Genomic DNA, 72089 nt, shown 5'->3' with positions numbered 1-72089 from the left:
TATGGTTTGTGAGGTTTTATCTAAGATGTAAATGTTATAAGGATGGTGAATGATTTATTAATGTGCCTTATCATGATATGAAAATGTTAATGTGCTAATCTCACCTATATGAATTGTAATGAAAGGACAATACTCATGCAATTCTTATTGAGCTATTATGATGATGATGTTTATACAAGGGTTAGACCCTATGACCTACAATAAGCTATGATGATTAATAAAGACATTAAAGACATTTCAAAAGGGAATCTAGCTTAGCACCGAGTGAACTAGAGTGAAGAGTGTCCCTTCCCACATAGGGAAGGTAGGATCACTAATGTACTCTTGAGATTGGAGACTACAATGCATGTAGCATAAAAAGGGTCCCAACTACATCTCCTAGTTCTTGAACTATGTTACCCCCATAAGAATACTAGCTAGTGGATCCACGTAGTTGCTTTGTTCATGTTTTGGTACTACCTTGGCAAGTAGTCCGCCTTCTTTCGGTTTAGGGTTCCATGACACCGGATTCCACATTAGCTCATGTGGTCTATGTCGATTAGGGCAAGATATTCTCAAAATGTAAAATGAACTAAAGGATTGAACTCTAACTAATATGACCTAAGATGTTTAGCTTAGTCTAGGTAGGGGTATGAGACTCTACCTAAACATTGCAGTAGTTAGCCTTGAAGGGAGTCTTAGGAGGATGTTCTTGTGTATGAATATGCTTATAATGCTACATTATATGTATATGGTGAATTTGCACATTGTTGATACTATATGTTGATTGGTGTCACTTATGAATATGTGTTGGTCTATATTGTTAAAGTATGGTGCTATATACTCTTAAATGTTATGATATGTGAAGTGGGATATTGGTCATGATTCTTGTTGAGTTACTTGATTGAGTAAGGTTATGGGGTTTTGCTTAGTCATTGCACTTGTTGACTTGATAAGGGTTCATGGGTAATTGTCTTACTTTGATTATTATAAAATGTACTCTTATCCATGCTTGTGGTTAATTATGACTTGATGATAGAGTTACTTGACTATGTATTCCATTATATGATATGCATGTTGACTTGATTAGTTTGATGTTATTCGTCTTGTGACATACATGCCTATGACTTAATGACTATGTCTTATTGATTTGGTATGGTCTTGTTGAGTGTGCATAAAGGTTCTCAAAGCAAATTGCATACTTATTAAAATGTCTCTTTTCTTAGCATGATTTCAAAGTATGTGTGCATATAGTCTCATACTTAGTACAAGTGGTGTACTAACCCCATTTTTTTCTTTTCCCCAACATTTTATGGCTCTGGTCATTGAAGGGCTTTTGGGGACGACATTGAAGAAGACTTGGATTTCTTAATCATCCAAGTAGGGTAGGTCCTCACTTTTCAAGGGCAATGCCACTATCAAGCCATGATGTTGTTTTTAGTATAAAGACTCTTATGTTTCTTCCCTTTTCATTTGGATATTAAACGTTGTATGACCTATATGGGGTCTTGTTTCATTGATGTATGGGCTAGGCCCAATTTGATATACTCTTATTAGATGGTTATGAGATAAGACGACTATTTTGAGACTATGGTATATTCTATATATCTATGTGCAATAAAAGTAGAAGACTAAGTAATCTTCCTATACGAAGGGTCTATGTATACTCGATATATATATACTATCTGTATGTAGAGGTCTATGTAAACATTCGAGTAGAAGTAATGAAAAGTTTTAAATTTTCCGCTAAATTTGACCTATGAATGTAATGATGTAAGCTAAGATGCTAGTGTTAGTCCTCGACGACGACGCCGGTTTTGTCTAGGGGGTATTCCCGGATGTGACATAACTAAACTTTGGAATTATTAAGAAATCATTACCAATCACTTTATCCTACTAAAGAAATCATCCTACGTACTCCAATAACTTGTCAATTATTATACACAATCACTTTTCGAAAATTTTCCTTTAATAGGCATAAACAAAATTACTTTACCACGTCACTGAATATTCACACCAAGGAAAATCATCACATTAATAAATCATTCAAATTTTTGTCACCTACATGGCATCCTACTTAACTCATTTAGTTCCAGCCCACTTTTCTGACCGACCCTTTTCAAACAGTACTAACATAACGCCTAATTACTCCCTATTTAGAACGGATTACTACTATATTGCTATAGGTACATCACACCACTACACCATACAAGTATTAAAGAAATTTGGATTGCCTTACCTAAAAATCAATGAAATCCTATAGTTAGCTGCTTTCTCCTGCCCTATGTTAATATTTTGAGTTCTGACTAATAAACTATTAGCCCCTCTTTACTTAGTTTAAATTTCATGGGCCAAATATAAAAAGGGTATTAAATGAGTTGTAGACTTGGCCCACTGACTATTAACTATATTAATTTTTTAATTAAAAAAATTCACCAACTAAATACTCGTAGTCATCGAATATTTTGAAGTTTTCATTTTAAATTCTATGGAAAGATTCAAAACTGTGCTAGTTCTCAAAATGACCTAGCGGGTCGTTGCATCAACAATGATTAATATCTTGGCCTACTCAAAACCGTCCTATGTAATAGTTCTTTATTGTCAGTTTTCGAGATATAATGTATTTTGATATAATATTTATTAGATTTCAAGAAATTATTATTTAGTACTGTTAGTACTATTGAAAAATTATTAATATACATATATATTATATATAGTATAGAATTATTCTTTCTTTTGATATAATTATTTTTAAAATGTATATGATATTTTATTTATTCATAATGATTTTAACTCAATTGATAACACATGATGAAGAGTTTGGCATATGAAGTAAAATATGGTGGCGAATCTACTTGCAAAGAAAAATAGTAGAAGGTTAAAAAAAAGCATAATTAGATACTATAGCTTCTTTTTGCAAAAAAAAATAAATAAATTTTGGTTTGTATAACAGCATAGTTATATGTTTGTCAATGCTTATCATTTGGTCCATTAGTATTCTATCTTTTTTCAATTATGAAGCACAATTAATATAATTATCCCCTTTAAATAACAAAAACTATGATGATTAGAAGTTTGATTTTCATTATACTTGCAAAAAGTAATTGAAAAATAATATATTAATTTCATGATGTTATTTTTTTGCGTATGTAACAATCTATTTTTGTCGCTTTTCGTTTTTGTTTGAAATGTATTTATAATATTTATGGAGTCACCGATTATTATATTTCTTTGGTTCATTTTTTGTATTTTCGGTTCTTATTTTCATTTATTTATTTTACTAATAAAATCAATGCATAATTATCAATGCATTCAGTGTCTAATAAAATTTTACATTTGAATTATTTGTCTCTTCATGTTACTTGTAACTTATAATCTTAAATATTGTTCATAACTTTTATATGTTTTATTTTTCATAATTCTTATAAATATTTAATTAGTGTTTAAAATCATAATAAACAAATGTAATAATAATAAAATAACAAAAAAATTAAAATATTTTTTACGAAATAAGAATTTGTACTGAAAATAACACTCTTATAAAAGATAGATAAAATTAAAACATATGCAATATTTTCAATATAATACAATATATTTTTATTTCAAAAATATTGTCTCTTATTCCATTTACTTTACCATGGTGAATATTTTATTTTAATATATATATATATATATATATATATACACACAACTATATAATTCGCTGGCTTAAATTGTATAATTCGCTGGCCTCGCTATACATATATAATTGTATGATTCGCTGGCCTAAATTGTATAATTCGCTGGCCTATTTCGCTGTAATTGTATAATTCGCTGGGCTATTTCACTGCAATTGTATAATGCGCAATTGTATAATTCGCTGGCCTATTTTGCTGCAATATGTGTATAAATTTGCTTTGCATACAATTGAAATGAAGTAAAAATGTTTGTATTTTGTATAATTATAAGTGTATAGGAAGAAGATATATGTTTTTCTCTCGCTTTATGCAAAACAGAAACACAATTTATACACTTCTGTTGTATAAAGCGAGAAATTGTATTTCACTGCAATTGTATAATTTGCTGGCCTTTTTCGCTGCAATATTTGTATAAAATTTGCATTTGTATACAATTGAATCGAAGTAAAATATTTGTAAATTGTATAATTAAGTGTATAGCACGAAGTTATATATTTTTGCATGTCTATATACAATCTTCTCTCGTTTTTATAAAACAAAACAATTTATACACTTCTGTTGTATAAAGCGAGAGAGGCAAGTAGAGGGAGAGTGGCGAGCGAGAATGGGAGAGAGGCGACTGGCAAACTTTGGCAAACGTTTGCTATGGGGCACAATTAAATCAAACAATAGCTACTCCATTTATTTTAGGTTATTAGTTTGCTATTATATACAATTAAAAAACATTTCATATCGAATGAAGAGGAATATCAATATTCATTATTTTATAGATCGGATACTAAGATAAACATAAATATAGATATTACATATTATTATCTTATAAATATTTCATATAATCGACGATTTCACTAGTGTAATTAGATATGTAGTCTTTGTTTTACTCCTTTCTGGAATTACGTTACATGTAGATTTAGGAATGATTTTGTAGTAGTAGCTCATATATTGGCTTTGTACATTTTAACTTCATTATCATTTTTATTAGTATTGTTTTCGTTCTTATATATAGAGTTGTTCATGGTTATGGTTAGAAAATCAAATTAAATTATAATTCGATTTTAATCGATTAAAAACTGATATTTGGTTGGATTTGTTTAGGATTGATTTTAGTTTTGAAAATTGATACTATTTGATTTGATTTTTATTTTACTAAAAAAACTGCATACATAGCCAAATCAAACCGATAAATTAAATATATAAATAATATTGTATTTTTAAATAAAATATACATATATTGTTTTTCCAACACTAATTATTCTTTTGATAATTCATAAACAAAAGTTATTTATTATATGACTTGATTGAGGAAAAAAAATTCAACATGTTCACGTAACTCTCTAAACTTCAACTTGCAAGAAAACAAACTAATTGTAATTCTTCGACAATTTGAAATGCTAAAATAAAACAAACTACATAGAATCTTAAAATACCAATAAACGAATTATAAATCTACTAAAACTTAAACAATCTTCTAGATCTTCATACTCTTCAAAATTAATCTTCTCCTCTGCAGCAAAATCGATGGATAAAAATGACCATGAATCTGATACAGAGTGCAATTGCAGAAATTTTGATGAATATATCAAACATATGCGGTAAACAAGATAGTGGCTTGATGAATGCAACATAAAACATGAAACTGATTACAAATATTTCGATCAACGCATAAAATATAATGCAAACACATTGTGGAAAACTGATGCAAACTGCTTCACAACATCCATCTTCTATGTCTGCCATGTTAACTATGAGATCGAGCTGATATTTTGACGAGTATTTATAGAGCATACAAATATACTGATTTTTATGTATTAAACACATAAATAAGAAGAAAAGTGTGAATAAGGAATTAATTGGAAGTGTGAATAAGGAAGTTTAGTATTGTAAAGGTAACAAGCTAATAATTAGTATGTGTTACACCTTTTTTCTTATTTTAACTGTTTTTTAAGTTGCTTCTATTAAAAAAAGGTAATTGCTTTTGTAATTTTATGGTTATAATCATCACTTTTAATTCCTAAAGGGTTAATTATTTTAGTAAAATTTTTTTGGAGTCAAAACAATAATTAAAATGAGATGAAAAAAAAGAATAAATTATTTCCTTTTTTACTTCGTGAGTTGGTGAATGCTCCATTGATCTTTGCCCTTTGGTTAACAGTTCCATGAATATTCTTCCAAATATACATTGTCCAAAAGAATTTTACACTCTTTATAATTTAACAAATTATAGTAATTATTTGCAAATAACAATTTCTTGACATCATCGATTTATTTTTATTGCAATAGTAATTAAGATTCATCTTATTGTGTAAAAGTTCGATATATAACACTGGAGTTAGTTCTTGAATTTTTTTATTGCACTAAATTTACTGAAATTATTTTTGTAGTGAAAAAATCAATAGATTTTATTGAAGTGTCATACAAATTAATAAAAAAAGTCTGTAAGCAAAAGGTCATACATTTTTGCCTGCAATTTCCTTACAGAAACATATTTGAAAAAAAAAATAAAAGACATTTTATATGATATTATTATAAAATCAAGCTCATAAGACTATAATCATAAAGAGAAGAAGACAAGAGAAGTAGATAGAAGAAGACTTTTCTTCTTATTCAAGTGTATTTTACAAAAGGTGAATGATATCTCTATTTATAGAGTAGAAATATCACCCAAAGGTCACCATGATAAATGCTCAATTAATAGGTACATAGTTATCTACAAAGGTTCATGTTACCTTGAAAACGTAGATACATGATAGGATAAGTTCATGAAGAAAGCAAATGGACAATTCACTATTCAATGGATTTATAACACTCCCTCTTGGATGTCCATAGATTATGTATCTCGTTAAAACCTTACTAAAAAACCAGTGGAAAAAAACTCTAGTGAAGGAAAAAGAGTACACATATCTTTTGATCCGCATTATTTTTTGCCTCATTAAAAACCTTGCCAGGAAACCCAGTGGGACAAAACCTCGGTCAAGGAAAAAAGAGTGCAATGCGTATTATACTCCCCCTGATTAAAATATCACTTAATTTCTTGCGATGATATCTCCAATCTTCGTAAATTGTGGTTGATATATTCTTTTTCAAAGAAAAACCACATATTTCCTTAATATGGTGTGCCATTGATCTCAATCATACGCACTCTTGACTTGCTTCATGGAAGATTTTTATTTCTGCATGATTTGAAGAAGTGATCACCTACATTGGCTTTATTGATAGCCAAAATATTATGGTGCCTCCACATGCAAACAAATAGCGTGCTTGAGATAGAGCTTTATGCGGATCAGATAAATATTCTGCATCTGCATAACCAATCAATTTTTCTTGGATTCCTTGGAATAGAATAAACCCATAACTATGGTCCTTCGAGGATATTCGATCATGTGCTCAACACCATTTCGATGTTCTTTTATCGGAGAAAAACTAAACTTTACCAGTAAATTTACTGCAAAACAAATATCTGGTCAAATGTTGTTAGCAAGATGCACTAGTGCCCTGATTGCACCAAGGTATGGAGTTTCATTATCAAGAAGCTCTTCATCCTTTTTTTTGAGATCAAGCTGAATCATCATTTATGTCAAGCGATCTCATAATCATTGGGGTACTCAATGAATATGATTTATCTATATAAAAACGCATAAAAACATATCTGTGTATGTGTACTGATAGACAAATATTTCATTTGTCAAATTATTAATCAGTAGGTCAAGACAAAATTCTGTCTTACCAAGACCTTTTCATAAAAATACAAAGACAATTAGGGTCATTATTTTGTATCATTTTCGTCCTTGAATATTTCAATCCATATAAGGATTCTTGAAGCTTTATTGAAAAAGTTTCTTTCAAACTTTTATATGCTTTAGACACCTAGACTGCTTCAAGGATTTTTATATAACCTTCATTGCCTAGCTAGACATGACAATTATTCATTATGCATTCAAGTTTTTCATATGTTGCCAGATCAAAACAAACCTTATTGCATCCACCATATGAGAATACATCTCCAATAATGTCAGGAATTTTGCGACAAACCTTTATGTCCCAAGGCACAAGTTGTACTTGATATATTACTATTATACCATCGAATAATAATTTATTGTATCCCAGCGATATTATACCTTAATTTATGGACTATCTGTCCAAAAAGTCACTTTTCTAAGTGAAACAATATATTTGAATCATGCATTTTACTTGGCCAACCATTTATTTGTCCACACTATATGACATATTTGAATTCAAGATCCTCGTCACAATTTATATCATTGAGCGCTACCTCATATCAAAGATACCGTCGACAGTTATTTGATATCGATTTCAATATGACATAACTTATCGAGATCTCTTCATTTTTCATCATTTTTCAGGTACCTTAACCTTTTCCGAGATTTATTGATTGTAATGTCAATGTGTTCTTTTATAGGACTTGCCTCATTATCATTACCATATTGATCATTTGCCCCTTTCCTTCTTCAAGGAATTTTATATTTTGAATCGATTGGTCTATTACGCTTCTGGTGTATCATAGACTCTGTCCTTCAAGGACTTCACATTGGAGTATTTGCAGCTAAATTATATCATAGGGTCGGTGCATTCATCTAGCAACTGATTTGCATCATTATGCAAATGAATTATCCCTTGAACTTTCCGTTCACATATTTATTTAACGAGGATCTAGATAATTCATAATTAATCTCACACATAATTTTCAGCTGTCAAAATCATCTCTCCCCCTAATGTTGGAAAATCTAACATTCATCCCAACATCATTTGAGAATTCATTCTTGTGCATGGTGGAACATTTAAAATCATAACCACACATTCAACATTTTAGATGAAAATTATTTGATTCCTGACCCTGAACCAATTTTAATGGGAAAACCTTGTTGGCTTGATTCATACATGTGTTGCTACATGTTAAATAAAATTATCTTATGCCAAAGCTTATTTGGGAGTTTTGTTCTCATGATATAGCTATTATTGGAGGCATACAATTTCTTCTAAATCAACCAGCATTATCAATATAATTTCATAGTTTGGAACTCTGCTCTTAATTTAACAATTCGAGCAAACAATCTTACAAACACCAATTTGTAAGTTGACACTAAAACACATGTGATGATCACATAGATACGTCTATCATATAGTTGCAAATGATCCACATGGCAGATGAATGAGCCCATATTCACCTTTTTACATATTTCAAAATTTTAGGGAATTACAATTCCAACCTTAGCTGGTACAATGATTATTTTATGAAGAGAACAAGCAACACAAGAGAATTCTTGAAGAAACTTTTATTTCTTCATCATATAATCTACATGAATTCTCAATTACATTTGCATCATAGTTAAACCAGAATGATCAACCGGTCATGCCAACTAATCTTTATTTTAGTACACTTATAGTTTACTTTTTTTTGCATGTGAATTCATCAGCATGAGCACATTTGTGTGCAACAAACAAGAGAAAAAAATGGGTAATCTTTTACATAAATATTTATAACCAGTTTTGGTTGTAGTAATTTAAAGATATTAAATCTTTTCATAATTTATAGTCTCAATATTTCTTTTTAATTCATCCGAAACTTACAAAGTTTCTTTTGAGACTTACTAAAATCCCATTATTATTCCTCTGGTAATAACACAACTCATTAGAGCTTGCTATTAATTTTGTGTACTATCACATATTGCATGACACCATCCCTATGGTGAGCATCTCCTTCAATGAGGAAATTATATTATTATTGTCATGGTCAAAATCATTATGAGCAAGACATGTTTCTTGCTTTACTTTTGTTGTACCATAGGTACACAACCAATGACAAATTCGTATAGTTACACAATAATGACCACAACCCTTATAGGCAAGAACTATTTCTTTCTTTTGCCCTTTCGGTAGTTCACAATAAACATACCATAGTGATGTATAAACGTACAATACTATTAATCATTTCTGCCAAATAAAATTTGTTTCCTCTCAAACCTCCGTAGAGGTGAGTTTTGACATATATCATTTTTTTCAAACCTCCCATAGAGGTGAGTTGTGGTATATATTCAACCCATAATTTTATCACATCTTGACCCATTCTCTTATAGAGTGATCGAGCATTCACGATACTCATCAGAAATCGCATTCTCTTCAAGGAATGGACTAATCATTTATATGTATTATAAGTACAATTGTCATCATTTTAAAATTCATCATATTTCCATGACACACCTCAACATTACTTTGGAAGATCAAGTGTACTATCACTTTATCTTCTTGTCTCTTGATGGAGGATTTATAAACTTGTCAAATTATCGGGTTGACAACATTCACAAGTCCAATGACATTTCATATCATTTTGATGATAAAAGTTGTCTTCACATTTGGAAGGACTATTTGAAGAACCCATAGTGTTCTTCCTTTTATAATTACCACAACGATGACTATTATAATTCCGTCATTTCATGCCCTTTTTCATATCGTTAATCATTTGTCATCTTTCAGACTAATTATTTATTGCTACCACATTGATACGATAGAATGGAGCAAGTCAACATCGGATTTCAAAGCTATCATATGTTGCTACCACATTCTTTTCAAGGAATGGAGCATATTCAATAGGACGAATTTCAAGGCTTTTCATCAAAGTCTTAGTCATCATTATATCATCACTATGGTGCATTGACTCAAACTCAATGTCTGATCTATATAAGGCGTGTTAGGCCAAATTCTATGGGACTTGAACCCAATCCTTATCATCATAGTGCGTCAAAACTCAAATTGATGTCTTACCCCTTTGGTGCGATAGCACTAGAATTTATCGTCTTATCCTCAAATATTTTTCATTATGTGCATCCGAACTTTAACCAGATGTGTTACCCTTTTGGTGCGATGGGACTTGAATCCATTGTCTTACCCTTCAATCAATGTCATATAAGTCAATATCAATAGAATTCAACCATAAGCCTTTAAATGAAATCAAGGATTATAGAAGCAAATTTAGTCAAAATAAGATTGAGAGTTTTCTCACCTCTAGCAATTATAAATATTGATAAGTTCCTCATAATTAACCCATAAAAAATCAACAAGAAAATTTACTTCTCTATCCTTCAATTCTTTTCTGAACCAAAGAACTGTTAGTGTAATCATAAACCAATGTATAAAAATTGTTAAAGTAAAACAAATCAATACGTTCTACCTTTTCATATATCACATATATACTAAAATAAATTATTAGAATAAGAGGAACTTTTGAAAACATAAATGTGTAACAAGAAAATATAAATAAAACATGTTCCTGCTCACAAGTGTTTCAACTACAACACTTTTGCAAAGTGCTACAACTTTTAGATCATATTCGTGCTGATAACGTATTATAAAATCAAGCTCATAAGACTATAATCATAAAGAAAAGAAGGCAAGAGAAGTAAATAGAAGAAAAGATTTTTATTTTTATTCAAGTGTATTCTACAAAAGGTGAATGATATCTCTATTTATAGAGTAGAAATATCACCCAAAAGCCACCATGATATGCCCAATTAATAGGTACATAGTTATCTACAAAGGTTCATGTCACCTTGGAAATGTAGATACATGATAGAATAAGTTCATGAAGAAAGCAAATGGACAATCCACTATTCAATGGATTTATAACAGATATTAATTTTTTTTAAAATAATTATTATATGATACTTTAGTAAATCGAACGACTTTTCATTACCAAAGTATTGCTCAATAACTTTATGTAAAACTTAAATAAAATTGAATGGTTGGGGCCAATTTTCAATATTCTGACGAATTATTTTTGGTGATAAATTTGAAAGAAATATTTGACTATTTCAAAAAATATGATTTATATTTATAAGTTTTAAAAATTCTTAAAGTATCCTTTAAGTTTATATTAGCATTTTATCATGAACTTGTTTCGTTAAAAATAACTCTATAACATAATTGATAACAATAAACAATAAGGTTGTAGCGGTTGTAAATTATTCAGGATGTCAAACAATCAGCAATAACAAAATAACAATATGAACAAAAACAATATACATCAATAGCATACTCAAACTTCTTAGTGATTCAAGATGAATTATAACTCATTAAAATAAAATATTCTTTTTGGCCATATTGTTATGTATAGATAGCAAAGAGGATTAGTTATTAATTATTATTAATGGAGTAATTTGATAGATAAATATTAGTTGAAATAAATAAATTATGATTTTTTTTTATAAAATATAAAAAATTGAGGTAATTTTAAAATTTTAAAATTTCTAAATATTAAAATTGTGTTCATACCAATTTTTTCTAGTATTTGAAAACGCAAAAATATTTGACAAATATATTTATTAAATAATAACAAATTATATGATCAAATATCATTTTTTAAAGTTTTCTCAAATATATTTGGGGTCAAACTGATCCTTAGTGGTGTTAAGGTAAGTGATCTTTCAGAGAGGCAATAAAGAGGTAGATATACTAGTGAAAATGACCTTTACATCAAATATTTGAATCTTTTTGTTTTGTTTTGTGGTGACTACTATTTTTTATGATAACTATTTTTGAAGTTGGGGTGACCATCAAACGGATACGGTGAAACATATGAGATTATATGTTTTTTACTTAAAAGGTTAAAGACTTTACTTATTTTTGTTAGATTTTCTCTCTATTTTCACAAGTACATATTTAAATGAGAGACAATTGTCATATTTAAAATTTTAAAGGCATAGATTAAATTTATTTTAACAAGTCTTGTAAACATAGTTAAAAATAACTTTTAAAAAAAATCACTAATTTTTGTAAGAATTTTGTAAGAAAATCTCAGTTTTCACTAATTTTTTGGCTCCTCATTAATATAATTAATTTCATGATATATATTTTACATATCTACTAACATCATTTTTCTAATTTAAAATTAAAAATTCTCTGTTATTTTTATCACTGACACAATAAAATCATAAATAAATATGTAATAAGATCATGCGGTAAAAAAAACAGCAAAATAATTAAGAAAAAAAAAAAGAGGCCAACTTTATTTTAAACATAATAAATTATGCTAAAACATTTTACAAATACTATTAAACAATATAATTTTTTCTCTCCATTTGTTTTTCATTTTTGACATAAATTTATTCGTCAAATACTTATACTTTTACTCATCAAGTCAAAAGTAATTTGCAAGATTTAAACCAGAAAATAAATGAAAAATATAACGCTATATGTTAAAATAATTTAAAAAGCATGGTATGACATTTGCCTTTTTTTAATACTAAATTTCTAGAGATTATCTCGAGTTATTAATATGTATTTTATATCCTTTATGTTAAAGGATATTCATAATTTTATATGATTAAATTTATTAATTGAATTAAATCAAATTAATTTTATAAAAAGAAATCTAATCAAATTAATTCTTAAATAACTTCATTTTTTATTTAAATTGTGAAGATAAAAGTAATTTCTAACAAAAATCATTTTCCCACAAGGCAAATTTGAGGGGAATTAGGGGTGGGGTGGATTTAAAATTGAATGGCGAAGAGGAAAATAAAAGAGCAATGAAGCGCTGGAGCCTAGTAATGGCGAAGAAGAAGGAAGGAGCAATAAAAATGCAAATTTTGATTTTGATTGTTTTTTAATTAATTAGTTAATTAAATGTAAATTATTTTTTTAAAAAAAAGTTAATAACATAGTGCTAACATAAATATTTTGCGGCGCTTAGATGACTATAATGTGGTAGGTAAGAGTGGATTCGGTTCCTCTTCATTTCTCTTCTCTTCCTTTTCTACAAGTTTTAGTTTAGATTAGAGACACATGTCATAGTTTATAATTAATGGTTGAGATTTTAAACTCATACCATAGTTATTTACTTTTATATATTTGCTTCTTAAATATTTTTGCAATCCAATTATTCTAGATTTACATAATATTTTTCTCAAATATATTTAAAAGAATTTTTTTTCTTAATTACTTGAATAATTATTTACTTTTTTTTCCTAATGTTTGTTATTTCTCAAATAATATTTGTCAAATAAAAAATAAAAATTTGTATCCTAACATTTTTTTTTTAAAATTTAAGGAGTAAATTAATTTTGTCACTCAATTTTATTCTTTTAACTCCCTAAATGGAGTCCATATTGCTCTATAGACATTGTAGCTCTTAATACTCTGTTAGAATAATAAAAACCTTTTATAATTTTTTTCAGAAAAGTAAAATATTTAATAAAAGTTTGGGAAAATTACGTGGTTAAGCTAACTTATACTATTTAATTATTCATCATAGTTATAATTTGCTATAATTACCACACATGACTAACATTATACATTAATTACGTGGGTTGACTTCGAGTTTGTATATTTAGTCATGTTTGTATATGTATAATTCGTTCGGAGATATAAATGCATATGTATAATACATAATTTTTTAACCTATATACATATACAATTCACCTCTCTCCCACTCTCTGCCCTCTCTCGCTCGTCTCTCTCTTCTTTTTTCGCAATCTCGCTCGCCTCTCTCCTCCCTCTCACAATGTCGCTTGCCATTTGTACAAATGTATATGTCTAATATACAGTTATATACAATTATATACATATATAATTAACCTCTCTCCTACTCTCTGACCTCTCTCGATCTCGCTCGCCTCTCTCCTCTCTCTCCCAGTCTCGCTCGCCTCTCTCCCTCCATTCCCAATCTCTCTTGCCACATACAAATACATATGTATAATATACAATTATCTAACCAATATATATATATATATATATACAATTCACCTTTCTCCAACTCTTTTCCCCCTCTCTCTCACCTCTCTCCTCTCTCTCCCAGTCTCGATCGCCTCTCTCCTCCATATAACATGTAACTACAAATTCTAATTAACAAACTATAACTATAGAGAGTAATTAATTATTTTTAAGTGGCTATATGTGAAATTTTCCTAAAAGTTTTAAATATGTGTGCATGACAACAAGGAAAAGTTTTTAATATATTTTGAGAAAATATAATGGATTACAAATATATTTAACAAATATATGGAAGTAAATAACTATAATTAGGACTTTGCTTTAATCAATTAAATCTCAACCATTAATTCTAAACTATGACATGTGTCAAATCAAGCAAGAACTTGAGAAAAATGGAAAAAAGAGAAACGGAAAGGAGTTGGATCCGATGAAAATGTTACTATAATCGGGTGATACATAATTCATTTAAAAGTTATTAAGGGAGACATTTAATGCTTATGTAATTAAAGTGTTAAAATAAATTTTGTTGTCAAGTTCATAAGAAATTTGGTTTATTTTCTCTTCTTTTTTTTTTAAACGAAAAGAGATTGTTCTCTGGCAAATTGAATTGAATAAAATAAAATATTATTTTAGATCTTTTAAGTACAAAATAATTTATTCTTTCTATAAAAAGTTAGAAAAATATTTCTCCATGTTGATGTCTACATTTTTCTGTTTTATGTGGTGTAACATACTCTATCCATTCCATATTAATAAAATTTTTGAGGTGTTACACATCTTTTAACAAAAATAAATTTAGACATAAGTTGTATATAGTTTTTCAGTTTTACCCTTATTAGTTATTGTGAAATTTATTGAAGTCATCACATCGAAAAATCCAAATGAGGGCTACAAATGAAAGAACGCTCTAAAAGTAATGTTAAAAACTGAGCAATAAAGTTAATTTGAAAAATAAAAAGTGCCTCAAAAATTTAATTAATATAGAATGAAGGAAGTATTTAATTAGGAGAAATCACAAAGTTAATATATCAAGAAATAATACTTAAAATATTAATTATAATAGCCTATAAAAAATGTTATATATATAATTTTATAATTTCTTCAAGTACTTTTAGAAGAATGAATGCATTCACTCTGCCAAGTGTCGTTGTGCAACATCATCTTAATTATTTAATTCATTTGAAAATTGTTAATTGGGACATTTAAAGCATAATTAAAGTATTTTACCAAAAAAAACTTGTAATAAAACAAAAAAACTATTCTTTATGGTCTTCCAAATGAGAAGGCAAAACAAAATTGGGTAGGCAGAGATGGCGTTGTTGGCCGCATAAAAAATTCGGCACTGCCAGAGAAATTGCAAAGAATCCAGAGGAACATCATATCCAGTAAGAAGAAAACAACAAAAAACAGTAGCAGAGGGTAACATCATCAATCGGGCAATCCAAAAAGTTTTAGCTAAAATCAGCGGTCAACTCATCTCTTATTGTCTCTTGCTCTTCTATGCTCGATCTAAGTCTTTTTTTTTCTCTCTCTCTTTAGATTCAACCTTTTTTGATTTGTGTTATTAGTTAGATTTTATTTATTGTCACTGAAATTGAAACCTTGTTGTTGAATTGGCTATTTGATTTTGTTGTTGAAATAAATTGTAGAAAATAAGATTAAACTTAGAACAAGTTTACTTCTGTGTTTTTACATATTTATCGATGTTATGTAAGGAATTTCATCAATTACATATTGTATATATAAGGAATTTGTAATGAAATTCTATCAAACTACATAATTTTCACAATCTTACATATAAGAAATTCAGTCAAGAAAAAAACATACCAGAATCGACTGTAGTGTTTTTGACTTGAATCGAAACAGTATTCTTTTCTCCTTTCTTTGCCAGTATTTCAGAATGGCAGAGATGGAATGGTTAATTCCCACTTTCCAGTCAAGTGGGTTAATGGGATTATCTAAAATGACTTTCTTAATTAAATTAGAATTTAGCTACTCTATTAAACCAAGATAATATCAACCGTGGTTAATAAAACTAACACATGTGTTGCTATCAAATTTATCTCCTTTCTAAATTGGAACAGGACTTGATTAACATATTTTCACTCTAAAATCTCTCTAACACTTCATTCATATAGGCTTTCAATCACTCTAACTCTTCATTCATATAGGCTTTCTAAGACAACCCCGTCAATCCTTATGATTTATCCAAAATAAAAATATATTTTTATCCCAGTTTCACATAATGTCTCTACTATAACTTTCGAGTCAAAGTTGTTTGAGCGAAATTCTTGGTATCATGCAATAAACCAAGATCATTAGTAGCAAGCAAGATGTCATTATCATTAACTTACAAGGCTAACATTATAAACTTACTCCCACTCACCTTAAAATATATACACCGACCAATAATATTTTTTATAAATTCAAAGATGAAAATAGTTGCATTAAACTTAGATATCACTGCCAAAAAGTTGTTCAGGTATTGTTTGAGCAAGAGGATTCATTGGTAAGTAATGTGGGAAACAAATGGTGTTTTACTGTTAACTCAGCATCTCAGCATGTGAAGATCTCAACACAGTTGGTATTGAGTAAGTAAAATGGCTTTGTAAGATTATGACATGGAAAACTAAGATACCATGTAAAGTAAACTGTTTTACTTGGTTGTTAGCTAAGGAGACAATTTTGACACATGAGAACTTGAACAAAAAAGGTTTTCACCTGTGTTCCAGGTGTTTTTTGTGTGAAGAGCAAGGAGAGACAATCGAAAATCTCTTCTTACACTACAAAAGGACAGACCAATTGTGACAAATGTTCACCAATATGAGAGAGATCAAATGGGTAAAACCAGGAAGGATTAAAGACGTTTTGAAGTGTTAGAATAGGGATGAAAATACAGTAAGAAAGGAGGAGAGATGGAAGATTGACCCATCCTGTACATGGTGGATAATATGGCTAGAGAGGAACATGGGGTGTTATGAAGGAAAAAAGAGCAACATACAAACATTTGAGCTTAATTGTTTAGCTCTGTATTACTTTTGGTGTAAACAAGAAGTCTTATATAGCTTAGAAGTAATCAAAACACAACTATAGAAGTAATTTGCACAACTATGGACTGGTTATAACTTGATAGTTGTAGGATCTTATGTAATTACAATACTTTTGGAGGGGAACTACTCCTTTGAGGTAGTATGTATACCTATGGATAAATGTAGATTAATTGTTACTTTTCTAAATAAATAAAAAATTTGTATATTGACTTGTGAAGTTTACATAACATGTGTTTCTTACCATTAATGGAAAACCCTTATGGTTGAGCCATATAAACTTCATCCTCTAAATTCTCATTTAGATAGACGATTTTCGCATCCATTTGATGTAGCTCTAAGTCATAATGAGCTACTACAATCATTAAAATTTTGAGTGGATCTTTTCTAAAGACAGGTGAACAAGTCTCTTTATATTCAATGTCATATTTCTAAGTGAAACCTTTTACAACGAGTTTGGCCTTGTGACGTTGAATGTTGCCAATTAAGTCGTGTTTGATCTTAAAGACCCATGTACATCCAATTCTTTTGAAGTCGTAAGGTAACTCAACGAGGTTTCAAACTTACTTTGTTCCATAGATTTCAACTCATCTTTCATAAGAATTTATCATTTATCAAAATTATTAATTCAATAGCTAGTGAAAATGAAATTAGATTATTATCAATTCCTAAGTCAATTTCTAACTCGTGTAGATATACCAAATAGTCATCAGAAATAGCAGGTCTCCTTTGTCCTTGAGATTTTCTTTATGCTACTTTTGTGGTACATGAACCACTAGTTCGTCAATTATGATTTCATTATGATTGAAAAGATCATTAATTTGTTGTTCTGGTGGATTGTTAGGTTGTAAAACAACTGAGGAGCAACAAATTTAGAATAAAAGCAAGGTAGATGGATTTGCCCCCAAACTTCTTTAATTTTCACTTTATGTGGTTCTCCACTTCTATTAATTTCACTGTTGATATTTAATTTTGATCGAACTTTAACCATTTTTTGAAATGCTATCCGATTAATACGTATTTTATTTTAAGTCGATTTTGCATAAAAATTATATATTTTAGTATATTTACTTTATAAAATTATTGTAAATATTATTAAAATATTTTAAACAATTCTTAATAAATTTTGAGATAATTATTTTATCCAAATGTTATGATATTTAAGTGATTTAAATTTTATAAAATATATGATTATATTGATATTATTTTAATTGGATAGCAATTTCTTATTTTTCCTCAAAATTATTTATATTCTAGCCTATTCTATTCTAAGTTGTTTCAATTCTAGCCTATTCAATTTCAATTGTATTTCAATAATAACCATTTCTTTCCTTTTATTGTAGCCAATTTATTACAATTTTAGTCATTCCAAATCCTATTCAATCTTCTCAACCGTCCATATTTTAAATTAAATCCTACATCTAATCGTAACCGTCCATAAAATTCTAATCAATTTAGTTCTAAAAAGAAGACCAAAACCTAATTCCAAGCTTCTCCCTTCTTCCTCTAGCTCTTCTTCCCTCGCCCCGTTTTCCTCTTCTCCTCCTTTCTCCGAACGGATCACCGGCGAGCTGCAGCTACGGTGACAACAACACCAGGCGCCGCCGCCTCCCTTCTTCCTCTTTCTCTCATCTTCTCCCCCGTCTTTTCTCCTCTCTTTTTTCAGGACCGCCAGGCAGCAGCGACCAGTAGCAGCAGCGGCGACGACCAGCAGCAGCGACGACTCCGGCGTGAAACGAGGCGCAGCTGCGGCTCCAGCGAAGGAAAAGTTGCGTGAGGCCAGTGACGCCGGCAGAAAACAGCAGCTCCGGCCATTCCGGTGGAGCTTTTGAAAATTTCGAGTTTTGTTAAACAGATGGATATCACCAGGTAAGTTTTAAATTAATTTTTAGGCTCAGATTCTAATTCTGAGCATAGTATGATTCTTTGATATTGAAATGCCACAACTCGTTTGTTAAGGCTCTTATAATTTTCTGCTTTCTTTGTTATATACTCCTCCTTTGTGATGAATTGTATTTGTTAATCCTTTCTACATGTTAATCATACAAGATGAATTGTCATTGTTGATAAATTAATTTTCGTAGTTGGTAAATTGTCATAGTTGATAAATTAATTTTCATATGGTAGTTGGCATCCAGAACTACAGTTCAATTTGCATCCAATTATCCTATATTTGTGATTATTCAATAATTTGGTAAGCCCTTCATTATTTGTTAATTCCCCTTAATTGGTGTTGTATAACTTTTGTAGGAATTGGTGAATCGGATTGATGTCTTTTTCTTTCAAACCCCAATAATCTCTAAATCAATTTACTGATTTTAGTCGATTTTCTCTCTTAGTGGTAAACATTGTTTCCATCTTGCCACTAGATTTTATATATTTTTAATTTTTTTTTTTTTAGATGATAAACTATTGCAGGTGAGAATATTGCTTTGGAAGATTGTCTTAAAAAATAACTTTGTTTGTTCGTTGTGGATTGTATCAATTCGTGTTTATATTAATTTGTTCTTTTCTTGCTTATTTTACCAGGTGTATTATGAGTAATTGATTTCTTTACCTTAATTATAATTGACATATTTCTTACTTGGTTATATTTGGTAAAAGATAATAATTTAAAATTTAACTTTGGCTCTTCTTTATTTTGATTTTTTAAATATTTATAGGACTCTAAACTTTCTCTATATGATATAATTTGGGGAATCGTCTAAAGGGGGAGGGGGAATTACATGCTACATCCTTATCTTATTTTCATTCAAACATATTAGAAAGCATGCCTATAAGAATTAGTTTATATGCTTTATTATGTTTGTCGATTTTGCATCATCAACTTAATTAAGATAAAAATAAATAAATTATAAGATTACTACTTGTGTTTAACTATTCATCGTGATTATTGTTCACCGCAAAAATAAGGATTTTTATGTCGACCATATGGAATGTTTGAACCTCTTGACATGTGCTCAAAATTAAGCTCATGTAAAATAAATGAACTTCATTCTTTGGTATGGAAATAATTCTGTCACTTAGAAATCATGTCAATAGCATTTAAATAATTCTACATATATAATCTGGGAATAGAATTCATGTCTATTGGTTTATTAATCAATTTTTTCAGCATGTTGTCGATAAATTTAAGGTTCCTAATAAACTAGTTAATTAATCTATATTTGTTTTTACCCCCATTTTTTTTTTGCAGTTTCAGAAAAAAGTTAATTAATCTATATTTGAGACAAATCTGTCATGTTTGTATTGTTGCACTTGTAAATAAATTCTTGCAATGCCTTTTTTTACCACTTTGAACAAATGAAATCTGTTTCTGCATTAGTGAAGATGCCACCTTGCAATATGTTAAGTAACTAACAAAATATTTTCTGCACATTTCTTAAAACCTACATTATCTACAACTTAAAATAAATCACTAATATTCAGCATGCTTATTTAAAATCTGCCCATGTTAAATATTGTTGCACTATTAATAAACTGTTTTCTGCCACTTCCAAAATCGGTGTTAACTAAAATTTGCATTGCTGTAATAATTATTTGTCACCTCTAAAATCAGTTAAATAATTATATGCATGCTTTTAGATCTGTCCATAAATAATTTTGCAATGTTTAATTTATTGTTGTCTTAATGTTTGTATGTTTGTAGCTCACACACTTCACATGAGACTTTTCACAATTATGTGTGTTTGTTAGCATGCTAATAATACAATGTAGAGGCGAACTTGAGACTTAAAGTGTCCAATATTGTCTAATCTTTTCTTGTTTGGTGTCTAGGAGAGCCATATATTTTATTTTGTCTAAACCAACCTATTAAGTCCAATGCCTCTTAGACGTTAAGTTGGGACAATTAGGCACCTTTTAGATACGAAACGCATGCGGTGGTGGGGTAGGGGTAGTTGGCCCTATGGAGATGATGACATCGACTCATTCTTTGAAAGACAAACTTTGGTTTTGTCTGTCCCTATACGAAAGCCTATGGGAAAAATAAAAGAAGTCAAGTGCTGATCCAAAAAGTCTCTCTTAAAGTCTCCCTTCCCTTTTATCCCTTTATTTGCTTGTTTTAATTATATTTATTTGGGGTAACTTAAAATAAAATAACAAAATAGTTTGCTTAGATAATTGTGTAATTTATGTTTCCTCGCTTTTCTCTTTATTAATTGCTTAGTATTTGTTATGTTTAATATTGCTATGACCTAGTTTGGCATGATTAATTAACTAAATAATAAAGTGATCTTAATTGTTAAAATTATCATCACTTAGTCTTGCATGTTTAACTAGTTAATTTAAAATAATAAAATTACTCTAATTGTTTAATGTTATCACTTAGTCTTGCATGCTTAGTTAACTTAATAAATAAAATAGTCTTAATTGTTTATTATGCTATCACTTAGCCTAGTAGGCTAAATTAATATTAATTTATAATATTAATGTGAACGTATATATATATATATATATATATATATATATATATATATACGGGTCTTCTGAAAATATATTATCTTATTATCATATCAAAATATGTTATTTTTCATTGGCCCAAGTCGGAACCAGTGGAAATCATTATCTTGGAGAGATTATTTATAATCGAATATTAATTTAGTGAGGTTTTACAATATATACACATCTCTAAATACCTATATAATTATATATTGTACTAGTAGTACGATATCGATATGTTAACATTTAGCCCAAAGCCCATTAACACTTTATCGCAGGAGACTCGAAATCATGGTGCGGAAGAAGGCGCAAAGGGATACCAAACCGTCGGCGAAGAAGCCGAACCAGAACCGTATGAGCAGCGCTGAGCGCTCGGCACTCTTTGCACGTAGAGAAGCTGCAAAGGTTTTGCGAACTATTCTACAAGGAGACGCTCGACGTCGAGCCGTTGGCACCATCAAGTCGCTGGTTTATAGTCCCTCTGTCAGGAACAAAAGAGCTACTTATGCTTTGGTTTGTCAAACTCTCAAATGTAAGTTCATCGATAGAATAATAGTAAATACTTGTTAGAATGCATTTAGAAAATCATGTTTTCTTATAATATTGACTAGAGATTGAGTTCAAGAGAAAAATAAAGTTCTTGGACTCGCAAGTAAAGGAGATGAGGTAAAACTTGAAAGTCAGGTAAGTGGTAGTTATTAGCGTTGGCTTTAGACCTTGAAAAAATATGTAGTAATTTACTATCTCAAAATGGGAGGAAACAATCTATGGTGCTAAAAGAAGAGCGAATACTTAGGCAATTCGCTTACCAAATTTCCAGCTGCTAAGTGCAAGTGAATACATTTTCCGCTGACAAAAATTGCTTGTCAGCTTGCTTGGTCAACTGCATTTTGGAAAATCATTCCAGCTTTAATATAAGAGGAAGCTCGGGCAAGAAGTGATCATGGGATAATTTAACCTCTACAGGCATTAACCTGAAATGTTTCCGTGTAACTTCTCATGTATTATGGAGAAAATTGTTTGCGCTGGAGTTTGGACACCATTGGAAAATGTGATGTAGTTATCTTTGCTGCTTAAGATTGATTTTACTTTTATGGAAATAAAGGAATAGTAGGGTAGTCTTCGTGATCGGAAGTATCTAATTGTCCTTGTCACTTTTAGTTGTTCGGAAATTTTAAGAAGCATGATTCATAGCTTGTTTTTAGGAGCTTTACTATAGTAACTGTTCTCATTTTTTTTGTTTGTGATCTTATCAAAAAATCACCTTTAGTACATATACCTCAGTGGCGCAGAGTAGTCTTATTAATTTTGAAATGTCAAGGACTTTACCATAACATATCAGAATTCAGAGGCTATTTTATTTACCTTTGAAATAGCTGAAGCTGAATTGTCAAAATGAGCTATTAAAGCCTAAGTCGATGGATCAATGCGAAGCAAAGGGTTTTCAATTGATGAGTGAAGACATGTGCTTCATAGAAGTATGTGACACAGTGACACACAAAGTGATCCCAACAATAAACAGTCAGTTCTTTTGAATCTCAACTTTGAGAAGTTGGATTGTTATCATTATTATTCCATCAATTCCGATTTATGTTACACTATTTCTGAATTAGCTTGTTCCAAAAAGATCACATATTTGAAAACAATAGATGTTACACTTTTCATTTTACCCTTACTGGTAACATTATTCTAAAAAAAAGCGCCCTTAATGTGAAGCATATAGTCCCACACAAAAGTTATGACATGTTTTAAGTCCAGACGTTTTAAAGCTTTATAGCCACACAAATATTATGACTTGTTTAAGACTGCGAGTCTTCATTTCTTTTTTAAAATCTCTGCTGATTCAAACAATTTCACATAATCAAGAATAGAGGGAAATGCTATTTATCCAATACTGAAATTAGTTACGTTTATTGCACTTGAATGTTTTAGTACTGAATTCGTACGTGTTTGGTATTTTTTAATTTTGTAATTTTCTCTCTTCACTTCAAGGAAGAGTGCACTTTGCTTATTGATTTTCACTTCAAGCCCCACAGATTTTGTCCCTTTTTTGTGCCTATTTTTTTTTAAAAAAAAAGCACTGATGTTAACTGAGTGATTCGAATCATTCTTTCTCCATATCTATGGAAAAGGTCCATCCCTTAGCTTCCTAATTGCAAATGTTCTGGATTCTTCCTTTTTACAGATCTTCCCGTTATCAAGGATGTCTTTCACACTACCAATGTGCTGAGTAGCAAGTGGAAGGTTAGAAATACTTTCCATTTCTGAATTTTCATCGACGGTTAGATTTTGACACTTTCACTTCTCTCATTGCATGATATGGGGCTTAACTGTGAGACATGAGAAATTCTTGTTATCTGCCCAAAAGGTTGGGGTAATGTCTCTTACATCCTACCCTCCCTGAACCCTACTTGTGGGATTACACTTTGCGTGTTGTTGTTGTACTACTTGAAGATCTTCCTCTTTTTTGCTCTCTCTTTCTGAGTAGTATTTTGAATAACCCGTGTTGACACTCTTGCCTGTTCCTCTTTTGTATATCTTCTGTTACTTTTTTTTAAAATAATAATTATGTTTCATCATTTTATGTTGATTAAATAAGATAAAGTTATTGACAGATGACAGGCCATCTCCGAAATATCAAGTAGATATAGGTTATTCAAAGTATATAGCTTTCTGATGCCTTTCTAGGAAGAGCTTAAGTTGCATAAGTTTTTCAAATAACTAATGATTTTATCTGTGGGGCATAAGTATGCAATTATATAATTTTCTTTGTAATCAATGTCATTTTCAACTTTATCTTGGGAAAACCCCTGAACTTTTGTCCAAGTCATAAAAAATCTTGTTTCTTGAGTGTTGCTTATTGATATTTCACAAGCCCAAGAACAATGGTTTTAATCCAGTGTACCAGGCTAGCAGCTCAACTCAATATTTCAAAAACATAGGAGAGTTCTTATTATTCTTCACTTTCCTTTTTAACTGTAGGCTCAGTTAAATGCTTCTACTGCCAACCACATAGGTAAGATAATTTCTCCTTACTCATCTTTCACTTGTTTTCCTGAAGTACTATGTCTTAACATAACCCGTTAACCCTGTTTACATCAACTATTTTACATGTTGGATAGACATCTTTGGTGTCTAATAGTTTGGATTTTTCTGCTCAACAGTAATTAATGAATTATTGCATTATGAAACATCCATATAAACTGTAAATAACAATTGGGAAGTCTGATATTTTGTTATGGAACCTTGCCAGTGTTTTGGAAGTAAAAATGTTAGTAACATATAGCAATACATTATGGTGATCTATATAATCGACTGGACTTAATCAAGATACGACTTCTGGAATTTCATTTCTCATTGATTCAATTGTGGACTAATTTGCTGCTTATGTTGTTGCAGAGGCAAGAAGAATTGATGTACATAATCTTGTATGACATCCTTTTTAGCCAGGTATTTGTCAATATACATCCCCAGTGGGTTTCATTATTTTGGGCTCTTGCTTATGGAGATGGTTTAATCTTATATAGGAGGTTTTGTTAGCTGGTGATGCAGAAAAGTTTCTACTGCAGAAAAAGGATGTGTTGCAGGCAGCACTTGCCAAGCTTTTAGTTCAAAAGAAAGTAAAACATGTCTCAGATTTGATGACTTCTTATAAGATTTCTGGTACGTGGTTCAACTCCTAGTCTGTTGATGGTGGCTACCTCTATGGGTTAAAAAATGGGATATACATAGTTCAAACTTGTCAACGGACTTTTTAAATATAATTGAACTGAGAAGATCCTTTCTTTATAAAAAATAGATGGAAAAGTATCTGTATTTTAAGTTGTGTCGGATTACACTTGCTGTATTTATTATATGGAGCAGAATAAGCAGTCTCGGATGTGTGTCTACAATCTTGTTTTTTGTTTTCATTGCAGACCTTCCAAAACCCCGTTATGCTCGTGTAAATACTCTGAAAATGGACGTAGAGTCTGCCCTAGTCGAATTTAAGAAACAGTATGAGGTATGATATAATCCTTACATGCAACAGTTGTTTTACATCGCCTCAATAATTGAAGTAACTTTATTGTCATTTGCCTCAGTAGAATATAGGTGGAAGATGTATCAGAGATAATTCCTTGTGTCAAAACATCCTAAGCCAAAATCTGATTTCGACGATCATCTTTGGTGTACTTAATCTTTGCAGTACTTCCTCTAATGAATTGTTTGCCTGACTAGTTTATAGATTTTTATCCAGTTTTCATGATAGTTATATAGAGGTATGATAGTCCTAGCGTTTACATAGACGTTTTGTTTAGAATATTGAGATAAAATACAAAATTTAACAAATTGAGGTCCTAAAATTAAGAAATTTCCTTTCAGAAGAAAAGGAAGAGGGGGTGGGGTGGTTCCAGCTGTTCTAGTATTTGAAGAGTGGCTTCTCAATTGATAATTGATGTATTGACTTCACTTGGGGGGATGGAGGTAGAAGGCATACCTAAAGATACTAGTAAGCTACAGAAATTGGTATACTTTAAAGTATGTACTACCACAGATTTTTCATGTTTGTCAATTCAATGATACCATTATTGCTGTATTCGTGTCCTTATTTGATAAGAAAATTATTGTGAATCAATTTTGCATTGAAGAAACAATCAAATATTCATTGATCAAATTTTGAAGAACTGATTAATCGGGCAAGAATAAAGATGGAATCCGATTTACTTTTTATTGGTGATGTATTCTCGTTATTATAAAGTTTATTTATGTTTATTTTTCGGACATTAAATAGGTTTGTCAGGATGCAATGGTTCCTGACCTGTTGATTTTACCCCCAAGGACTGACTTGCATGATCATCCTTTGGTGAAAAGTGGAAGTGTCTTTCTGCAGGTGCAAAATTCTCTTTCTTAGAATGGAATTTTGATGTGAATACAATAAGGAGTTTCTGGTTATGCAATCCTTTATCCTCTTTTGGGTTCTATCTAGTTTTCATTGACATGCTACTAATGTCCCTTGTTCCACTAGGGTAAGGCAAGTTCCATGGTTGCAGTTGCTCTTGGGCCTAAACCCAGATGGGAGGTAATTGCATGGAAAAAGAGTAGTTAGGTTCTCTAGAGTTTCATTTTCCACTTGGTTGTTGTTCATGGTTGTTTATTGTTCTCTGAAGGTCATTGATGCATGTGCGGCACCAGGGAACAAAACTGTTCATCTAGCTGCTCTTATGAAGGGAAATGGAAAGATAATAGCTTGTGAACTTAATAAAGAAAGGGTTAAACGTCTGAAGGACACAATTGAACTGGCTGGAGCGACTAGTATCCTTTTAATAGCTTTCTGGTATCCTGTCCACCTTCTCACATAAGATTGCTACAGAGGAAATCTAACCATCACTTGATTTCTGGGTCGACATATACCTAAAGTGTATTGGAAGCCCTTGAAATATGTGCTTAGGTCCTTGTTTTTTAAAAAATTATCCCATCTCTAAGTAATTCCAGTAATCTCACAATTTTCACTCAAACTGGATGGAGTTATTAGTTTCTATATGGCGTTAGACCTTTAATACCATAAACACCTCTTTGCATTAGGTGCCTGAAGTTTATATTTGAGGAAATATGGCTTTTGAAACTGCACATATCTTTAGTTGTTTCAGTTCCCTATTTCAAGTAATCCTAAAACAAGTTAGGTATATGATAATTTGTCTAATTGGTTTTAGTTTCATTGTTGCCATAATATGCCTCGATAACTTAACTTATCCAAAGATGTGGAAATCAAGCATGAGGACTTCTTAAACATCAGTCCTGAGGATCCAGCATACTCGAAGGTAAACATGCAAGACATTTTTTGGGGAATGAGGCGTCATTGGTTGTCAGATTTTATCAACTTATTGAGTGAAATCTATTACTTTTGTGTATCATCTTAGTGTATCCAGAACAAACATTAAAAAGAGACAAAATCCTTCTTGTTTCTGGACTGTGTGAAAAACAACAAAAGAATATCAGTCAGTATTGGTACAACCATGAAGACATATATTTGATTTGGGGGTAATGCGGGGTTACACTCTGATTAGTTTTCCTGAATGGTGATGATTTTACAAAAAATAAGTAGTCAGTTCACATTTTCAACAAGCATGGTTTCAACTTTGTTTTCCTCTATTGTGTTTGGATTTTTAAATGATGTCTTTTATTTAACACATAAACCGGCCACCAGGTTCAAGCAATACTGTTAGATCCATCATGTTCAGGCTCTGGGACTGTTGTTGATAGATTAGATCACCTGCTCCCCTCATATACAACAGGTGATTTTTCTCTTTATGTACTCATTTTGTATCTTTTGTGTAACCATCTCTTTGCTTTTCTCGTTTTAAACTAACATCTGTAAAAGCTTTGCAGACTCTGATGTCAATAGACTAGAAAAGCTCGCGGCTTTCCAGAGAAAGGCTTTGGAACATGCATTATCTTGTGAGATTTATTATATTGTTTCTTGTTTTTCTTTTCTTTTTTAATCACAAATGGCAAATTCATGTATGTTTGTGAATGCAACTGATCAATTTACCCTCTTCTCTTTATGTAGTTCCAGCTGTTGAGAGAATTGTTTACAGTACATGTTCTGTTAACCAAGTTGAGAATGAAGATGTTATCAAATCTGTTCTGCCTCTCGCTTCGTCTTATGGTTTTGAACTGACAACAATCTTTCCCCAGTGGGCTCGCCGAGGTCATCCAATTTTTGATGGATGTAAGTGATCATACATATCTCACAACCTTTCTTTATGGTGCTTACCTGATCCTAGTATTTTAGAATCAAACTGTGTTCCAAAAGTTGGTCAAACTAGACAAATAAAGAAAGAACACAGTGAAATGAAAGAATATTGTTCTTACAGTTTTCAAGTGCTCTAATAAGCAATTGCAGGCATCATATATTTTCGTGTTCAGTTGCTTGTAGTCTAAGCTAGATCTAGTTGGCCAAATGAAACTGTTGCAATTATATTCTTTTAGTAAAGTGTCATTTATCTTCAAAAGGCCAACATGTCATTAGACAGAAGACTAAACTGCAAGCTATACCACCTTCAATAACATATAATATTTGCATTACACTGAAGGCTATAGGAAAACATGCATGTATGAGCTCTGTAAATATATATACAGTACCATCCTGAAGAACAGTAACACAGTGTTGTTCTGATACATTCTGATCCTTCCTGCCTGATGCTCATCTGGTTTTCCATCAGTTGAAATTCTTCAGTTGCATGTGTATGATTATTTTTTTAATTTTTGAACAGCTCAACATGTGCTTAGAACCGATCTCATAGAGGATCAGGAGGGCTTCTTTATTGCTTTATTTGTCAGGAAGGGTGTTAGCCCTCCAGCCAAGCACATCAGAGATGTTGGAAACACATTACGAGCTCTTCAACGAAGAAAAAGGAGAAAGATAAATTCTTTTTTCCTCCTCAAAACTTTGGGTTTGTTATTGTAATAATAGGTTTACTTGTATCAATCATGCAATCCAAAAATGATAAAATCCTAGAGAAAAGTTGCCAGAATTTGTCACCAGATTAGAATGTAGTTTGGCCGAAGTTTTGTTTTATTCATTTCAGGTTTCTGGTCGTCTCTACTAAACAGTTAATGTATACAACAAAAACTTTCTGGCATTTGATGCTTACATCAAATTGTATTTCTTTCTGCTCTTTTCCTTCTCAAAAGAATAATTAAACTTTCATTATTTCTCCATGAAAAAAGAATATTTGTATTTATTTATAAAAGAATAATATTTAAAATTATAGCATAGTGAAATTTATTGATTGCCTGCTTTTAGATCTGTAGTCTTTGTTTTACTCCTTTCTGTGAATTACGTCACATGTAGATTTAGGAATGATTTTGTTGTAGTAGCTCATATATTGGCTTTGTACATTTTAACGTTATTATCATTTTCATTAGTATTGTTTTTATTCTTATATATAGGGTTTGTTCATGGTTATGGTTAGAAAATCAAATTAAAGTTTAATCGATTAAAAAACTGATATTTGGTTTGATTTGTTTATTGATTTTAAATTTTAAAAATTGATACTATTTGATTTGATTTTTATTTTACTAAAAAAACTGCATAAATAACCAAACCAAACCGATAAATTATATATATAAATTCTATAAGAGATAAGTGGTCAGAACACACCTAAACTATACCTCTTTTTTGAGTTTCATACCCAAACTATCGAAAGTGTGAGAAACACACCTAAACTATTACACATTAGTTTAAGAAACACACCTCAAGTAAAATGTGATAGTGTGTGTATTACACTCTCTCAATTTATTTATTTTAAATGCCACATAGATTGCCACGTGGAAACAAATTCCACCATGGCAAAAGTTTAAAGTTTAACATTCAATATATAGAAGCATCCTCTCTATTTTTCAGCTGATCTTTGTGTGTGAATAGTTTGAGCAAAATTAGGGCTTTCACTATTAATTCACAAATTCATCATGGTTTGAAGGTTAGTAACCCATTTGTCAAAAAATGTTAGGGTTCTTATTTTTGTCTCAAAATATTAACGATTTTGTATATTTTTGTAGGTTTTGATTCATACCATTTGAAAAGGGTTGAAAGGAGAAGAAATTGACTACATAAGGTACACTTTCTTTACTCCTGAACTTAATTTTGATGGCGATTTATAGCTACTGATTTCATGAACAATAGTTGTCTTATTAAACTTTGCATATTTCAATTTTCTAAGGTAATGGACACTAAGTACGTAAATTTGAGGTTTCATATCGGTGGTATACTTGTGAGTGAGGTAGGACATGCATTGGGGGAAAAAAAGAATATGCCTTCAATGTTGATATAGACAATTTAGGTGTGTTTCTCAAATTTATGAAAGATAATTTAGGTGTGTTTCTCACCCTCCTAATAATTTAGGTAGGAAAGTCAAACAATTATATAGTTTAGGTGTGTTTTTGATATTTTATTTTTTTAGAAAGAAGAAGCCATGTGGACGGAAAAAAAAGGCTACACGTGCGTAAAAGAGTGTGTACACACACATTTGGTCCAGTCAGCACAGAGGTGTGTTTTTCAAACTAAAGTGTAATAGTTTAGGTGTGTTTCTCACACTTTTGATAGTTTGGGTATGAAACTCAAAAAAAAGGTATAGTTCAGGCGTGTTTCAACCACTTATCTCATTCTATAATTATATATAAATAAAATTAACATATATTGTTTTTCCAACACTGATTATTCGTTTGATAATTCATAAATAAAAATTACTAATAATATGACTTGATTGAGAAAAAAAAATTCAACATGTTAACTTCAGCTTGCAAGAAAACAAACTAATTGTAATTCTTCGATAATTTGAAATTGCTAAAATAAAACAAACTACAGAGAACTTTATTTTAAAATACCAATATAATGAACGAATTATAAATCTACTTAAACTTAAATAATCTTCTAGATCTTCAAAATTAATCTCCTCCTCTGCAGCAGAATCGCTGAATGAAAACGACAATGAGTCTGATACAGAGTGCAATTGAAGAAATTGTGATGAATATATCAAACATATGCGGTAAACAAGGTAGTGGCTTGATAAATGCAACGTAAAACATGAAAACGATTACAAATATTTTGATCAACGCATAAAATATAATGCAAACACATTGTGGAAAACTGATGCAAACTGCTTCACAACATCCATCTTCTATGTCTGCCATGTTTACTATGAGATCCAGCTGATATTTTGAGGAGTATTTATACAGAATAAAATATAGTATTGTATTGGTAAGAAACTAACAATTAGTATGCGTTACACCTTTTGTCTTATTTTAACTGTTTTTTTTTTCTAAGTTGCTTCTATTGAAAAAAGGTAAATACTTTTGTAATTTTATGGTTATAATGGTCAATTTTAATTCCTAAAGGGTTAATTATTTTCGTACAATTTTTTGGAGCCAAAACAATATTAAAGTCAGATGGGAAAACAATGAATTATTTCCTTTTTCACTTTGTGAGTTGCTCATTGGTTAATAGTTTCAAGAATTTTCTTCCAAATATACATTCTCCAAAAAAATCTTTTTACACTTTTTATCATTTAACAAATAAGTAAATTATTCCTAGCAAATAACAATTTCTTGAAATTACCAATTTATTTTCATTGCAATAGTAATTAAGATTCATCTTGTTGTGTAAAAGTTTCATATATAACACTGGAGTTAGTTCTTGGATTTTATTTTATTGCACTGAAATTATTTTTGTACTAAAAAAATCAGTCGATTTTTATTGAAGTATCATATAAATTAATAAAAAAAGTCTGTAAGCAAAAGGTCGTACATTTTTGCTTGCAATTCCTTTGCAGAAACTTATTTGAAAAAAAAAAGAAGACATAAATATATGATATTAAATTTTTTAAAATAATAATTATATGATACTTCAGTAAACCGAAGGACTTTTCATTACAAAGTATTGTTCAATAACTTTATGTAAAACTTAAATAAAATTGAATGGTTGTGGTTGACCCCAAATTCCCAATACTCTGACAAATTATTTTTTGCTAAACTTTCACTATGTGTTTGGTGATAAATTTTGGAAGAAATATTTGATTATTTTGAAAAATATGATTTATATTTATAAGTTGTAAAAATTATTAAAGTACCATTTAAGTTTATATTAGCACTTTATAATGAACATGTTTTGTTAAAAATAACCCTATAACATAATTGATAACAATTAGCAATAGAGTTGTAGCGATTGCGAGTTATCCCTCGAGTTTCAAATAATCAGCAATAACAAAATAACAATATGGGCAAGAACAATATATATCAATAGCATATTCAAACTTCTTAGTGATTCCACATTGTTATGTATAGATAGCAAAGAGGATTAGTTATTAGTTATTAATGGAGTAATTTGATGAATAAATATTAGTTGAAATAATTAGATTATGGTTATTTTTTTTTATAAAATATAAAAAATTGAGGTAATTCTAAAATTTAAAATTTCTAATATTAAAATTGTGTTCACACCAATTTTTTTTTATAGAATTTGAAAACTCAAGAATATTTGACAAATATATTTATTAAATAGTAACAAATTATATGACCAAATATCATTTTTTAAAGTTTTCTCAAATATATTTGGGGCCAAACTGATCCTTAGTGGTGTGAAGGTAAGTGATCTTTCAGAGAGGCAATAAAGAGGTAGATATACTAGTGAAAATGGCCTTTACATCAAATATTAGGAAAAAAAAATTGTTTTGTGGTGACTATGGATTTTTATGACAGCTATTTTTGAAGTTGGGGTGACCATCAAACTGATGCGGTGAAACATATGAGATTATATGTTTTTTTATTTTAAAGGATAAAGATTTGACTTATTTTCGTTAGATTTTTTCTTCGTTTTTTCAAGTGCATGTTTAAATGAGTTGATAATTGTCATATTTAAAAGGCTTAAGTCATAGATGGCCCATAAAGTTGTCCACATATTTCACTTAAACACTTTAACTAGGACTTATACCTATTGAACACCTGGACTGTGCTGAATTTGAACCATTTAAACACGTTGTGCACATGTGGCAAAAAAGTGAGATTCACGCCTTAATGAGCGCGTGAATCATTTAATCAACAATTTTCAAACTTTTTTTCTCATTATTTTTTTTTAAAAAATAACAATCTTTTCAAATCCTCCTTTTCAAAATTGCACCACCCTGCTGCTCCTATTTCTTCATAACAATCCACCATTAACATAAGAATTCCAAGGCAATAATAAATTCAAACATCACTTTATTCCTTACATTCCAAGCCTTAATATGTTATTTTATCATATTTCTTCTTGTCATTGTTCTAATTTTTCAGATTTAAAATTATATCTTGACATCTTTTTTGCCGAAAAAAATAGATACCACCATCCATATTTTTTGCTGGAAAAAACGAAGGCTATCATCCACATCTCCTTACCAGAAAACATGGAGACGCATACACAACCCCTTCTTCTTCCACAACAAAGTAGAAACAAAATTCGAAATCAAAATTAATAAGAACATATTTTTTGTAAAAAAATAACAACATCAATTTCAAATAGGAACAAAAAGACGGGATAAAGAGAAACAAAAATAAAAAATTCTTAGTTAGTATATGTTAAAATCTCCATTTTTTTTTTTTAGATGAACAACAACAATGGTGGAAAGGGTTATCTTTAAGGGAAAGAGAAGAAGGGGAGGTTTGGGGTGAGGTGGATTTTTCTTTTTTTTTTCTCGTTCAAACTCTTTTTTTTTTTGATTTAGTTTTTTTGGTATTTTAATTTCATTTATTTAAGATAATTAAACTAAAATGCCACATGTCGTAGTTTAATTTGTTATTTTGCCACATCAACTGCGTGTGTGTTGCACGCACTTTATTTTTTAATTAGGTGTCAGAAAAATGTTTGATAGGTATTTATTTTTTAATGTTGAAGTGTCTAATAGGAAAATGGACATGTTGAGGTGTTTAAGTGAAATATGTGGACAACTTTAAGTGGCCGTAGATGACTTAAGCCTATTCAAAAATTTAAAGGCATAGATAAAAAATTTTTTAACAAGTCTTGTAAACATAGTCAAAAAATAACTTAGAAAAAGAAAATCACTAATTTTTGTAAGAAATTTGTAAGAAAATCTGATCTTCACTAATTTTGGCTCCTCATTAATATAATTATTTTCATGATACATGTTTTACATATCTACTAACATCATTTTTCTAATCTAAAATAAAAATTCTCAGTTGACACAATAAAATCATAAATAAAGATGTAATAAGATCATCGGGTAAAGAAGCAGCAAAATAATTAAGGAAAAAAAAAGAGGCCAACTTTATTTTTAAACATAAATTATGCTAAAACATCTTACAAATACTATTAGACAATATATTTTTTTCTCTCCATTTGTTTTTCATTTTTGACATAAATTTATTTTCCAAATACTTATACTTTTATTCAGCAAGTCAAAGGTAGTTTGCAAGATTTTAACCAGAAAATAAATGAAACAATAAAGCTATATGTTAAAATAATTTAGAAAGCATGATATGACATTTGCCTTTTTTTTAATACTAAATTCTAGAGATTATCTCGAGTTATTAATATGTATTTTATATCTTTTATGTTAAAAGGATATTCATAGTTTCATATGATTAAATTTTTTAATAGAATTAAATCAAATTAATTTTATAAAATGAAATTTAATCAAATTAATTCTTAAATAAATTTATTTTCTATTTAAATTGTGAAGACAAAAATAGTTTCTAACAAAAATCATTTTCCCACAAGGCAAATTTGAGGGGAATTAGGGGTGGGGGTGAGTGGATTTAAATTGAATGGCGAAGAGGTAAAAACAAAGAGTAATGAAGCGCTAGAGCCTAGAGATGGCGAAGAAGAATGAAGGAGAGAGCAACAAAAATGCAAATTTTGATTTTAAATTGTTTTTTAATTAATTAATTGATTAATGTAAATTAATTTTTTTTTTTAAAAAAAGCTAATAATATAGTGCTAACATAAATATGTTGCGTCGCTTAGATGACTATAATGTGGTAGGTGAGAGTGGATCCGCCTCCTCTTCATTTTTGTTCTCTCTATTTTCTACAAATTTTAGCTTAGATTGGACGCACATGTCATAGTTTATAATTAATGGTTGAGATTTTAAACTCATACCATAGTTAATTACTTTTATATATTTGCTTCTTAAATACTTTTGCAATTCAACTATTCTAGATTTACATAATATTTTTCCTAAATATATATATAAAAAAAAATTATTACTTGAGTAAATTTTTACTTTTTTCCTGATGTTTGTCATTTCTCAAATAATATTTGCCAAATAAAAATTAAAAATTATAACCTGACATTTTTTTAAATTTTAGGAGTAAATTAATTTTGTCACTCAATTTTAAATTCTTTTAATTTCCTAAATGGAGTCCATATTGCTGCTTTAGACACTGTAACTCTTAATACTCTATTAGAATAATAAAAACCTTTTATAATTTTTTTTAAGAAAAAGTAAAATATTTAATAAAAGTTTTAAATATGTATGCATGACAATAAGGAAAAGTTTTTAATATATTTTGAGAAAATATGATGGATTACAAATACATTTAACAAATATATAGAAGTAAATAATTATAATTAGGACTTTGTTTTAATTAATTAAATCTCAACCATTAATTCTAAACTATGACATGTGTCAAATCCAAGTTAGAATTTGAGAAAAATGAAAAAAAGAGAAATGAAGAGGAGTCAAATTCAATGAAAATGGTATTATAATCCGGAGATACATAATTCATTCAAAAGTTATTAAGGGAGACATTTAATACTTATGTAATTAAAGAGTTCAAAATTTTTTTTGTTGCATGCAGGTTCATAAGAAAATTGGTGTATTTTCTCTTTTTCTTCTTTTTTTAAACGAAAAGAGATTGTTCTTTAGTAAATTGAATTGAATAAATTAAAATATTATTGTAAATATTATTAAAATATTTTAAACATTCTTAATAAATTTCGAGATAATTATTTTATCCAAATATTTTGATATTTAAGTGATTATAATTTTATAAAATATATGATTATATTTGTAGTCTTTTAATTGGATAGCAATTTCTTATTATTTCTCAACATTATTTAAATTCTAGCCTATTCTATTCTAATTGTTTTCTAATTCTAGCCTATCCAATTTCAATTATATTTCAATAATAAGCAAACCTTTTCCTTTAATTCTAGCCAATTTTATTACAATTTTGACTATTCCAAACTCAATTTAATCTGATTTAAGGTCTCATCTTTTAATCTCAACCGTCCTCTTCTAAATTAAATCTTAAATCAAATCCTCACTGTCCATATAATTCTAATCAAGGGTTGAGATGCACTCTCCTATTTTAGTTCTAAAAGAAGACCAAAACCAAAACTCCAATCTTCATTCTCCTCTCCAAGAAGCTTCATCTCGCTCTCTCTCTTCTCCCCTCGTTTTCCTCTTCTCCTCCTTTCTCCGAACGGGGATCACTGGCGAGCAGCAGCCCCGGCGAAAACAACACCAGGCGCAGCCTCCTCCTCCTCTTTTTCCCTTCTTCTCCCCCTCTCTCCTCTTCTCCTCCGTCTTTTTCCTCTATTTTTTGCAGGACCGCCAGGCAGCAGCGACCAGTAGCAGCACCGGCGACGACCAGCAGCGGCTCCGAATCCGTCGTGCATCGAGGCGCAGCAGCGTCTCCAGCGAAGGAAAAGCTGCGTGAGGCCAGTGACGCCGGCAGAAAACAGCAGCTCCGGCCATGGATTCCGATGGAGCTTTTGAAGATTTCGAGTTTTCTTTAACAGATGGATCTCACCTGGTAAGTTTTCAACTAATTTTTAGGCTCAGATTCTAATTCTTTGTTCTTGTCTAAGTATCGTGAGAATTTGAGCATCGTGTGATTCTTTGATATTGAAATGCCACAACTCGTTAGTTAAGGATTTTAGAATTCTCTGCTTTCATTGTTATATACTCCTTTGTTCTTTGTGATGAATTGTCTCTGTTAATTAGGTTAATCATACAAGATGAATTGTCATAGTTGATAAATTAATTTTCGTATGCTAGTTGGCGTCCAGAACTACAGTTCAATTAGCATTTAATTATCCTATATTTGTGATTATTCAATAATTTGGTAAGCCCTTCATTATTTGTTAATCCCCCATAATTGGCGTTGTACTGGATAACTTTTATAGGAATTGGTGAATTGGATTGATGTCCGTTTCTTCCAAACCCCAATAGTCTCTAAATCAATTTGCTGATTTTAGTCGAATTTCTCTCTTAGTGGTAAACATTGTTTCCATCTTGCCACTAGATTTTGTATATTAATACATTTTTTTTTGAGATGATCGATTATGGTAAACTATTGCATGTGAGAATATTGCTTTGGGAAGGTTGTCTTAAAAAATAACTTTGTTTGCTCGTTTTGGATTGTATCAATTCATGTTTATATTAATTTATTCTTTCCTTGCTTATTTTACCGGGTGTATTATGAGTAATTGATTTCTTTACCTTAATTAAATTTGACATATTTCTTACTTGGTTATTTTTGGTAAAATATAATAATTTAAAATTTAATTTTGGCTCTTCTTTGTATTGATTTTTTAAAATATTTATATGATTCTAAACTCTCTCTCTATATGATATAATTTGGGGTATCGTACTATGATTAGGACGATTAAAGCTATACCTTTTTTCCCTAGATAACTTATAAAGAAATTGAATCCAGTTTCATTTCTTGTGGATTATAAAATCTTAACTTGATCCCAATCATGCAGGTGCCTCAAACTAGGTTTTCTATCCATCCATAGTTCAAAAGGTGTCTTTTGAAATTGCTTTACTAGGAACCCTTTTTAGCATGTAAACGATTGTCCGTAAAGTCTAAATACACAATGAAAGAGGTAAAGAGAACTATAGAAACATACTCATAACCATATCCATTAATGTTTGATTACGCCTGCTTGCTACACCACTTTGTCGTGGTGTGCCATACATGTGTATAGAGCACATATGTCATGCTTTTTGAGTAATTTTCCAAATGGATCAGGGTGTTATTGAGCTTCATCATATCTTCCATAATACTCACAACCTCTATCCGACTTGATTATTTTCACTTTTTTGCCTAGTTTTCTTCTAACCTCATTAATAAGTGCCTCTAAGATATTTATTGCTCGAGACTTTTCACACAATAAGTACATATCCATAACATGAAAAAACGTCAATAAAAGTAATAAAAAGATTTCCTTACTGAAAGACGAGACGTCAAAAGGATCACATAAATCAATGTGTAGAATTTTTTCAAGAAGGCGTATGCTTTTTATGGCTCCTTTCTTTGTATGTTTTATTTGTTTTTCTTTAATATAGTCCACACAAATGTTAAGGTTTGTAAAATCCAAATATGGAAGAGTTTCATTTTTAACTAATCTTTTCAGACATTATTTGTATATGTGACCTACATACACGTTTATGTCACTAGTAAGCAGATTGTTCATTCACTAAATTCTTTGGTTCCAACTTCCAACATTATGATGCAGAGTTAAGAGTGTTTTAGTAAATAGACTATGAAGATTACAAACTAAAACATCCATTATCGAAATTAAAAGTGTATCTAGTCTTATAAAACCTTGACAAAGAAACTAAATTTCTCAAAAGAGAAGGTACATAACAAGTTTCAAGTAAATCTAAGTGACACCTAGTAACATGGATCAAACGGTAAGCCCCGATATCTTCGACGAGAGCCTTCAATCTATTTCCCATCTATACATATATTTCATCAGTGTTTACTGGTTGTGTTGTAAGGAATCTCTGGATCGCCTTAGAAACATGAACAATATAACCATAGTCAATCCATCAAGTATTATATAAGGAATTTCAGTTCAATTTAATTATAGACATGTAAAAGCACTAGGCTTACCTTTCTTCTCGACCTCTGTAGTATGTTTCTTTCTAAAGGTGTTGAAGTTTTCCACAGAAATGACACTTATCATTCTTGTGTTTCATCGTATGTACTTGAGAGGAGGACTTGTTAACATTATGTTGCGTTTTTTCCTTACATGCTTCTTTCATTTCTCCCAACTCCTTGATGGCTTACAAGGTTAATGGAGTGGATTCCTTAAATCTTTAGTCTTGTTTCCTCCAGAACCAACATTCAGTGCATTTCATGCACGTTTCATTTGTCTTTCATGGTGTTGTAGTTCATTTGAAAAGGTTCATATTCAGACAGTAATGAGTTGCTGCTGATGAATTGTAAAGAAAATTTGCATCCACTTCCATTCCTAAAGACTTAAGTCTTGTCGCTATGTTTGTCAGATCGCTGACATGCTCATGGTACATGAACCATCAAACTTCATGGTAGTCAAAGTACTCATTAGTGTCCCAACAAGAGACTTTGAATAGTTTTCGGAGCATTCTTCCACAATTTTCATAAGTTATTTTGCATCGCCAATTTTTGGGAAGACTAGACTTATATGCCCGCAATATTCATCCCCTAAATATTCATAAATCTACTTAAAAAAAATATAATTGAATGGTTAATTAGTTGACTTCCTCGCATGCATAACATCTGATATGGTAGACCAATCCCAATGCTTATAATAAGAGTATAAGACCTTTCTTCAACACTACTAGTTTCAGTAATAGCAACTGACTTCTCAATGTAAAGTGTAACATCAAAATCTAAAACTCCGATGGAATTTGATATGTGCATCAATCTGAGAAGTTAAGACCATTAAAGGTCATAACAGAAGAGGAAGGAGAGTGCAAGTGCTGCAAATAGAACATTTGCCTTAATACTTTGAGTAATGAGTTTAAAGATACAATCAGATTCAAAAATGGAATATGTACTCTTAAAATGTATCTTGATGTGTTCATTCGGGCTGAACATTAAAATACAACTTATACATAATGATACTTAAATGTGAATATAACATCATTCGATAATCTTTAATCGTCATTAATTAGTAATATTTATTATCTTTGGATAAATAAATAAAACTAACGACACATCTAAATTATCTCGTTAATGTTAATGGTTATAAAACAAAAAATCAACCTTTCATAATCCATAAATGTCATATAACCAAAAATGTCAAACCATAAGTTTTATATATCTGTTATAAGCATCAAAACTAATGCGTAATTGTATTTAAGTTTAATCATTATTTTAGAGTTAATTATTCATAAAGATTTGATCACTTTGGTGATTAACGAATCCCACATATATAATTCCAAATAAATAATTGAATACTATCAGAATTCATAAACTTCAACCTTATGGATTCAGGCAGTTTGTGCATTTAATGACACATGAATTTGTAAACTGCCTTAAACTACCACAATCACGAAATGTCTCCAAACTTCATAGAAACAATTCCAGTTTAACTTTTTGAAATCTTTAGCAACATGAGAAAGATGACTGATTCTTATATAATTTCAAATGAAGTTTTGTTCTTTTAAGAAGTTACAACATCTTTTTCATGTGAATCACATAAGCACAAATAATACATACTTATCCATTCCGTATAGTTCAAAGGAAATTGCTTACTGCCAGCAAAACCATTGAACTATGACCATATATTCTCATGAATTTAAATATACTTCAAACCCACATAATGCATTCACATAAACAATCTCAAGGATGCAGTACATATACGTGTAAAATAAAGAAGTGTAATTCTGATTGAAAAATAACATGTCCATTGAATGTCTACCACCTCTAAAAGTTTCAAACTTGATTCGAGCGGAAGCACTTGATCTTCTGTTCTTGACAAAAGCCGTTTTCTTTTTTTCTCTCTCTCTTTACCTTATGCGTTTGATTGACAGAGATAGGACTGAGTGGTTACCATTTTCCATCAAAGTGGGTAAATGGGGTTATCCAAAATAACTCCCTTAATTAAGGATTAGCAATTATTTATTAAACCAAAATAGTATTAAACGTGGGCCATAAATTTTCATGTTAAACTTCCATATTCTGAATAGAAGTATAGATATTTGTTGTTGAAACTTCCGTGCTCTACTGAGTACTTTTTTTTTCGTGATAGTACGTGGAAAATTACTGGGAGTATTGATCTCTTGTATTCATAAATTGAAGAAATGAAGATAAAAGTATAAAGACAATTTTAGTTCTTCATTTTGCGTAATTGCTTATGTTCATCTGAGGCACAGTTGATATTTTGGTATATTTTTATGTTTATGGTTTTCCTTAAAAATAAAAATATAAACTTTCTTGGTACCTGTGCTATTGGGAGGAAATAGATATCAGGTGGAATAGTCAAGGTGCATGCTGGTCTAGACACCACCATTATAAAAATAGATAAAGTAATAACTTTTCCTGGTCAATAAGGGTCTTTTTTTTTTTTTGGCTTATTTGGATTTTTGGTTGGATATTTATGTTCTGGCAGTGAATAAGAAGATGTCTTGGAAAAACAATAGTGGGGATCTGAATGGTGGGCGATTGTTGCGTGACATTGAAGAAATTAGTAAAGCTCTTTATGTACATAAATCCCCTCAGAAGGCTTTAACTTTTCAAGCAGATAATGGGCATGATTCCGTTGGTGATATCCATATCTCCAAATACGGTTCCAGTATTGCTGATGACATGCTGCATAAACAGAAGAAATCATCAATATGGAGTTGGAAGCCATTAAAGGTTCTAACTCATATCCTCCATCGACGGTTCAGTTGTTGTTTCTTTCTTCATGTTCATTCCATAAAAGGATTGCCCGTCAATTTCAAGGACCTTTCTTTGTGTGTAAATTGGAAACGTAAGGGTGAAGTGATGAGTACTCGCCCTGCTCAGATTTGTCAGGGAACAGCTGAGTTTGAAGAGACTTTGATGCATTCCAGTTCTGTATATGGAAGTAGGACCGGACACCAGCATTCAGCAAAGTATGAGCCCAAATATTTCCTGCTTTATGTTTCTGTCATTGGGGCTCCAGCCCTTGATATTGGCAAACATTGTGTTGATCTTACAAGGTTGCTTCCAATTACCATGGAGGAGTTAGAGGAGGGAAGAAGGAATTCAGGGAAATGGACCACAAGCTTCAAGCTTTCAGGAAAGGCTAAAGGTGCAATTTTGAATGTTAGTTTCGGGTTCACTGTATCAGGAAGTAATTCGATTGAACCTAGCCCATTCGTGCGAGGCATCAAACCTGCTGCAATAGATCATTTGTCAGAACGTGATGGGGCTGGTGCTAATAGAAGTCTTCGGCGGGTTGGAAGTGTCCCCTGCGAGCCTGCTGGTATGGCTCATTCTTCATCTAGGTCCCTAGATGCGAGAAGTTTTAATGAAGTTTTATCAGACCAAAAATCAGAACTTTCTCGCTCTATTAGCTTTCTGTACACAAAACTTGAGGATGGAAAATTGGGTAAATTGGATGATACGGATTTCCTTTTTGAATACTTAGCGCCCTTAAAACCCAACTCTGGTGCTTTGTCACAGATTTCTGCTGAAAATACCATAGATGATCAAGATATTGAGTTTTCTGTCAGTGAACTGGGCATAGAATCTTCTACGAAAGAGCAGGTGAATCCAGAAGTATGTTCTTATGAAAATTGTGATGATACTCAAATAGAAACTGCTGATGTTGCATACATTTTGGAGGAGAGAAGTAATGAGAAAAGTGAATACAAGCAAAAGTGTGAAAGCAATGATGTCTACGAAGGAGAACATACAATGAAAAGCAGCAATTATGAGGAGAGTGATGTATGCAAGGATGAAATGTTTGAAGAGCTTGAGTCGGTTTTCCTTGACCTGTTGACTGCTGAGTCTGCAGAGTTGGATTCACCAGTAGATATGTATGAGTCCATTGACCAAGAAAACTACATGAATCTGAAGTCCAGCTATAAATCCAGTAGGCGGGTGAAATCACTTAGCCTAGATGATTTGACAGAGTCTGTGGCAAATGATTTTCTGGAAATGTTGAACAGTGAGCAGACCTCAGTTGACTTGAGTTCGGATAGCTGTCTGGGTTCACCAAGAGAATGCCTTTTGAGACAGTTTGAGAAGGAGACCCTTTCTTCTGGAAACTCAAGTTTTGATTTTGATACAACAGACGATCAAGTGGAATTCAGTGGCATTGCTTCAAGTGTTCATGGAAAAGTTGCTTGTTCAGATGACTTTGATCTGTCATCAGTTATTAAGGATTTTGAGAAGGAGCATAAAAGAGGTACCCAGTCATTGAGGAGTAAAAGGAATGCAAAAATGATAGAGAACTTGGAAACTGAGGCTTTAATGCAAGATTGGGGTTTGAATGAGAAAGCATTCCAGAATTCACCACGCATCAGCTTTGGTGGGTTTGGAAGTCCAATCTATCTTTCCCCTGAAAGACCGTTAAAATTTCCTCCTATCGGAGAGGGCCTAGGTTCTAAAATGTGCACGCACAATGGGGGCTTCTTATGTTCAATGAGTCCTCAACTTTTTCGGAGTGCAAGGAATGGTGCAAGATTAATCATGCAATTTGCTAGTCCAGTGGTGCTTCCTGCTACTATGGGTACTTGTAGTGTTATGGAAATACTCAGCTGCTGGGCATCTGGTGGAATTTCCAAAATGTTTGCTCAGGCAGATAAGCTGATGCCTTTAGAAGATATCACTGGGAGGAATATACAAGAAATAGCCTGGGAAGCCGGATCCAGACTTGAACAAGATGAGAGGTTTGTAAATTAAAGATCATGATATAAAACTATAAATTTTCAATTTTATTTGTTAATTATTTGTCATCCAAGATGATGATTTATGTTATGTTCTTGTCATTCTTTTTGCAGGTTCACTTTTTGGCATGGGTTGTTAGGTATGAAGAAGGGCAGTGAAGATCTGCTGTTTCATCAGAGTTCTGGTCATCTCAATTCAACCTCAATGATTGATAATGTAGATTTAGGTTTTGTGTTTATGGAGGATCTAGCTCCTTTGGCAATGGGTAGGATAGAATCTCTTATAATAGAGGGGTTGAGAATCCAGTCAAACTTGTCAGATAATGAAGCACCTTCAAGCATTAGGCCTCAATTTAGTGAAGTTCTTAGTTCTTATACAGCTAGCGCATCAAAGCATTGGTGTGGCAAAGAAAGTGATGATGACGAGGGTGCTTTAGTGGAGCTGTCTGTTTCTCTAGATGAATGGTTGAGGCTGGATGCTGGAGATTTCAGTAATAATCCTGATGAGACCAAGGAAAGAATTACCAAAATCTTAGCAGCCCATTCTGCTAAGTCTGTTGATTTAGATAGCTCAGGATTGGAAACAGGTGAAGAAAGGCCGGAACTGTGTAACAACTTGACGTTAGCTCTCAGGGTTCAACTCAGAGATCCTCTGCGTGACTATGAGATGGTTGGCATCTCCATGCTCATTCTGATTCAGTTGGAGAGGTCCTATGCTCCTGTTGAACAAAATACATCCGGCATAGCATCAGAAAGAAATTCAAGCAGTGAAAATGATCCGAAGGAGCAATCCATTCAAGAAGAAATTATTGCCAGAGAAAGTGAGGGTGGAATCCATAGGCAGGCGGTTTCTCATTTTAAGATCACTGAGATTCATGTTGCAGGTTTTAATAATGGGCTTAATGATGACCAAATTTGGGGCACAAAAAGTCAGCAACAAGCTGGGTCGCGGTGGTTGCTATCAAGTGGCATGGGGAGGACAAGCAAAAATCCATTCTCCAATTCAAACGCCATCATAAGATCATCCTCACAGTTAAGGAGAAATATGCTGCCTAGAGATGTTCTGTGGAGCATTTCATCAGATTTTCATACGAGAGATTCCAAGTTGGCAGCGTCAAACGCTCATATACGAAATGCTGATATTATTTTTCCATCTGAAGGCCGTCCAAATATAAGTCAGTTGGGAATCAAGTTATAACACCCTTTTTCTAGCCACCATATATTTTCCCATTTTGTATATGAAGGGAAGAAATTTATCGCTCTATCATGTTTATGTAAAATAGCTGAATATAGTTTCATTGCATAGCATAATCTCCAAGCTATTTCTCTGCAGTAATGACAGCTTGACAGTTAGCATTTCATGATGTTTGGGGCTCTCAAGAAAAACTAGTTTTTGGGGCTCTCATGCTGTTGTTTCAATGTTGTAGACCAACTTTCTCAAAAAGCTTGTGATTTCTAGCTTGTTTACCTTATAAAACTCTTCAGAATATAGCCTCATACAGTAGCTTATATATATAAAATCCTGTTGGAAGCAGGACAAGAGTACATGGCAACTGAAATATTCTAATTGTTACATTTTGAGTTACAGATAGACGCCTGCATCTGACCCCAGTCAAGCTGGAAACAGTTTAGGGGATCCAATTTACTGGCCTGATTTAGCTAAGCTACAGCACTCAGTAACTTTAAACTGATGTCTTCTTCATCGATCAGAACAGGGATGGACCTTGATGGTTGTGGACACCCTCGTAGGTGGTTATCACATACCGAGAATCCTCCTTGTCTCGTTCAACTCTCTTCTTGACCGGACAACCTTCCACGGAGCACCTATAGTAATTCCTGTAAGTTGATACACAAAACATGTCGTCTGAGTTAAGTAGTAGTCATACAACTTTCCATAAGCTGCTATAGTACAAAATAGCACACAACTTTTCTTTTGAAAGGTTTTCATGATTTGTCAAATTCAGATTTACACCTCATCTTCTTTTGATGTGACATTAATTCGTTTTTAAGTGGAATTAGCACTTCTTTTTTGGGAACTAAGTAGTTAACAATTAATGTGGCCCTCTGGTTTGGCAGATGGGCCCTTCTTTGGTGAAGTTATGTTTGTGGTAAATTTCCTAGAATATATATATACATATATATCTAGGTTGCTTGACTGAGATCGAGTGCAAAGAATATCAAGTAACTGAATGACCTGTTTACTTAAATGAAACGGCATGGACAAGGACAATCAAAATTCATATAATCGACAGTAACTTTTGGTGTTGTTTTGTTATAGCATCTTATAAAAATACATACATACATGGTAGTAAGATAGATGCAACAAGATTTTCAGGTATAGCTTGTTTGACCAAACAGTTACTGTACATATAGGCTTATTTGATTCACATAGCTTATTCCAACAATCTAAACATTACACTAATCCACTGCGAATCTGTGGAAAATCTGTGTTATAGAACATTATTTTCCCACCGAACCAGCTCACTAGGAAAAATGCATGGTTGGAGATAGTGTGAAAATTACTACTTTTTCCATATGAAATATTCACTATGTATGTTTTTTCTTTTCACACTGCTTCAATCAAAATATCTGTGTAGGAATAACCTCAGAGTGGAAAAATAGTGATTTTTTAGTAATGTTATAACAATAAGCAAAAGTCTTGTTACCTCGGATTTGGACTATTTTTCACCATCTTCTTTCCATACTTTCTCCACTTGTATCCATCGTCTAGTATTTCAATTTGGGACAACGTTCTGAAAGCAACCTTGTCCTTCACTTCTCTCCTCTCGCTGCTGCTGCCAACGTCTTATTTTTTTTGCAAAACCAAATAACATTTAGCACGAAACATAATCGTGTTAATTTGAAAAACTATATCCTTATGTATGCATGTTTGCTTACATACGAATAAGATAATGCTAAAAAGTAGTGTTGATGAAATGCTTACTGTTGCTAGGTTCCTCATGATAAGTAGTACTACTCCTAGTGTTAACCACTTGATTTGCTGCATAATTTGAGTAGTGAGGTACAAGAGTTGGATCAGGTTGTTGAACAGGCCAATTATCTATCTCGAAAATATCAGAAAGCTCAAAGTTAATCAAGTTGTTTGAGAAATGATCATCACTATCAGGTGAGTTTAGTAGTGGTGTAAAACTTCCATCAAACATGTTTGCACTAGAATTATTTGCATCCATGGATGATGATGAACTGAAATTCCCTCCCATCGCGTTCGTACATTTATTATATTACGAAGCAATTAAATTTCCTAGTGAGGTTCCTACGAGGTACGAAGAAGGTTCATAGACAACGGTTATAAGATTGGTGGCTAAGTGAATGTCATTGTTGAGGGCCCTTTTAGCTTTATTTGCTTATTTAGTCACTCCAAAATTTATGCTTATATAGTTGTAATGCTAACAAGTAGAGTGGGACATGGGAAAGAAGACTTTGTGCATAGACTTTTCAATGTTGCTTGGTGTGTTTGTAAACTTCAATTCACATAATATCAATCTCTCGTGTTTAGACAAATTAACCCCTTAGCAACGGTGAGGGGAATACTTTACAAGTCAATATGTGACAATGATTGGTCTCATGACCTTTTTTTTCTCTATTTGATACCCACTTTTCACTTTAAATCTTTATATGCATTTAAGGATTTGTAAGATTGTTTCAATTTAAACAGCTTTAGCAATTTAAGTAGGGTTTTAAATATACAATAACTTATCCAGTGTAATCTCATAAATGAGGTCTGAGTAGGGTGATGTGTACACAAACTTTATCTCTAAATTCTGAATACAGAAAGATTATTTTCGAAAGATCTTCGACTCAAATAAAAAATATCAAAGCAATAAGAATACTCCACTTTGAAAAAGAGAAAAAATAAGTATCAACAATAAGCACTACGATAACTTAAACCAACGGAACAAGAGGTAATAATAAAATCTTAAGAAGAAGATAGATGATGAGTACCTATCATCATAATACCAACAGGAAAACTAGACAATGTTTGACTATTTACTATAATCCTTGATTTCCGAATCCTCGTATCTATTGTCCTCTCCTCGATAAGTTGTAGGGCATCATATCATGTCTAATAACTTCTCTCTAAGACTTTTTCAGCCTACTTTTGTATCTCTCCTCAAATTGACCATTATCAACCTCTCACACCTCCTCGTAACATGCAACTGTTTATAACAATTAATATTTTAACTTAAACAAATAAAATAATGACCTACCATAGGTGAAATAGCATAATTAATAATATAAAATTCCTTATTCTTTTTTTTTGTTTTCCACCCAAGGGTGGCGTGCTCTACAGGCCTCAAACCCAAAACTTTTAATTAAGGTGAAACACTCCACCAGTGAACCACGATAAAATTCCTTATTCTATAACTAATAAACTTGTTGCATTTTATGGTGCAAGTTTCCATACTATCCTTTTAATTTACTTACTTTTCTATTTGAACCACTTTGCTCGTTATTTTTATTAAAAATAATAGTAATAAATATTGATTAATTAGCATATATATAAAAAAAAACTAAGTGAAAAATATATACACATATTTTTATATCATAATTATTTAGATTAGCTCTCTTGTTATGCAGAGAAATTAAAGAAAGAATATTTATTAAAGATGCATTAATATTTTAATAATTATATAAAATTAATAAATAGAAATATAATAGTCAAAACACATAATTTCTTTTTTTTTAAAAATGTGAGAAGTGTAACAAGCAAAATGTAGTGCACATCAACTGGAGCCCACTAGAAATCTAGGCAAGTTCCAGGGAGTATCTTAACATGCTTAGGAGACATTTGTTGGATACATATTGGTTGACTTGAATATATATAGCAAATATATGAGGTTTGAAATATTAAAAGATGACATCAGTGTTGATGTGTATCAGTATCCTGATGGCTAAATAAGTTAAAAAGATTATAATGGAAAGGTAAAAAAAATATTGAGATACATCAAGTCTAATCTGTAATGATGGTATTTACAATCCAAAGTTAGGCAAAATTTGGCTACTAAATAACATTCTTGACATTATATATATTCTAGATGTGGCATTTCTTGACCAATATATACTTTAAAAAAAAAAGAAAAAACTTTATATCATTAGATAAACAAGGGTTAATAGTGACCCAAAAGGCTAGTGTTACCAAGTCCTATTAGTTTAATAAGCATCACTTAATTTATCTAAGAGCACGATATTCCTGAATTTAAGTTAATTAGTTGTGAATTTAAAATCATCATTTGAATATATCTTTGCTTTAACACCAAGTCAATTTGATGTACATGCTCAAGCTGGGAAATATATATGACCCCTTCTAAATGAAATAATGACCTACTATATGGTAGCTCATTAAGTGTTTAATGGGTTAGGTATAGGAATGAAATTAAATTAGTCTATGAAAATGGACAACCATGTTCACTTTGTAATTTTGAAGACTTTTACCAAGTCTTTTTTGTTTTTCTTGGTTAATTACTACTAGTATTGATTAGAGAAAGAGTAAGGGTTGGTCAAAGAGTCCATAAAATTGACATCAAAATCTTGGACATGGGAGTAGTATTTTGGAAGACCTTTCTTTTCTTCATGTCCCCTTGAAGAGGATTCAGACCTTGGAAGGATCTTTGATTGCTTGTGAATAATCTACCCTTTTCTGCATGGAATTTTAGGTGTAATTAACATAAAGTATATCTCCCAATAAACTTGTGCCATTTCATTTTCCCCATATATGTTTCCATTTACATATATTTAGGGTATTGATAAAAGCTTAACTTGATAATGAGTTCAATTAATGTTTGATATGTTAGGAAAAACTATAATAGTATAGTAATCAGAAATATATTCTTTCTTAGAATAGGATTGATTCACAGAATATACATTTATAATCATATATACTCTTTCGTAGAATAGAACTCTAATCCTACAACTATAAATATTTTCTTTCTACTGTATCATTGAAAGAAGAGAGAAAAACTATTTCAAAATATCTTATGTCTTTCTAGCATGCTATAAAGAGCCATCGTTTTTAAAAAAGAAAATCTGTGTTCTTTGCTTTCTCTACACTGGTACCTTGTTACCTTCTTGCGTTCCTCTTGTCTTTTTATTTTTCTCTGCACATGCATCCCCCCCCCCCCTTTTTTTTTTCTCTTTCTCTATTGTATTTTTTCTAAATGAATTCACAATCATCCTCGCACGATTTGCTCTCCACAAAATTAGATGGTTCTAATTTTTCTCTATGGAAATTCCACTTTGAAATTTTTATTCAAGGAAAGGACATTTTAGGTGGTTAGATGGTTCTCTTGGTCTGTAACGGATGAAAAAGAGTTGAATCGCTGAATTTGAATAATGCGTAGGTAATCTTTTGGTTGTTGTATTCAGTACATGTTCACATCGCTATGTGAATTAGACCATTTAGTTCTACCTCAAACTTGTGGTTCCGCCCTGTAACGTCTACCAACAAAGTAATCTAGCAACATTGCCGAATAAACAAAGGGGGGAAAATATTCTTTTCTTTTATGATGGCTTGCAGCTGCTCTGGTCAAAATAAGATCAAATTTCTAAGCGAAATATGTCTACAACATGGTTCAAGAAAGTGTCGGAAGAATGAAAAAGGACAAGGATGGTACAGTTCTTGATGAAACTCCGACCTAAATTTGAGTCGATGTGTGACAGTTTTTTTAACAGAGAAGTCACACCTTCTCTTTATGTTATGTTGACAGTCGTCTTGTGTGAAGAGACTAGGTTTGGAACTCATGTGGCCATGGAATCGATGTTATTACCCAATGTTACATTACTTGCACAAAAATCAACAATCGGTACTTCATCAGGAAATCCTAAAAGAAGTGTCCAGTGCTATGAATGCAACGACTTTGGTCACATAACAACCAATTGTCCTAAGAAGAAAAAGCTTTGTGCTTACTGCAAGATTACTGACCATCATATCTCGAACTGTTGTCGTCATCCAAATCATTCATGCGCTGCTCACCAAGCATACCAAACGGATGTCACTAAATCAATTGGTTCATTCCCTGGACATGATTGTGAAAGGTTGATTCGAGATTCTAAAGCAGCTTCCCTTTTCGAAGCCATCTCAAGTGAACTATTGACATCCTTAGGTACAAGTAATTCTATTAAATCCATTTGACATCTAGTATTCGGGTGCTTCCAATCATATGACCGAAGATCTGTTCCAATTTTGTTCATTTTATGATGATTTATCTAAACATGTTATTCATACTGCAAACGGGCATATATTGCTTGCTTTGGGTATTAGTTTTGTTGGATATTTGTCTAGTATTTTTTATGTACCTAATTCGAAGGCTAGTTTGATTTCGTTAGGTCACTTAGTTGATCAGCATTGTGTTGTAACATTCTCCCCCAATGATTTTGTTGTTCATAATTTGAAAACTGGGATGACCATAGAGCCAAGGGGCGTAGAAATTGCAGAATGTTTCTTCTAGAGTCGGTTCATCATTATTTGCATTATTGTTTTCTTTCAGTTTCTGTCATGGATGTTACTCGCTCAATAGGTTGCTAACTCTTAGGCATCATAGGACGGGTCATCCTCATTCTTCTCTACTTCAACACATGCACAAATCATGTCTTCCATCAACACATGTCATTCTTTCTAGTCTTTCTCTACATGTTCTAATTGTGCCGATTTGAAAAGTCACAAGCTCCGTTTTTCAACCAGCTCATCTTCCTACAATGATTTGTTTGATCTAGCGCATAGTGATGTTTGGGGTCCTCCTATTTTGTCAAGGTTGGGATATAAGTACACATGGGTGTTTTTTTGTTCGAAATAAATTTGACGTTTCGACTATTATTATGAATTTTATTGAGTGTGTGTATACAACTGAGTTTCATAGAACTATAAAGATCTTTCGTTCTGATTTTGGAGGAGAGTAAGCTAGCTTTTGACCATAGATATTTAAATATTTTTGGCAAATATTATTTGGATGAAGATTTAGGTGAAATTTCACTATGTGTTTGGCCATAGAATTTGGAAAACATATATATATTTTTTTAAAGAAATATGATTTAGACCCATAAGTTTTTAGAACTATCAAAACTAATCATAAATTTGTCTTACATAGCAAAATAGAAATCTCACATAGCAAGATTCATGACTTCCGCAACAAATCAAAAAGCATTTTATAAATTCAAAAATAGAACTAATATAAATTCGAAAAAAGAAGAAGAAAATAGAAGGAAATAAATATTGCAACACCGAAGAACTTATGTCTTCTCATCTGAAAGAGTTCAAACTATTCTTTAATATAATCATTCCACATTTTATGAACAATCTCTTCTCGATGACCTTGCATTTCCGACTCAGATGATCGAGAAAATGAAGCGATGTTGTTACCCTGAGCCGAATAGTTCGTCATTTTCATCAACAATCATATCATCATTTCATATTCATTGAATATTCCATCACATTTTTTGTGTTCACGTAAAAAATTATGTAATACAGCGCAATGAATTACTATTTTCACTTGCATGTCACATTCATAGTTGTTCATGTCTTGTCGTCGTATTCTGAATCTACTTTTCCACGCACCTAAAGTTCTTTCAATTAATTAATTGCGCAGAGAAGCATGTCTATAGTTAAATAGCTCTTTTCCATTCTTAAGCGCTCTTTCACTTCCTCGGTGGTCTTGTAAATGATAGCACATTCCTTTGTATGGAGCTAAAAATCCTCTTGTGTTCCGTAGACCAGCATCAACAACGTAATATTTTTCTACGAAAATAAAATAAATGTAATTCTTGTTTTATTTAGTAATTTTGATTTAACATAATCATATTAATAGCTTGTGTATTAAGACTAACATAACAAAGGAATGTACGAAATCAGAAGAATGCATGTAGAAGGAAACATTGTGCATCATCACTTGAAAAATCTATATAACAACCTAAGATAAGAAGTATTTTTCATTTTTGATGACAACTGGAACACATATAAGATAAGGCTTCTCATACTAACATTCTAACCACCAATCAATCAGCCATTAACTTTTAAGGAAGCATATGATGTGATAAAGGTAGACTATGTCAAACCTTCAACGGTACTCTATGAACAACCAAACATAGTATGCATCCAGTGGAGAGAAGAAACATGCACAATTTAATGGCACTTTGAGAAAACATTCTGATGATGACTATTCTATTGAGTAAATTTTCTTATATTAAGCAAAAATAGAACTACGAGTTTATATACCATTGGTGTAAATGGAAAGTTAGACGATGAGTCAAGAATTGCATTCTCAAGCACTTTACTATCATGGGCAGTACTCTTCCATCCTGCTGTAATAAAGGTGAACCTCATGTCAAAATCACATGCACATAAAATATTTTGTGAAGTATTTTCTTTATGATTACGATATGTTTGTCGCTTAGTTTTTGGGACTTCGCCTTGAATATATGTTCCATCAATTTCACCAATAGAATCCTATCAAAAAGTAAATATAAAAATTACCAACTATAGCAACACCACCATTAAAGAATACACTCCTAATTTTATATTTTGTAGTTGAAAGGAATGTTCGAAAAGTCAGTTTACCTTGAACCAAGGCCAAAAGCAGTTGTTGTGGCGAAGTTTTGCAAGTATACCCGGTCATATTATTTAGATATACATATGTTGGTGCAAATGACAAAGTGCCTCAGCAACTCTTCTAACGTGGAGGTTAATTGTCTCGAGTGAATGTTGAAAACATTCACTTGCTGATCGTTGACTATTATTACGTGCAACGACAGTTAGGAAAATCGTTGCACACTCCATTAATGGTACATGTGTGGTTCTATCCTCAGATGATAACAAATTATTTTATCTTATTACGTCGATAAGACGCTCAAATGTTTCAAGATAAAAATGCATAGATTCATACAACACATATGATGTCCCCAAAGAAGAAAACAACTCATGCCATACCAAGTTTAGATGTATGTTGCGGTTGGCGAATAATAACCTACTTTCTCATACGACTTGTTCAGTATGATCAACTATAGCACAGAGCATAATGTAATCATCATTGTCATTGTCTGAACTAGTGGTAGCATTACTGGAAATGCTCATAATTTTTCAACTTAATATTACACTTGAAAGGGTGGTTCACTAACACTTGAAACTCAAATATGAATCAGGAGCATCTCTCAATATGTCATAACTCTTCAAAAAGTTGATCTACTGATCAACACTTAAACCTAAAAAAATCACAAAAACATATGTAAAAAGATGTACAAAAGACAAAGATAAACTGAAAAAAAGATGTTCAAGAATTAAGAAGCTTTTAATAAATGAAACTTAACATACATAGTAGATAACACATGTACATCTCATAATTTTTTGAAAACTCATTCATTAAAGAGAGAGTTAATAACACATAATAAGTCATTACACAATCATAGTCATGTCTACATCACAACGAAGTGAAACAAAAATAATTAACTTTGATGTTTTACGCATTAGACTACAACATAACACCATGAAAATAACGACTAGCTTAATCTTTTTGCAAGTCTTTAAATCATTGAATTTGATTTTTTTCAGTCATATAAACGAATATCTTGCGAAAGTTGGGTTTAAGCAAGTAAGTCACTACTAGTGAAAATTTTTTGTTAACTAAATCATGTTTTTCAAAGATAAATTGTAAGTGAATGGTGATGCCTCAGGGTAGACATCAATTTCACTTTTTTTGTTGCTTGTGCTTGTTCCTCTTCCTTCTTTCTTTTGCTTCTTCTTTATTTATTTTCCACTCCAAGTGTTCTCTAAAGTAATCATCGGAGTGGTTCAAAGTTTTAGCATAAACTTTTTTACAACGCGTAGATGTTCCGCCCTCAGAAGGTTCTAAAGTTCTATTTACACTACCAGAACCACTACCAGTATTCTGAGACATAGAAAGACGTGTTTTCAGTAACAACATGCTCATCATCATCATCAGAAGGTTCATACTCTTTAACAATAACTTCATTTGACTTTGGTGGAAGATTAAGATTTGTACTATACATGATATGATTTCATCCAGTGTGTCTTAATCTTTAATACCATGGTATTTGTACTTGAAAATATATAATTTCTCCATTTTCTTTTGCTGAGAAAAAAAATAAACATAATGTTATCTCGATATGTTTAAATGTAGAACATAAGTACCTTTGTTATCTCCCAAACTTACCGCTATATGCCTTGACAAAATATTAGATGGACATGTAATTGTGTAAGTTGTAGGGTCTCATCCATATTCAGAGCAAGAACTAAGGAGATCCTTGAAGTTTTTTGTGTATTTCCTTAATCGTTGAATATTTGACTTAATTTTCTCATCATCAAACTTGTCTCGATTTTCAATTTTCTCAAAAAAATTCATTCCTAAAATCTATCAATCGTGGACTACTGATGGCATAACCTTTAAATACGGACTTCCTCGCATCATCATGCAAGACACTTATAAGGATTGATATTTCTTCATCAGTCCATTTATCAACAACTGAACCACGTGATTTATTCATTTTTTTACGTTTCAACAATACAACATCAATATGAAAACACATCATATGCATATTTAATTTTTTTAGAGTGCAGAAAATCTGAAAGCATGCCTTTAACTAAAAATGAAATATGTACGAACACAATTGATAGTATATTACCCTGTTAATCGGAAAAGGTGAAGTCACAGAGTTCTTGTCGGAAATTTCAAAACCAGCTTCAGGAATAATGAGCATTACAAAACTTAAAAAAACAAGCTCGAAAAGTTAGTTGCACCAGTCCAATGAAAAAATAAAACACAACGAGAAAATATTCTTATCATTTGTAACTTAAAACCTTGACAAGAAAACATATTCATACAAATCAATTCAAGCAAGACAATCTAAACAAAATTTACTATAAGAAAAATATGTATATTTTGACAAATTACCTTCAATTTGTTTCTCCACAGAGGATTGCCACACAACTTTTATTATGGTTGTTCAACTAATTTTTGGATATAAAAACTCATGTACATGTATAATCTATATAATAGAAAAGTGTATTAATTGAGTTAGTTGGCATATAGAGAGTTAATTGAGTTGGTTGGTCTCAATAAATAGATTGTTTTTGAAAATATAAAAGTTAGGTGTAAAAATTGAATTTTTAAAACTTTCCAATTAATGAGATTTGACCCAAATACTAATTTTCTCTAGTATTTGCAAATTTGGGATATTTTCCAAAAAGACTTGTCAAATAATGAAAAGTGTATGGACAAATAAAATTTGTCAAATTTTCCCCCAAGTTTTACTTGGAAAATCTATGACCAAACGGGCCCTAAGTATGCTATTCTTGTTATGTTTTTAAAAAATGGAGGAATTATTTCTCAGTACACTTGATCTCATACTCCAAAACAAAATGAAGTCGTAGAAAGGAAGAATCAACATGATTTGAAAACTACATTGGCTTTGTTAGGCATGCACATCTAATATACCTAAGAATTTTTACCTGAAGTAGTACTTACTTCTGTATATTTGATCGATAGACAAATTTTTCATTCATTGCTAATGAGATAACATACTTTAAATTATTTCATAAGAAGCTTGATTTTCTCACTTGTGAGTTTTTCATTGTGTTTGATTTTTCCATCTTTCTGCACATAAATGACAAAAGCTTTCAGCAAAGGCAAGATAATGTATTTTTGTGGTCTATAGTGTCACACGAAAGTGGTATTTATGTTATGATGCATCTTGTCGCTAGCTTCGTCTATACATGTTATTTTTTTAAGATCAATTTTCTTACAAACATAATTCTAAGGCATAATACATAAATATGCCCTTTAAGTTGATTTCAAATCACAATTATGCCCTTCAACTTTGAATGTACACAAGTAGACACTTAAACTTGTATAAAGTTGAGCAAATAGACACACATGTCCTACATGTCATTTTTTTGTCCTACGTGGTGTCTTACATGTATTGTGCCATGTAGGATACATGTGTTTATTTATTTAAAAGTTGGATAGTTAAAGTGCATGTTTGTGGATTATCAAAATTTGAGGTCAAAGTTAAAATTTGAAGCCAAGTTTAGAGTCCAATATATATATCACGCCTAATTCTAAACATGCTTCTGAATATTTTTTTTTGTTACAAGTTTGATGATGATGTGGTAGCTACTGATCCTCCAGAGCAGTCCATGAACTATGATCATTATGATCTCCAACATTCTTCTTCTTTGAGTATTGACTTTGCATACTCTTCCTCATCTTTAGAAGAGGAATAATTTCATCCAGTTATTCTTCCATGCCGATCTAGTGGAAAATATCGCCATGTTCCTGAACTGATCGGTTACTCTCCAGGATATTTAGTAAGTATTATACCATGCATTCCCATACTACATTTTGTTTATGTACCTACATATTACTCTTAGGCTTCTACACAAACTTGTTAGATAGAGGCAATATCGGAAAAACTTCGTGCATCCGAATGAAAATTCTACTTGAAAATTTGATGATAAATCAATAGATGAAGTTATCATTGAAAGTAAATGGGTGTAATCCATTTAACTTAAAAGAAAGTGACACAATTGATCGCTACAAAGTTCGATTAGTTTCTCAAGGGTACAAACATGAGTATATGGTGGATTATGAGGAGATTTTTGCACCTGTTTCTAATATGACAACGGTACATACATTATTGATTGTCACTTTAATGAAAGACTGTACATTACATCAGATAGATGTGAAAAATGCATTTCTTCACGACGTCCTGAAAGAAGTCGTGTTTATGAAACCACCATCTCGGTCTGTTCTGCAAAGACCAAATAAATTTTTCATCTTTGAAAATATTTTGATGGCTTAAATCATGCTCTCGAGCTTGGTTTGACAAATTCTGATCCACGATCCAAACTGCGAGATTCTCTTAGAGTTCTTCAGATCATTTTTTATTTCTTCGCATTTCTCCAACATGTATCAAAATGCTTCTCATCTATGTTGATAATATTATTATCACAAGAACTGATTCAGATAATATTACGTTAAAAGAATTCTTGCATACCACATATGAGCTGAAAGACTTGGGACGACTGATATACTTTCTTGGAGTTGAGGTTTTATACTTGCCTAGTGAAATCATGCTTACACAACAAAAGTCTGCTCGTGATCTTGTTACAAAGGTTGGTCTTACGAATGACAAGGTTGTGTACACCCTGATGAAGATTAATACGAAGTTCAAGGAGGTTTATAGAGAACCATTCAATGATTCAACATTGTATTGGTAATTGGTCGGATCATTAATTTATCTCACTATGACAAGACCAGACATTTCATGTGCAGTACAAGTTCTAAGTCAGTTTGTGGCTAATTCTTATTGTATACATCACATTACATTATTTCGTGTAATTCAGTATGTTCGTGGTTTATAAGTCAAGGTTTCTATTTTCGTTCTGATTCTTCTATACATCTTGAAGGATATACTGATGCAGATTGGGCTAGTTGTTCTAATACTCTTCGCTTTGTTGATGGTTGGTGCATGTTTCTTGGCACATCCTTGATCTTGGAATTTTAAGAAACAATCTCATACGTCTAAATCATCTACAAAGGTTGAGTATCGTGTTATGTCGACAACAAGTTAAGAAATTTTTTGGCTATGATGACGATTATCTGAGCTCAGTATCACTAATACATTCCTATAGTGCTACATCTTGATAACATCAATGCTATTAAAATAGCCATAAACTAGGTGCAACACGAAAACACAAAGCATATAGAGGTGGACTGCCATTACATTCAAGAATTCGTTATCGATTGTCTCATCAATAATGGGGTTGTAGTAAGTATCAAAAGAAACCTTTTAAGTTTTGGATGAATTAAAAAGAAATATTGAGACTATAAATTATGAAAAGATTTAATATACTTTAAATTGCTACAATCGAAGCGGGTTATAAATATTTATGTAAGAGATTACCCATTTTTTCCTCTTGTTTGTTGCACACAAACATGGACATGCTGATGAAATCACATGTAAAAGTAAACTGTAAGTGTACTAAAATAAAGATTAGTTGGCATGACCGGTTGACCATTCTAGTTTAAATGTGATGCAAATGTAATTGAGAATTCATGTGGATTATATGATAAAGAAATAAAAGATTCTTCAAGAATTCTCTTGTGTTGCTTGTTCTCTTGATAAAATGATCATTGTACCAGCGAATGTTAGGATTGTAATCCCCTGAAGTTTTCGGAAATATAAAAAGGTGAATATGGACCCATTTACTTGCCATGTGGATCATTTGCAACTATATGATAGATCCATCCATGCGATGATCACATGTGCTTTGGTATTCCTTTGGTAATGACACAACTCGTTAGAGCTTGCTATTAATTTTGTTACTATCACATATTGCATGACACCGTCCCTATAGTGAGCATCTCCTTCAAGGAGGAAATAATATTAGTATTGTCATGGTCAAAATCATTAGGAGCAAGACATGTTTCTTGCTTTACTATTATTGTACCATAGGTACACAACCAATGACAAATTTGTATTGCCACACAATAATGACCACAACCCTAGGCAAGAACTATTTCTTTCTTTTACCCTTTCGGTAGTTCACAATAAACATAACGTAGTGACGTATAAACGTACAATACCACTAACTATTTCTGGCAAATAAAATTTGTTTTCTCTTTAAATCTCCTGTAGAGGTGAGTTTTGGTATATATCATTTTTTCTCAAACCTCCCTTAGGGGTGAGTTGTGGCATATATTCAGCCCATAATGATCTTATCACATCTTGTCCCATTCTCTTATAGAATGATCGAGCATTCACGCTACTCATCACAAGTCACATTCTCTTCAAGGAATGGACTATTTGGAGAACTCATAGTGTTCTTCCTTAAATAATTACCACAATGATGACTATTATAATTCCGTCCTCCACGCCCTTATTTACATCATTAATTATTTGTCATCTTTTAGACTAATTATTCACTGCTATCACATTCATATGATTGAATGAAGCAAGTCAACAGGCGGATTTCAAAGTTATCACATGTTACTACCACATTCTTTTCAAGGAATGGAGCAAATTCAATATGATGAATTTCAAGACTTTTCATCAAAAATATATTATTTTTCCTCAATCATCATTTTATCACAACTATGGTGCATTGAGACTCAAACTCAATGTCTTATCCATACAAGACACATTAGGCTGTGATATTATAGGACTTGAACCCAATACATTATCATCACGGCGCATCAAAACTCAAATTGAGTCTTACCCTTTTGGTGCGATAGGATTCGAATCTATCGTCTTATCCTTAACTATTTTTCATTATGTGCATCTGGACTTAACCTGATGTCTTACCCTTTTGGTGCGATGAAACTTGAATCCACAGTCTTACCCTTAATCAACAATATAACAAACCGAAGTACAACATGACTTAGTCTTTGAGTTTTTCAAAACAATCAAAATAATATTTAAACTCATGCTATTAAAATTTTATACCTTCTTCCATTGAAGAAGTTTTGTATAGCATGTCATATTCAACCAATAGTAGTATATATCTTTGGTTCCTGATAATTGTTAGTGACTGAATACTATTGTATTCTAAATCATAAAAATATTTTAGAAAATACATACCTGATTTTATGCATATAATACATTGATTCTTATAACGAGATCAACCAAAACATGAGTTAAAGAAAAACTAAAACTCAATCTCAATTTGCTCGAGTCTCGTACTGATAACGTGTTATAAAATCAAGCTCATAAGAATATTATCATAAAGAGAAGAAGGCAAGAGAAGTATATAGAAGAAGAGAAATTTTTCTTCTTATTCAAGTGTATCTTAGTCTCAAATGTATATATTACAGGTTGAGAATTCACTCCAAAAATCACCATATTAAGTATCATAATAAATAGATACATTCTTATCCAAAAGGTTTATGAAACCTAACTAGTGAATATGGATAGTTATTCATGTACTAACTTTATGGACTATCCACTCATTCAATGTATAACACATTTATATTTATTAATAGGTATTTATTTTATATTAGTATTAAATAGTAAACATCAGTGTTGCACGATTTTTTGCCCAAAAAACTGATTTCAATCCCCTTCCCCTTCCCACTAATTAATATATATTAAAAGATATATAATGTTGCACCTCTTCAAAATTCTGGGATCTCAATAAAATAATGTGTATAAATTTAAGAACAAAGCTCCAACAGCCTCACGTGCTAGGTGCAACACTCATGATTCTATATTTCATTAGGTAATGCTAATTACTTAATTACTAAAAAGTCAAAAAAAGGAGAGTTTTCTGTCTTAGTTTCACTTCCTTGAACTGGCTATTACCGCGCAACGTGCCATTATTGTTGTTGGATAATTGTATCAACAAACTTATTAGTGCTAGGTCATACTATGATTTCTTCTTCAGATTTTCTTTTGCATGGACGTTTATTGTTATGTTTTCTGAGCAATATATCCTTTCTTTGATTGTTGAATATAATTTTTGCTGAGTTTTTTCCATCATATGCAGAAAGTGAAAAGAAAAATGTATCAACAAGCTATAACAACTATGCAAATGGACTTCTTATCAAATTACTTAATACATGTTGTATATGTGTTTTATTTCATTTAATTTGTTGGTTTAATTTTCTTTGTTGTTCATTATTTTATGTAATATTTTTTTTCTTCTTTGTGTGTTTATATAGATGATTATGAAAATAATAAATTGTTCATAAGTAAGAATGTTGAAAGAAAATTGATCTCTCATCAGCGTATAAACTTTAGTTTATAATTATTTTTATTGACATTATTACTCACAACATTTAGATATCTGAAGGCTTGATCTTAATTAATTTTAAAAAATAATGCGGATAGAATTATATTTTCTTATGCACAAAATTGATTAGCTAAACAATGAAATCAAACTTAATTTTGATATATTAAAGTTTCAAATTTCATTTGAATTAAAAAGAGTGAATTACGTTGAACTAGCTATTTTTAAATTCCAATCATCATCTTTTAGTATGACTTGAATTTGTATTTGTCTTTTACATGAGTGATTTGAATATAAGTCATTATCAGTAGTTTAACAAATCAAATATAGAGTTATACAAAGCGAAAATCTATATACAAATATGAATACAATTGAGAAACAAAAAGAATTATAAAATTTGAAAACAAGTATAACACAAATTTCAAAATAAAGAAAACAACTTATTGAAATATAGAATTTCATTTTGTATATACAGGTACAAATATATTCAAGAGTTACAGATATGCATACAATTTTAGATTTGAACTTCAAACATATATGCAATTACATATTATACAAACTACCTCAACTTTTTCAAAATGTAGTTGTTCAACTGAATCAGATTGGACATCTTCTTTATTACTTATAGATGCAATCTCTTTTTCTTAACGCTTCTTCTTTGAAATCAAAACATCAACTGATTTTTCTTGTTTATTGCTTGTAGATGCGATCTCTTTTACTTTATGCTTCTTCTTTGAAGTCAAAACATCAACTAATTTGTCTTCTTTATGTTTATCCACTTTTTCTTTTGAATTTGCAACATGCATGACTTCTTACATCTTCAATGGGGTATTACCAGACTTCGGCATACCCTCTTGTTGATTAATTCGAGATTTAGCATTGGATCCTGAATTTCGTAGAAATCCTAAGTTAAGCGTAAAGCAAAATATGAAAAATCATCCAAAAAATGTTTATTCAATTGTATATGTTATTTTTTTGAGGAACTTCCGCATATAGCCACTCAAAATAACCTAATTACGCTCCATAATTATAGTTTGCTAATTACGATTCGTAGCTACATGTTATAGGGAGGAGAGTGGTGAGCGAGACTGGGAGAAAGAGGACAGAGATGAGCGAGAGAGGACAAACTTTGGGAGAGAAGTGAATTGAATATGTATATTGGTTAGATAATTGTATGTTATACATATATTTGTATACTCTGGCGAGAGAGATTGAGACATGGATGAGAGAGGAGAGAGGCGAGTGAGATTGGGAGAGAGAGGAGAGATGTGAGTGAGAGAGCACAATAATTTGTATAATTCACATCTCGTTTGTATAATTCGTAGGTACGTTTCGTGCTTTTGTATAATTGAGTAATATAAAGTCTGGAATTAAGCAAATATAATAAAATTCGAAATAACAAATTGATACAAACATAAACATGTGAAGTTTAATCACACACAAAATATATTATACAAATTACATTATATAAATTATATTATACAAAATTCAAAAACTACATGTTTATACAAACTTTAAAAAGTTATACTTAAAAATATTGAATGTATATGATGATAAAATTGAAAAACCAAAGGAAATCATCGTCATATACAAATAAAAATAATCGTATACAAATAGAAATCAAATAAAGAATTGTTAGTTGTGAATTATACAAATGTGATGAATTATACATATATAAATGTGACTAATTATTAAAAATTCGAAGTCAGACCACGTAATTAATGTATAATGTTAGTCGCGAGTGGTAATAATAGCAACTGTAGCTATGATGAGTAATTAAGTATTATAAGTTTGTTTAACCGCAAAATTTTCCCTACTTTATTTATCTCACTTTAATATCTTGAATTGTTAATTATTGTATTTTATAATAGTTTTTATGTAAATATCAAATAATATAGAGAAAATGATTTGAAATACACTCCGACTTTAGTCGAAATTGTTGTTATGATATCAAATTTGGGGCAAGACCTATTACCCGAGAACTATTTAATATTGTATTTCAAATATATATACTTATCCAGCTGGTCAAGTGCGTGAATACACGATGCACAGACGCGTGGGGCATGAAATAAAAATGAGAAAATCAATAACTGCCACGTATCAATACAATCATTAATCTATGCCCTTTTCTTTTTATCCACTTTCTCTTTCGCTCGAATACCCACATATCATTTCATTTTACCTACTTGTCTTTCACTCGAATACGAATCTTAAAATATCACTATTGAAGGGATTCATGGGTAAGTTTTAGATTAAATGAATTATTTTCTCTACTTCCGATTTTTTTTCCGTCTTGTTTGTTTTATTGTTAATTAGGACTTCTAATTTCTTTTTTCTGATTTATATTTTTTTTGTTAGGGTTATCCACGGAAGATGCAAAATGAATTTGAATAGCATTTACTTTTCTAAAGATGATCCAAAATTGAATGAGGAACTTCGATGCTTAAAAAGCTAACACGCTATCGAAAACTATCAACAACTAACTAGAATTACTATTTGGTCTATGATTTCTTCTTTGACCTAAGTAGGGATGGGTCATAATATGGTTCAAACTGAAAAAACCGACCAAACCATTTTTTTTAATTTTGGTTTTGATTTTTCGGTTATTTCGGTCGGTTTTGATTTTGAATTTTAATATTTTCGTTTTCCGATTTGGTTTTTGGTTTTTAGATTTAAAAATTCGGTTAACCGAAAAACCAAAATTATGTATATGTATATATGTTACCCATTCCTAGTCGGCCCATCCCAGTAGCCCACAAACTAGTATTCCCAGCCCAACTACCCAAATTCCTAAGTCTCAGCCCAACTACCCAAATTCCAAACCCAATTACCCATTCCCAGTCGGCCAAATTCCTAATTTCCTATCAATTGATGATAAATCCCTAAATTGATAATATTACACATTTACATACGCCGACGCCGATGCCGATTCGCCTCTCTCAGTAACGCAGATTACAGATATGCTAATCGCCGACGCCGACTCGTCACTCATCTCGCTGACTCGACTCGTCACTCATCTCTCAACTTTCAGCTCTCGTCAGTCGTCACTCGTAACTGTAAGTTAGTCAAATTGTCTCTAAACTCTCATCTCAGTTGTACAATAAGCAGTTTAATTGTAGGCATTAACTAGTTGAAAGCTGTAATTGTTTATGAAAAAGTATTGAAGAGCACATTTGTTTATTTGTTTATTTCTTCTTTGTTTCCTGTATTATCTTTTTCCTTTTGATAATGAAGAAATGAGTTTAATTGCTTTGAGTTTTTGTGACTATGATGACATTCATAAGTGCTCTTCCTATCGTCATAGGTGTTGGCTTGCTGCTGCTTCTGCTCTATACTGATTGTGTTGTCTTGAACATGTTACGACTTATGTCCTTGCAACAGACCTTGTTCTGCAGGAGTTTAACTTCAAATGACATGCTTTCTGCCATGTGTCACAAAAGAGCTCCCGCATCGTATTCTTCTAGTTTGTTTGTTGATTGTTTGGAAAAGCATGTTTGTCTGGTATTTGTCGTATTTGAACCAATCTTTGATTAAATACTTAAAAGTTGTGGCAAAGCTGTATAATAACCCCCTCAGTCAAAATGGAAAATATTTGTAGAAGTTCTGCTCTCTGTGGGTACTTAGAGTTTTTCATTAATAATTGTTCGAGTCCTGCTAAATTTATATTAAATTTGGTTAAACCGAAACAAATCGAACCAAAATTATAATAATCGAACCAAACCGAATTTAGTTTGGTTTCACATTTGGCTAAATCGAAAATCAAAAAACCGAACTGATATTTACGAACCGAACCGAACCAATCGACGAACGAACAAATCGGAAAATAGTCAATTTGATGAATATTCATTTTATACGGTCTCATCTTTATCAAGTCAAAAAGAACCGAACCGACCGAACGCCCAACCCTAGACCTAAGGAAAGAGAAAATTTTGGGAAAAGGGAAGTTTGGGAAGAGAAATGATTGATTTTTTTAAAAAAATATATATTTATTAAACTAATTGACTAATTTAATGAATTAAATGGCGCGTGTGACACACTCAATTAAGATAGACTGAGTAACTTGATCAGCTGGGCATATATATATATATATATAAAGGAAAAACCACATAAATCACACTAGTTTAAGTCTTAATTACTAAGATTTCTAATAGTTTCACATATTACATCCTCTACCATATTTCATGCTTAGGATACATGACTGAGAATTCATGAGATACATGTATTTGCTGAATTTATTAGATACAATATTTATTTATTTTAATAAATTGGTTGTAGTTGATTTTCTTAATTAGAGGAGTAAATAAGGATTTTCAAAATAAATAGATAACTAATTTCATTTTATTATTCTTTGAGTAAATTCATTAATATTATTAATATAAGATAAACATATGTATATCTTGGTAATGTAATTTGGTTAATTTCAAATTATTACTCTTAAAATAATAAATTCATTATTTGATATATCTATTATCAATATATGATGTATCCAACAAACTAAACACTTAGATACATGAGTATCATACAAGTACATTCATATATATCATAGATTTATCCAGCATTAATTTCATGTATTTGTTATAAGTATCTAGTATTAAATTTATGTATCTATTTATATATATCTAATGTTAATTTCATGTATTTGTTATACATATCTAGTATTAGTTTTATGTATAGATTTATATATGTCTAATATTGATTTCATGTATCTTTTATTTGTATCTAGTATTGATTTGATGTATCAGGTATCAATTGCATATATTATATCCAAAAACATGTATCTCGAATACATAGTAATCATATGCATCTAATTATGTGTATTTAAATTCATTCATTATATCCAAAAATATGTATCTCATATACATAATAAGTACATATATTTAATTATGTATATCTAAATATGAAATGTAGTTGAAACACGTGAATTTAGGACAAATCATGATTGTAGAGTATCTGTCGTAACACTAATATCATCGTGCTGTTAAAAATCATGTATCCAAAATTTAATGGTGGATACATATAAATGTTCATATACCCCATTACTAAAAATACAACTCGAATCTTAATTAAGATTACTACTTGTTGCATACACATATTTCAAGGGTTATATCAAAGAAATATTGGTACTACCACATCAATGACACAGAACCAAAGAAAGCCTTAGAAGAGCACCAACAAACAAAAAGTCTCTACAATACTCCCTTTGATCCTTTTACGTGTGGCATAACATAATCAAATCTAAGATCCATATCTTCCGGAGACAAACAATCAAGATCACTCTGAATTGAAAGTTCATTCTATACCAGTTACTTTGATCTGATCTCATTATAAATGAAGAATACAAAATAATGTTTGAGTTCATGATAATTTATCAACAATGGTGATGAGATCTTGAGAAGAAGAGAGTAGAATAGCTATTGTTGGAATAAAATTGTACAAGAAATTCTTAAATCAGAAAAGAGGATATATAATTGAGTAATAAATATAAGGGAGAGGAGAATTAAGAGATAGTGGTTGATTTGGAGAGGAACACTTAATTAAGAAGATAAATAATCAATCAATCTTAGTTTTAAGGGATGTGAGTATCTTGTATCTTCAAATAATATCTTAGTTTTAAGGGATGTGGGTATCTTGTATCTTCAAATAATATATTAGTAATATAAAATACTAATTATGGTAATATATGCAATTGTTTGAAAGTAAAGATAATATTTAGTATATATAACATTGATGTATGTCTAATAAGGTAGTTTATCCTATTTAAAATACAATATTAAATAGTTCCGGGGCAATAGGTCCTGCTCAAAGTTCGTAACGTAATAGCAATTTCGGCCAATGTTAGAATATTTACAGACCATTTTTCCAATAATATATATGTTACTCTTTGTCTCAATTTTTATGTGAGCACTTATGAAATTTCAAGAGTCAACTAAGTTTTAATTTATTTTTTAAGTTATTAATTATTGTGTTTTATAATAGTATATTTCATAATATTTAAATACATAGCATAATTAAAAAAGAAAGTAAGACAAATAAATTAAAACGAAAAATGTACTCAATATAAATAGAAGAAATTGAAATAGAAGGAACAATCGAAATAATTCTCTGACTGGTCCTAAGCAGTCCAATATATTTTACTACATTTTTCTTAATTTATGTAACTATCTTCTCATTTTAAAATAGTTTAAGTTGTTAATTATTATGATGTACTTTTTTTTTTGTAATTTAAAATAACATGTTATTTTATCTATGCGGTACATGTAAAATTTTCTCAGTAAATAATTTTTAATATGCTCTTAAAATATATTTTAATTTTTTGTTTATTGTAATACATAAAGTAATTTTTTTCGTAATTTAAATATATAATTTACCAAAAAAAAAAAGTAAGACAAATAAATTAAAACATAATTATTAAATATAAATAGTAGGAAATAATTGGATAGTACTAATAGGTGAGGAGCTTATAGGGAGTAATTAAGCAACCTACTGGACCCAAACTCCTAAAATTATGTAGAGTAAAGTAGACAAGCAACAATTCATAAATATATATTTTACTTATATATATATATATATATATATATATATATATATATATAAGTAAAATATATAAAATATTAAGAATGTATTCGAAATTGCATTATTGTACTTTATATAAGTCTAGTGAAACGAAAAAAATAAATAAAAAAGGAATAACCGGCAAGTTTCTAGGGATTTTCAAAAAAAGGTGACAATAAGGTTTCAATATAAATGGGAGGTAACATAAGTCTTAAGTACTGGGTGTAGGTGACAATTATGTGATTAATGATTAAGAATTTTGGAGTTGCCCTCAAGTTTATAAAATGACAGTTTGGTCCACTAAATTAAATGAAGGGTAAAAGGGTAAATTCACAAAACCTAATTTTAATCAACTTTTGTGAGAATTGAATGAGGGGTAAAATTGACTCAACCGAACCTAATTTAACCAATTTTGATGGGAAATGGAAGCCATCATCGAGTCAAAAGGGGAAATAAAAGATTTTTCCCCCGCCTCTAGCCGTCGTATTCATCCTATTCTTCTTCTTCTACTACTCTCGTCTTTGCTTGCTTGCTATCTTTTTTCCCCGCTCTCTTCATCATCTTCTTCTTCTTTTCGTACATTGTGGGTCTTGGCTGCTAGTGTTCAGCTTTCTTCTTCTCAAATCAGATTTAGCTAATTTGTAATCACCAGACCAAATTTCGTTTTGTTTCAATTGGAATCACTTCATAAGCGATTGGGTCACACACCATTGTTTCTAGTAAGTAAAATTAATAGTTATTTGAAATCAGTTCATCATCATCTGATCTGGGTACCTGCAATGTTTTTGATAATTTGCATTCGCGTTTCCAACATATGACTTTATATGTTACAACAGCTGACTGTTGTAACATATTATAGCCATATGTAGCAACAAAAATGTTATTTCAATCGCAAAAGAATAGTTAGATATTGCTACATATGACTGTGTTGTTGTGACAAATAATCACATGTAGCGACATGTTTATGTTATATCATATGTAGCAAAAGAAGGTTATTTCAATCGCAACAGAATAGTTATATGTAGCGACATATGACTTACATTTCGCAACAGAGTCGATATGTGGCAACATATAACATAAACATGTTGCCACATGTGATTTATTGTCACAACAGAACAGTCACATATAGCAACATATGACTTAAATTTCGCAACAGAAAAGCCATATGTGGCAACATATCATATAACATAAACATATGTTGCCACATGTTATTTATTTGTCACAACAACACAGTCATATGTAGAAACATATGACTTACATCTCGCCAAAGAATAGTCATATGTTTCAACATATACTTATTCTTCATAATTACTAATTATTTTTTTTATTAATTTCTTCAGGTACAATGTCATTATTTGTAGGGATTGATTGTCGTGGTGAATGGGTCGAGAAGAAAAATCAATTCATATGGCGTTGGGAGGATAGTATAAAAATGAGGAGTCGGTTCAGTAGTAATGTATATCGAAAGAAACATTTTGTATGATGATTTCTTCAATTTAGTCATGCAAAAGTCTGGATACAATTGTAAACCGCAAGATCTTGTCATGAGTTATGTAAGGACCCTCAAAATGAATTTAGGTGCTTCAAGCCTCACATGTATTTAAAAAGGTTTAAAATATGTTCAATAAGTATTTTATAGTATGCATACTTGATTTGAAGTCATCTGGAGGTCAAACGTCCAAGAACGTCTGAGACGTTCGAAAGTTAGCCCTTGAAACGTGTTTGTGTGTTCTAATGTGCCTTGGTATGTTTTATGTTTGGTTTGATGACCAAAATTATAGGGGAGGTTCCTAACATGTATACGAGAGTATTTGAGGTGAAAAATTCTAGGCAAAACTCCCCAAGGACCAACCAAAGGTCCTTGAGGAGGACCCAACCTTGGACCAACAAGCTGCCCAAAGCTGCAGCGTTTGTTCGTTGGTGAAATAGGTAGGCATCGCGGACTTTGTCCTCCATAGGTCAAAAATTTGGTCCGCGCCGCGGAAACAACGTAGACTCAACTGCCCCAGAAGTTATTCTTAAAAAAATCATGTGGGAACAGCTCCACGTTGCGAACTTGCTGTCCGACGAAGATTTCAAAAATAAAAGTTGAGTTTGACATGTCTAAAAGTCCAAATAAGTGTGGGGGTGTTTTGATAATATAGGGAGATGGTTATAAACAGTTTTTAAGACTTATTTAACCTTTCCCAAGTCAAAACCCCAACACCCAATAAGAAAATAAAAATCTCAAAAGCTCTCTTCTCTTTCAAATTCTCTCAAACCTCCATTGGAGGGAAAACTCAAGTTCAAGCTAGAAGCTGGGTTTTATGGTTTCTTCTCAAATTTCTTATGGGTCTTCAATCAATAAGGTATGGTTATCCTTCATCCTTAGTTATCCATTCATCTAAGGTGTCAATCAAGGATTTTCAAAAGTGATTCAAAGACCAAAATTTCCAATTTTCAATCTAGCCATGGGTTCTTTCTCAAATTGATTTTCAAAGTATATTTATGATAAATTGATGATTATCTACTGTTTTAAAGATGAATTTCAATTCAAATTCATGATGAACCCATGATCCTCCTAATTTGTCAAATTGGCTTATAATGTGGGTCTTGTGATCTTGACTCTATGTTGATTGAATTATGTTTCAATTATGTTAAATTGCCTATTACTATTATTATTCATGTAAATTGTATATGAATTTTTGATTAGTGATCAATGAGGATCAAGGATTAGGGATTGGGTAAATTGATCTATATTCCTCTACTTTCTATAGACTTGATGAATACGTGTACCTAATGTGATCTTAAAATCATGATGTTTGAAGTATGATTTCGTGTAAGTAATGGTACATTTAGCTACTATTTTATACATGTATTGATGTTGAATTATAGAAATTGATCAATGATGATCAAAGCTTGGAGGAATTGTAAGTTGGCCCTATTCTCTCTACTTTTCTATAGAAATGCTAGATGCTCAACCTTGTATGACATTGTGTGGTATGGTCCACTTATGGTGGCGGTGTTTACCTTCTTGTCAATCTATCTATATCTTGTTATCATGGCCTTGAAGAAAAATTGATGTTGTGAAGTGTTGTTGTGATGATAGTGCAATGTGAAGCTATATGCCTAACTTTCCTTTCTAGTTCATGATCTAGGGTGCATTGATAATGTTATGATAATTGAATGAAGTTGTTAGGGTTAGGTTTGGTCTATGTGCTGCCATTGATGAAGTCCTAATGGTGATTGACCCCTACCTATGTATCCCTATATGAATGTGATATTAGTCAATGTTAGGAGTCTTGAATGCAAATGTTGAATTCTCTTGTCTCCTATGCTATTATGTGGTGTGTGGTTCTGTGCTTGAATGTTCATTGTGGTCTTAAGAGGGTGGCTGCCTCAATGTGAAATTGATAGAAATTATGTGATCATGTTGACCAATATACAGTCACTCACACCTCATGCATGTTTGTAAGAGGTATAGGTTCATGGTGTCTAATGAAAGGATAATTCTCATATGCACTAATGTCTACTACTATGCATGTAAAGTACATGTCCATAAAGTATGAATGTATCTCTTAACTAGGATGATTTAATAGGTGTACTAGAATGCACAAGGGTATGAGACCTTGTCTATGCATTGCACATGTCTACCTTGATAGAATAACTTCTAGGGTGATTACTCTATGTACATGAATATGAATGCATGATTAAGCTATGAATGTGAAAGTATATGATATGATGAGGTATTCATATGTGTAGCATCTAAATGTGGTATGTGAAGGGTTTCCTCATATATGAACATGTATACACATTAATGCATATAGTG

General features: G+C 31.2%; 3 protein-coding genes and 1 long non-coding RNA gene across 7 annotated transcripts; 2 read left to right on the top strand and 2 right to left on the bottom strand.

Annotated features, from left to right (window-relative positions):
• Positions 1-18903: 18903 nt before the first annotated feature.
• On the top strand, positions 18904-29555 carry LOC107029020 (probable 28S rRNA (cytosine-C(5))-methyltransferase). 3 transcript variants are annotated; one of them, XM_015230305.2, is made up of 14 exons: positions 18904-19294; positions 22144-22397; positions 24051-24109; positions 25265-25315; positions 25393-25528; positions 25783-25868; positions 26637-26735; positions 26871-26924; positions 27013-27157; positions 27602-27663; positions 28050-28137; positions 28232-28300; positions 28413-28574; positions 29119-29555. In XM_015230305.2, exons 1-14 carry the CDS (start codon positions 19281-19283, stop codon positions 29310-29312), a joined length of 1473 nt encoding a protein of 490 aa, XP_015085791.1. In that variant the 5' UTR covers positions 18904-19280; the 3' UTR covers positions 29313-29555. The 3 variants fall into 3 exon arrangements, with proteins under 3 accessions (XP_015085791.1, XP_015085792.1, XP_027775004.1); XM_015230306.2 differs by lacking the exons at positions 18904-19294; positions 22144-22397 and having other exon boundaries at positions 24103-24239; XM_027919203.1 differs by lacking the exons at positions 18904-19294; positions 22144-22397; positions 24051-24109 and adding an exon at positions 24126-24233.
• Positions 29556-36755: 7200 nt separating this feature from the next.
• Positions 36756-45421, top strand: LOC107028593 (protein PLASTID MOVEMENT IMPAIRED 1-RELATED 2-like). The gene is made up of 3 exons (XM_015229722.2): positions 36756-37153; positions 41730-43980; positions 44092-45421. Exons 2-3 carry the CDS (start codon positions 41741-41743, stop codon positions 45173-45175), a joined length of 3324 nt encoding a protein of 1107 aa, XP_015085208.1. The 5' UTR covers positions 36756-37153; positions 41730-41740; the 3' UTR covers positions 45176-45421.
• A 45-nt stretch (positions 45422-45466) lies between these two features.
• On the bottom strand, positions 45467-47303 carry LOC107028594 (probable WRKY transcription factor 75). The gene is made up of 3 exons (XM_015229723.2): positions 46922-47303; positions 46644-46782; positions 45467-45813 (listed from the first exon to the last, which is right to left on the bottom strand). The coding sequence occupies exons 1-3, from the start codon at positions 47196-47198 to the stop codon at positions 45684-45686; spliced, it is 546 nt and encodes a 181-aa protein (XP_015085209.1). The 5' UTR covers positions 47199-47303; the 3' UTR covers positions 45467-45683.
• Positions 47304-52184: 4881 nt separating this feature from the next.
• Positions 52185-55972, bottom strand: LOC107027222. Of its 2 annotated transcripts, none has more exons than XR_001457733.2 (4): positions 55624-55943; positions 53546-54186; positions 53204-53434; positions 52185-52726 (listed from the first exon to the last, which is right to left on the bottom strand). It is a non-coding gene; the product is annotated as an uncharacterized LOC107027222 (long non-coding RNA). The 2 variants fall into 2 exon arrangements; XR_001457732.2 differs by having other exon boundaries at positions 52186-52726; positions 55893-55972.
• Between the last annotated feature and the right edge of the window lie 16117 nt (positions 55973-72089).

The sequence above is a fragment of the Solanum pennellii genome, chromosome 8, assembly GCF_001406875.1.
Source record: "Solanum pennellii chromosome 8, SPENNV200".
In the NCBI taxonomy this organism is placed as follows: Eukaryota; Viridiplantae; Streptophyta; class Magnoliopsida; order Solanales; family Solanaceae; genus Solanum; species Solanum pennellii.
This window is presented reverse-complemented; position numbering and strand designations above follow the sequence as displayed.

What these genes read in the sequence shown, in the direction of transcription:
- LOC107029020 (XM_015230305.2), top strand. An exon ending in AATTTAAGAAACAGTATGAG is followed by an intron (nt 25,869 to 26,636) that starts GTATGATATAAT and finishes GACATTAAATAG; the next exon opens with GTTTGTCAGGATGCAATGGT. An exon ending in AGGATCCAGCATACTCGAAG is followed by an intron (nt 27,664 to 28,049) that starts GTAAACATGCAA and finishes ACCGGCCACCAG; the next exon opens with GTTCAAGCAATACTGTTAGA.
- LOC107028593 (XM_015229722.2), top strand. Translation starts at nt 41,741, where the DNA reads ATGTCTTGGAAAAACAATAGTGGGGATCTGAATGGTGGGCGATTGTTG. An exon ending in AGACTTGAACAAGATGAGAG is followed by an intron (nt 43,981 to 44,091) that starts GTTTGTAAATTA and finishes TTCTTTTTGCAG; the next exon opens with GTTCACTTTTTGGCATGGGT.
- LOC107028594 (XM_015229723.2), bottom strand. Translation starts at nt 47,198, where the DNA reads ATGGGAGGGAATTTCAGTTCATCATCATCCATGGATGCAAATAATTCT. An exon ending in TCATGAGGAACCTAGCAACA is followed by an intron (nt 46,783 to 46,921) that starts GTAAGCATTTCA and finishes AAAAAAAATAAG; the next exon opens with ACGTTGGCAGCAGCAGCGAG. An exon ending in AAAAATAGTCCAAATCCGAG is followed by an intron (nt 45,814 to 46,643) that starts GTAACAAGACTT and finishes ATCAACTTACAG; the next exon opens with GAATTACTATAGGTGCTCCG.